This window comes from Pinus tabuliformis, chromosome 6, assembly GCF_031772625.1.
Source record: "Pinus tabuliformis cultivar Carrire ecotype Pingquan chromosome 6, CPIR1, whole genome shotgun sequence".
In the NCBI taxonomy this organism is placed as follows: Eukaryota; Viridiplantae; Streptophyta; class Pinopsida; order Pinales; family Pinaceae; genus Pinus; species Pinus tabuliformis.
The window spans coordinates 1,729,422,794-1,729,494,882 of record NC_142292.1 but is presented as its reverse complement, the minus strand read 5'-3'; positions in this window follow the sequence as shown (position 1 = coordinate 1,729,494,882).

Below are 72,089 nucleotides of genomic sequence, written 5' to 3'. Positions count from 1 at the left end.
TGGAACTCTTTAGAAGCTTTTGGGTAGCACTGTTATTGGTGGGTGCAACAGTTATGTGGTTCTTGAAGGTGGAGTAGAAAATCTAGTGGTCTTTAGAGAAAAGACAATGTTGTGGCATCAAAGGATTGGACATATTGGAGAGAAGGTCCTTCGAATACTGCAAGGTAATGGTATGGTAGAAGGTATGTCTAATTTCTCTCTAGATTTCAATTTCTATGAACATTGTGTATATGGGAAGCAAAATCGGGTGAGTTTCCCCTCTAGTGCTAAGAGGGTGAAAGGAATAATAGAGCTTGTGCACAGTGATGTGTTTGGATCTATGTAAATTCCATCGTTGGGTAATTCTATGTACCATGTATCATTTATAGATGACTTATAGAGGAATACATGGATATATTTCCTTGGGAATAAATCTGAAGTCTTTAACATGTGTAAAGAATTTAAGGCTTTGGTGGAAAAACAGACAAAGAAGAAGATTAAGGTGTTGAGGACAGATAATGGTAGAGAGTTTTACAAGAAGGAATTTGAATAATTCTATAAGAAGTATGGTATAGCACGATATAATACTACTCCATACAAACCCCCAGCAAAAATGGAGTTGCAGAAAGAATGAATATGTTGATGGAAAAGGTAAGAAGCATGCTCAGTTGCATTGGATTAGGGTAGGAAGAGGCAGTAGATACTACATGTTACCTAGTTAATAGATCACCTTCATCAGCGTTGGAGGATAAGACTCCACATGAGGTGTGGACTGGTAAGAAATCCTCTCTTTCACATCTGAGGGTATTTGGCTATGATGCATATGTACATGTTACAAAAGAGAAAAGAACCAAGTTGGATGGTAAATTTGAAAGGTGCATCTTTGGGGTATAAGGATGGCCTAAAAGGTCATAAGATTTGGAACACACAAACAAGGAAGGTTGTGTACAATTGAGATGTGGTGTTTAGAGAGGTGAAAGATGTTATTAAACATGAAGTCCTACCAAAGGAACCTGATGTAGAAATTGTCACTGTATATTAACCTAATAATGCAATATACTAAAGCAAAATACTTAATCTAATTCTACAATCAAACTTGCGGAAGCTTAATCGATTTGAGCAAGATTAAGCAGAACACATATAACAGAGAAGAAGAATCAATACACATGAAACACAAAAGAATACTCTGGGGAAAGCCTCAACTAAAATTCCCACTATCTGTATTATCATAAAAGTGGAAATATCTCAGGATTACACACAGCTTTAGCTCTCGCAGCTATCCAGCTCTCAGTACAATCCCTCACTACTGCTCATAGACAGAATAGACAACTCATATGCCTTTTCCTCTACCCTCCAAGCCTCCTATTTCCTTGTGCAGTTTTCCCTGGGTGTTGTTGTTGTAACCTTGTCTGACACTGATCTCACACACTACTCCAACACACTGTAAAACTACACAAATCTCAAGGAATGAATTCCTTCTGCATGCAAGAGATTTTCTTATAGGAAAATTCTTGCAACTAATAGTACATTGTCCCTGACTTTAATCTCAACTGGTTCTTTGTCTGAACTGACATGCATGAGTTATTTATGAGAGAATATGCAGTTATCTGGAGTACATTAGTTTCATGCATGCATGCATTAACTGATTGAACTCACAATTAGTTCCTCAAACTGTTTGGAACTAATCTAACTGGACTTAACTCAGTTAACTGAGCTAAATAATTACAACTCAAATACAACTCATCCTTACCTTCTTAATTAAGGGATAATCTCCTCAATAAAAGGGATAACTGTTGCATGACTTCACAAAGACTTCTAGCTTGAATTTCTCCAACTAATTAACTCAAGATGAATTAATTAATTATTTTCCAAGCAGCTAGTGAGACTAAATTCGAATTTTATTCCTCAATTTTAATTCAAGGACAAATTAAAATTGGAATATTCTTTTTTCCACATTCCAACATTCCCTCTCAACAAGATAGGGATTATCTGCCACCCCGATCCTATCTCTATGGAACTCGAATTTACACTTTGACAATGCTTTAGTCAAAATGTCAGAGTCTTGTTCCTCGGTCAAAATATACTGCAACAATATGATCCTCCTTGCTACACAGTCTCTGAGATGATGATACTGAATGTCGATATGCTTGGACCTATCATGAAATACTAGATTGTCAGAGAGTTTGATACAACTCTGATTATCATAATAGACCACAGTTGGATCCATCCTCTGATCAAAAAAACCAACTAGATTTTTTTGCATCCAGATGGCCTCACATGCTACCTGACTTGCAACCATGTAGTCAACCTCTGCTGAGCTAAGTGCAACTGATATTTGTTTCTTGCTATACCAAGAAACTGCAGCTGACCCAAGGTTGAAAATTCTCCTGATGTGCTCTTCCGATCTGATGGACTCCCTATCCAATCTGCGTCAGTGAAGCCCTATAGATTCACTATCTCAAAACATGCTTTTCCGCCTTCCAAAACATCTTGGTAGGTTGAACCATACCTTGACTCAGTTGGTTCACTGCATAGCATAAATTTGGTCGTGTGTTCACTAAGTACATCAGCGAACCCACAAGATGCCTATACATAGTAGCTTCTACTACTTCTCCTGAAGTAGCATCCTCCTTCCTCCAGTTACCTGCTAGATGAGTCTGCATGGGCTTGCACTTCTCCATGTGGAATCTCCTGAGTATCTCATTGGCATACTTGCCCTGAGACACAAACAACTCCCCATCCTTCTACCACACTTTTGTGCCAAGGAAGTAGTGCATGAGACCCATGTCTTTCATCTCAAATTCTCTTGCAAGGTCCTCCTTGCAAGACATGATCAACTGATCATCACCTATCAATATGAGATCATCAACATAAAGAACAATGATCAACTACTTACCTTTCACCATGATGTGATATAGGTTCACATCCGCTTCACTCTTTGTGAAGCCCAGCTCGGTGAAGTAGTTTTCGATCCTGGTGTACCAAGCACGAGGTGCTTGCTTCAGCCCATACAAAGCTCTCTTGAGTCGGCACACATGCGACTCACAATCGAAGGTATCAAAACCTTCTAGCTGCTCTATGTACACCTCCTCCTCAATCTTGCCATTGAGTAATGCAGTCTTCACATCCATCTGATGGATCTTCCAACCCATCTGTGTTGATAGTGCCAACATAAATCTGATAGATGAGTACCTTGCTACAGGAGCAAAAATATCATCATAGTCGATCCCCTCGACCTGTGAGAAACCACGAGCAACAAATCTTGCCTTATGTTTCTCCACACTACCATCAGTAGCTTGCTTTACCTTGTAAAGCCAACAGGAACTCACAACTGACTTGCTCTCCAGTCTTGGAACCACATCCCAAACACTGTTTCGGATGGAGTCATACTCCTCCACCATAGCATCAACCTAAATTGGCTACTGCACTAGTTCCTTAAAGGAATATGGCTCAGTCTCAATACATTCCCCAACAAGGGCCATGTATCCAGTGTACCTATCAGGTGATCTTCTCTATCTGCGCTGAGAAGATGGTTCTCCCACATTCTCACTTGCATCTTACAACAATCTGTCAGCTTCTCTTGTGCACTTCCACCCATCTCTATAAGTCTCTGTTTAAGTGGATGTCTCCACTCCCGGAACCTCTGCATGCATCTGCTTTGCATCAGTCTGAGGCTCCTCCTCCTTGGGAACCAAAAGTTCCTCCACAGCCTGTAGTTGGAGCTCCCTCTCAAGGGAAACTCACATGGCCTTCTGCTAATAAAACTTTAGATCTCTGTGTACCACTGTCCTCCGACTGGTATGCAAGTACACCTGATAGTTGTCAGGTGTATCAGTGTACCCCACATGTATCCCCAACTCTACTATCGACTCAAGTTTCTTCTAGGCATCCTTGGTCACATGGAAAAATATGGATGAGCCAAAGATCCTAAAGTGACTCACATCTAGTCTCTTCCCAGAGAAAGCTTCTTCTGGTGTCTTCATCCCAAGTATGTGATGCGGGCTTCTATTCTGCAAATAGACCATTGTGTTGCATGCCTCAGTCCACAAATGAAGTGGTAATCCTTGGTCATGCAACATTGCCTGAGCTTCCCCCACAATCGTTCTATTCTTCCTCTCAACCACCCCATTCTTTTATGGGTTATGTGGTGCTGTCAACTCCCATTTAATTCCTTTCGCTGCACAGAATTCCTTAAACTCTTGAGAGACGTACTCTCCACCATTGTCGCTTCTCAAGGCCTTAATCTTCTTCCCTAATTCTTTCTCAACCAAAGCTTTGAACTCACAAAACTTTGAGAAGGTTTGATCCTTCTTCTGCATGAAATATATCCAGCATTTACGAGAAAAATCATCAATGAAAATCAAATAATACCTTTGCTTCGTGTGGATGTTGTCGAGAATGGTCCACACACATCAGTATGAACTCGCTCTAAGATCGCCTCAGCTCGAATGTCTCGATCATGAAAGGAAGACTTGATGTACTTTCCCAATTTACAACCTTTTCATGTGTCCACTTGCTCAAGTTTACCTTTGGGAAGTCCAGTAGAGATATTTGTCTTATCTTCAAGGCCCCATGATGCAAGTGGCCCAACCGTCTATGCCATAACTCGCCAATGTCTTGGCTTTGCACCAATTTAGCTTTCAAACTCAATGCAGCATGGTCATCTACCTATAGTTTGTAGAGATTCTTCACTCAAATCCCAATCCTCTTGGTCTGACCCGTGGCTATGTGTCTCAGGAACACCTTTCCTTTACTAAAGACAACATCGAAGTCTTTGTCTTCCAATGTCGCAACTGATACCAAGTTCTTCATCAGCCCAAGCACATACTTCACATCTGTCAAGGTGAGAGGAGCTCCATGCTCCCTCTGAAAAGTAATTGTGCCCACTCCTAAAACATTGCACTTCCCATCATCATCCATCTCTATGCACATCTTGAGGTCTTTCTCCTCCAAGGTATTGAACAAACTTTTATCGCCGGTCATGTGGAATGAGGCTCCACTGTCAAGATACCAAACACAACCCACCATCGATGAAACCATACATGCAATGAGGGTAAAATCTAATTCGAACTGAGAGTTTAATGCCTCACCTTCTGATCCTTTCGAGGATCCCCTCTTGGATTTCTTCAATGGGAAATTAGTTGCATAATGGCCCGCCTCATGACAATTAAAGCATCTCACTTTAGATTTGTCAATCTTCTTCCCTCCATGAGAAGAATTCAATTTGGAATGGGAAGCCTTCCCTTTCCCTTTCCTTGCCTTACTTGCTAAGGCTATATTTTCTTCATCATCATGCTTAGATGAAGAACCATGACTGGTGCTCCTCATGATCTCCTCCTGCATCAGATCTGACCATAATCATTCCCAATCCAACAGTTTCTCTCTTCCATTCACAAAGTCGTGGTAGTTATTCTAGATCTTTGGAAGACCGAGGAGAGAAAGACTCACCATATCATCATCAGCTATAGTTATTCCCACACTACCATGCTCATCTTTGCAGGTGGTGAGCTTGTTCAGTTATGTAGAAATAGTATCACCCTTTTCCATCTTGATTTTCTGAATCTTATCCTTAAGCACCAGTTTCCTTTGGTTGTTGTTGTTCTGATAGAGGTCCTTCAATGCCTTCCACATTGAGAATGGAATCTCCTTCCCATGGAGACTTGATACAATATGGTCTCGAACTCCCTCTAGAAGAGTCTGCCTTGCCTTCGCCACACACTTCTTACATTCAGCCAATTCTTGTGCATTAGCTGTAGCTAGCTTGGGGATTTCTTTATCAATGAAATCCTTCAAACCATTGTCTTCTAATACCACTTCCATGCGATGCTTCCATGCTATGTAATTCAAGTTTCCATCCAGTGCATACTCGAGTCTCAAGCCATTGAACGCCATTGGTGAACTTAGAAGTATGACAAGAATTTGATTTTACTCCTCCAACCAAGAACTTCAAACTTTGAATTTCCCTTCTTCAGTATATTGTTCACAACTTCAATCACCTTTGCTTTGATACCATGTAGAAATTCTCACTATAGATTAACCTGATGATGCAATATACTAAAGCAAAATACTTAATCTTCTTCTACAATCAAACCTGCAAAATCTTAATCGATTTGATCAAGATCAAGCAGAACACATATAACAGAGAAGAAGAATCAATAGACATGAAACACAAAAGAATACTCTAGGCAAAGCGTCAGCTAAAAACCCCACTATCTGTATTATCATACAAGTGGAAATATCTCAGGATTACACACAGCTTTAGCTCTCACAGCTACCCAGCTCTTAGTACAATCACTCACTACTGCTCATAGACAGAATAGACAGCTCATATGCCTTTTCCTCTGCCATCCAAGCCTCCTATTTCCTTACGCAGTTTTCCCTGGGTGTTCCTATTGTAACCTTGTGTGACACTGATCTCACACATTGTTGCAACACACTGTAAAACTACACAAATCTAAGGAAAGAATTTGTTTTGCATGTAAGAGATTTTCTTATAGGAAAATTCTTGCAACTAATAGTACATTGTCCCTGCCTTTAATATCAACTAGGTCTTTGTCTGAACAGTTATTTATGAGAGAATATTCAGTTATATAGAGTACACTAGTTTCATGCATGCATGCATTAACTGACTAAACTCACAATTAGTTCCTCAAACTGTTTGGAACTAATCTAACTGGACTTAACTCAGTTAATTGAGCTAACTAATTACAACGCAAATACCACTCATCCTTACCTCCTTAATTAAGGGATAATCTCCTCAATCAAAGGGATAACTGTTGCATGACTTCACAAAGACTTTTAGCTTGAATTTCTCAAACTAATTAACTCAAGGTGAATTAATTAATTATTTTCCAAGCAACTGGTGAGACTAAATTCGAATTTTAATTCAAGGACAAATTAAAATTGAAATATTCTTGTTGCCACATTTGTTAGGTCCTTATAATAGTAGTGATTAACCCATTACTATTGTAGTTGTATCCCTTATTAATATTGTTGTGCCCCTATTGTCCCCATATTATTATTACTATGCCCCATAGAATCCCTCTATTGTTATTTTTGTGCCTTTATATTATTATGGTTAGGTCGATTGGGTTATATTGTGACTCCTTAGACTCCTATATATAGAAGGGAGGTTTTGTCATTTGAATCATCAAATAATCATTCATTTGTGTAATGTAAAGGAGGTTGCCCCCTCGAAGAGGCTGAATTCTAAGGCATTGATCTATCTTTTCTATCTTTTTGTGAGCTGGTTTCATAACATTTTGTATCAGAGCTTTGGATTCTAGGGTTTTGCTACTCCAAATTGGTCATCGTGGCATTTTTTCTATAACTCTTTTCTGCAACATTTCAAAAGAAAAAAAAAAACCATTTGAGAAGAAATCGCACAAAACCTTGGGTCTGAATTTCAGAGCTTTTTGCACTTATTTGTGGAGATATGATCTGAGGAAGTTGGTCTTTTTGCAGACTCCTGAATTACATTCCAAATAGGTGACCTGGCTAAAATCGTCATAACATTCTCTCTAAGCATCGGATTGAAATTTCGTAAGAAGGTACAGAAATAGGATACGATGTAGTTTCTTGTAAATATTTTTCAAATCCAAAAGTCAAAATAGGGACACGTGGCACGTCATACAAATTCACTCTACTGAACTTGTCTATAATCAGGTCATTGTGGGAGAATTGGCATAACTCTTTCTTGGAGAATCCAATTTGGATCATATTGGTGGCATTAGAAAGAGGACACAGAGGGATACTGCAAGTTTCAATTTTAGAACTGGATGATCCAAAATTATAGAGATAAATCAGAGGCAATATCGAGCTCCTACAAAGTGAAAAAATGTGTGTAGATTTTTTTTAAATTTTTCCTTAAGCTTGGTTTGAAAAATTATTTTGAAGGAATTCAAAGGGAATAGTAGAGAATTATTATCAGTAACTGATGCCCTAAGGAAAGAAAATTCAAACACCTAGTAAGAAACCTGAAAGCTCTAGCATGACTCATGAAGAAGAGGAAGAAATACTACATGATATATCAAAATTACAAGACCAAGTGCAATAAATGTCACTCTCACAAAAGCTAACAGAAGCTAAGATAAATGGCGTTGAATCTAAGATAAAGGGCATGGAAGCTAAGATGAATGGCGTGGAAGATAAGATGGATGGTTTGAAGATAGAATTGAAGACAAATTTGAAGACAGGCATGGCAAATTTGAAGACAGATTTGACAAATTTTCTACAAGAAATACTTACTAATGGTGAAAGGGTAGTAAAGGAAACTCATGATGCGAACAAAATAAATTTTAATCATGATTTCATAGACTCTAATGTCAGATTGAAGACCCACCATATTCCAAAAATCGATATGAGGAAGTTTGATGGCAAGGATCCCGCAACATGGACATTACAGATGGAGCAATTTTTTGATCTCAATAATGTACAAAACACACAAAAGGTACGTATTGAAACTTTATATTTGGAACCAATTCAATTTGTATGGTATCAATGGATTTTCTCTCGTAAACAAATTATCACTTGGCCAATTTTTACGGAAGAATTGATAGCACATTATGAGGATACAAAAAGCAACACTTTTTTTAGCCAATTGATAAGTCTCAAACAAAAGGGTTCAATAATGGAGCACATTGAGGAGTTCCAAAAATTGAACATAAGGGTAAAAAATATTCCAAAGGAGCATAGGATTGATGTGTTCATAGGGAATTTAAAGGATAATATCCAACATGATGTTTGCCTTTGGGAACCTGATTCATTAGAGAAGGCATTCAGGTTAGCAAGAAAAATGGAAAGCAAAATTATGGCAACTAGGAAGCATACCACTCACAACTATAAACAAGGAAGTGTTGTTGCCCCTAGTATTCCACAACCTATAAGGTTTACACCACAAAAATTGAAAGAAAAAGGAGCAAAAGGGCTTTGTTACAATTGTGATAGCAAATACACTAAAGGTCATAAGTGAGCTGAGAATAAATTATTCTACATAGATTGTGAAGAGGAAGAAGAAAAGGAGCAAGAAAGGTCAAAAGAAGAGGATATACTCTAGGAACAAAGCCTAGATAAAGAAGAAATGAATCCGACCATATCTTGTAATGCATTGGCTGGAGTTACCACTCCTCAAACCATCAAGATAGAAGGACAAATCAAGAAGAAAAAGGTAATAGTGTTGATTGATTCAGGAAGTACCCATAATTTCATTCATTGTAAGGTAGCAAAAGAATTGAATTACTTCCTATATCCAGCACCAGAGTGTCAAGTGATGGTTGCAAATGGAGGAACAATAAATTTCTCTAGAAAGTGCCATAATATCAAGCTCTCCATGGGAGAATTTGTATTGACTAGTCCAATGCTTTCCAAACCAATCGGAGGTGCTGATGTTGTATTAGGAGTCCAATGGCTACAATCCTTGGGTACAATAGCTTTTAATTTTCAAGAAATTTTCATGAAATTTTCTGTGGAAGGAAAGGAAGTTGAATTAAGGGGTATTGCAGGGAAACTGGGAAAGATAATCAGCTCTAAGGGTATGACAAAGCTTCTAAAAAAGGAACAAGGAGGTGTAATTTCACAATTATGTTCGTTGGATGTTTCCACATCGAAATCATTTATTTCTCCAGATCTCCAAAAAGTCTTGGACAATCATTCCAAGGTATTTGAGACTCCCAAAGGTCTCCCACCTATTCGTGATCATGATCACGTTATTCATCTGATTCTAGGAAGTGTTCCTCCAAACATCAGGCCATACAAATATCCCTATGCCCAAAAGAGTGAAATTGAACATATGGTTGCAGAAATGCTAGACGCTGGTATAATTCAACCTAGTAAAAGTTCTTTCTCTGCTCCAGTAGTATTGGTGCACAAGAAGGATGGATCATGGCACATGTGTCCGAATTATAGGGAGATCAACAAGCTCACTATTAAAGATAAGCTTCCCATTCATGTCATTGATGAATTACTGGATGAATTGCATGGATCAATTTACTTCACCAAGTTGGATCTTCGTTCAAGATATCATCAAATCATAATGAAGACTAAAGACATTCCAAAAAAAACATTTAGAACTCATGAGGGTCATTATGAATTTTTGGTCATGCCTTTTGGCCTTACCAATGCACCTTCAACATTTCAAGGTTTGATGAATTCCATTTTCAAACCCTTCCTTAGAAAATTTGTGTTAGTATTTTTTGATGATATACTAATATACAACAAGTCTTGGAAGGGTCATGCTGAACATGTTGACAAGGTGCTACAACTATTGGAGGAGAAACAATTATATGCAAAAAGATCCAAATGTTTCTTTGGAGTACAAGAGGTGGAATATTTGGGTCATATTGTATCTCATGAAGGAGTTAAGGTAGACCCTAGAAAAATTAAAGCCATTAAGGAATGGAAAATCCCCACATCCATAAAGCATCTGCGAGGATTTCTCAGGTTGACAGGGTATTATCACAAGTTTGTTAAGAATTATGGGAGAATAACAGCACCTCTAACAACATTACTGAAGAAAGATGCATTTTCATGGACTCCAGAAGCAACAAAGGCCTTCGACATCTTAAATAGGCAATGTGCCAAGCACCGGTCTTAGCTACATCGGACTTCACAAAAACCTTTATTGTGGAATGTGATGCTTCAAGAAATGGAATTGGTGTTGTTTTAATGCAAGATGAAAGACCCATTGCTTTTGAAAGTCGTCTAATCAAGGGAAAGTTTTTACATAAAGCTATTTATGAGAAGGAAATGTTGGCAATACTACATGCACTTAAGAAATGGTGACCCTACCTAATGGGAAGACACTTCAAGGTAAAAACAGATCATGATAGCCTTAAATGCTTTTTAGAACAAAGATTATCCTCTGAAGAGCAACAAAAGTGGGTCACAAAGATGTTGGGTTATGACTTTGAAATCATCAACAAAAAAGGGAAGCAAAATGTGGTGGCAGATGCACTCTTAAGAAAGGACGAGGATGTGGAAGCATTGTTGTGTGCCATTTCTATTATCCAACAAAATTGGATAAACGAAGCAAGGGAGGAATGGAAGAATGATGAAGAAGTGTGGGCACTTATTCAAAAGTTACAACAAGATTCCAGTACATCTGATACATTTAGCTGGCAAAATGATTCATTATGGTACAAAGATCGCTTATACCCCTGTAAGAATTTCCAACTCAAACAAAAGATTCTTATGGAATTTCACACTTCTCCCTTAGGAGGGCACTCAGGGTTTTTAAAAACTTACCACAGGGTTAAGAAGGAATTTTTTTGGGATGGCCTTAAATCGGATATTCAAAAGTTTGTGGCAGAATGTTTGGTTTGCCAACAAAATAAAGTTGAAACAATTAAGACCCCGGGTCTATTACAACCTTTATCCATTCCAAGCCAATGTTGGGAGGAGGTTTCAATGGATTTTATCACAGGCTTACCCAAGTCTGAGGGAAAGAGTGTCATCATGGTGGTAGTTGATAGACTTACCAAGTATGCACACTTTTGTGTATTATCACATCCATTTAAAGCCAGTACAGTTTCTACTGCATTTATGGAAACAATTCAAAAGCTACATGGAAACCAAAAGATTATTGTAAGTGACAGAGATCCCATTTTCACTGGAAATTTTTGGACAGAATTATTTTCTTGTATTGGTACTCAATTAGCTCATAGCTCATCTTATCATCCTCAATCTGATGGGAAAACTGAGATAGTAAACAAATGTTTGGAAGGATATATTCATTGCTTTGTATCTGATAAACAGACACAATGGGTCAAATGGTTGCCTTTGGCTGAATGGTGGTTTAACACTTCTTTCCATACAACAACAAAAATGTCCCCATTTATGGCACTTTATGGATATCAGCCACCATCCATCACATCATATTTAAGAGAAAATTCTAAGGTTCCAGCAGTGGAACATCACATCGAGCATCAAAAAAAATTCCTCCAACTCTTAAAGGATAACCTCGTGTTGGCGCAGAACAGAATGAAACAACAGGCAGATCAACATCACAGCGAAAGAAGTTTTGATGTTGGTGATTGGGTATTCCTACGGCTACAGCCATATAAACAAATGTCCCTCAAGAAAGCTAAGAAGGATAATAAATTATCACCAAAGTATTATGGTCCGTACAAGGTGTTGCAAAAGATTGGTACTATGGCATACAAATTGGAGCTTCCTGTAGCTTCTCGAGTGCACCTAGTTTTCCATGTTTCATGTTTAAAGAAGGTTATAGGTGACAAGCTCCCAGTTCAAACAATATTGCCAGAACTTGACAAGGAAGGAAAAATTATATTTGAACCAGAAGCAGTCACAGAAAAAAGAACTCGACAGCTACGAAATCGATCAATTTCGGAGTATCTCATCAAGTGGAGGAACTTATCCGCTGAAGATTCCACATGGGAGGATGACAATTTTATACAAAAGCATCCATAACTACTCAAGTGTTAAGGAAAACACTTTTTTGAAGGAGAGGGGCATGTTAGGTCCCTCTAATACTAGTGATTACCCCATTACTATTGTAGTTGTATCCCTTATTAATATTGTTGTGCCCCTATTGTCCCCATATTGTTATTAATGTGCCCCATAGAATCCCTCTATTGTTATTTTTGTGCCTTTATATTATTATGGTTAGGTCGGCTGGGTTATATTGTGACTCCTTAGACTCCTATATATAGAAAGGAGTTTTTGTCATTTGAATCATCAAATAATTATTCATTTGTGTAATATAAAGGAGGTTGCCCCCTTGAAGAGGCTAAATTCTAAGGCGTTGATCTATCTTTTCTATCTTTTTGTGAGCTGGTTTCATAACAACATTTCAACACCTGAGAAGATAAAGTTTGAACTAGAGGAAGAATAAGACTCTATAGTAGAACATGAATAAAAAGAGGAAGAGCCACAGACTCCATCTTTGATAAGATCAATTCAAGAGAGAAGGCATCCAGAAAGGTATAGTCCATCTTTTTGTTCAAAATTTTCTTTATCTATTACTGATGATGATACCATAACTATTAGGGAGGCAATGGAGTTAGAGGATGGAAAACTATGGAAAGAGGTCGTGGTTAATGAAATGTCGTCTTTAAACAAAAACGAGGCTCGGAATTTGGTGGAGTTTCTGGATGGAAGGACACCCATTGGCAGAAAATGGATGTTTATGAAGAAGATGAATGCAGAATGTAAGGTGGAGAAATACTTGACCGGTAGCAAAAGGTTATTCCTAGGTGTTGGGAATTGATTTCGATGATATTTGTTCTCCTTTTTCCAATTTAGATTTTATTAGATTACTTTTATTTGTTGCTGTTTCTTTTGATTTTGAGGTAGAACAGATGGATGTGAAGGCAAAATTTCTTCATGGGGATATGGAAGAAGAGATCTACATGAAGAAACCAGAAGGATTTGCAATGAAGGGTAAGAAAAAATTGGTAGGTTAAAAAATTCTATGTATGGGTTAAAACAGTCACCAAGGATATGGTATCAGAATTTTGATACATATATATGGGGACTTGGATTCACAAGAAGCAATTATGTGTATTTTAAACTAATTGGTGACTGTGTTATTTATTTGGTCTTGTATGTGGATGATATGTTTAAGGTTGGAAACAACAAAGAAATTATCCATGATTTGAAGACCCAATTGTCCTCCAAATTTGATATGAAGGATCTTGGTGCTGCAAACTATATTTTGGGCATGGAAATTAAATGAGATCGAGCAAAGAGGAAGCTCTGGTTAAAGTAGAGGAAGCATGTCAAGACAATATTGCAGAGGTTTAATATGCAGGATAGTAAACCAGTGAAGGTTCCTATTCCTGTAGGTGTAAAGTTATCTACTGAACTTTGTCCCAAGATACAAGAAGAGGAAGAGGACATGTCCCTTGTTCCATATGCAAGTGCGGTTGCTAGCCTGATGTATACAATGGTTTGTACTAGACCATACATTGCACATGCAGTGGGAGTATTGAGCAGGTTTATGTCAAAACTAGGGAAGGAGCATTCGAAAACAATGAAGTGGGTTTTCAGGTATTTGCGTGGAACTAGTTATTATGGTTTCTGCTACCAAGGAAGATGAGGATTGGACAACGACATTAGTGGATTTTTTAAATGAAAATTGGGCTGGAGATATAGATCAAATAAGATCTACAAGTGGGTATGTTTTTAACCTATTTGGAGGAGCAATTAGTTGGATGAGAAAGAGGCATTCTGTAACTAGTGACACTTTCAATTACAAAGGCTAAATACATGGCAACCACTCATGCAAGAAAGGAAGAAGTTTGGTTGTAGAGATTATGTTCAAGTATGGGGGTTGGTGCATCGAGCTATAAGAAAAGACTATGACAACCAAAGTGAAGTTTTCTTAGCTAAGAACTGTGCTTATAATTCAAAGAAAAAGCAAATTGATGTTCAATATCACTTTTTGAGGGATATGGTTGAGGAAAAAAAGGTGTTACCGGTAAAGGTGGACACTTTGAATAACGTTGCAGATGCATTGATGAAGTCTGCGATCATTGAGAATTTTTCTTGGTGTAGAGAAACAATGGGTGTTGCAGGCTTGGACCAGTGACTAAGCTCTCATGTCACCCCCTATGTGGAAAGAAAACAACAAGTGGGAGAATGTTGAGTGTGTGTTATATTATTTCCATGATTAGGCCCATGCCCTGTTCGTTGTATCACGTGCAACGCCCAAGGATTTTTTTCATTAATGCGGAAACAATAATAGTTGGGTGGACCCAAGGATGGGATGTAGACCCAAAGATGGTGGCCAGACCTACCCATGGTTTTGTGCATGGATTTTTCACATGGTTTTGAGCATGAGGGATTTTTTCCCATGATATTTTGTAGATCCATTCAATGGAACTACAGTTATGTTCAAATCCAGGGTTAATGTATTGGGGTTAATGAATGCTTCGACATGTATATATATGTATTGTAACATTGAGAGGAATATAATGAAAAATCAATCTAGTAGTCCTAGTTTTGGGATCCAGAGGGAAAATATCTGTGTATATTTATTTTCTATTCTCCCCATTGTTTATTTTTCTTTTTGAAGAATATGTTTGAAGGTAATTTTTGTACAAGGTTAAAACCTACAGTCCCACTACACAACTCACCTTCCACTAGTTCCTCCAATAGTTAGAACTATTTTAACTGAAAACAACTTGAAACAACTGACCTTAATTGCTACAAATTAGCAATCACACATACTTAAATGAACTCCAAATCCTCTAACTCAAAGTTACTAAGCTAATTGAGCAACAAGAGCCGTGTCACACAAGTTAACTTCATCCAAGTTGTCTGTTGATGTGGAAATTCAAATTTTCTTAATTTGACCAAGGAAAAATCAAATTGAGACTTTCCTGTTGCATTTTTCAACACTCCCTCTCAACGACAAAGGGATTATCAATCACCCCTATCCTGCACGTATGGAAATCAAACTTACCTCTTGAAAAAATCCTTTGTCAAAATGCTAACATCTTGTTCCTCTTTCGGAATGTATTGTAGCAATATTATCGTCCTCTACAAATAGTCTTGTAAATGATGATACCATATATCTAAATGATTGTGTCAACCATGAAATACCAGATTCTCAAAGAGCTTGATGCAAATTTTATTATCACAATATGTCATAGTTGAATCCATCATTTGACCAAATAGTCCCACAAGTATCTTTCTCATTCAGATTGCCTCGCATTTTACTTGACTTGCAACCATGTATTCTTCTTCTACCAAGATGAGCGCCACATATATTTTCTTCCTACTATACTAGGAAACCGGTGCGGAATCAGCACTAAAATTTCCACATGATGTACTCTTTTGGTTGGATGGAATACTTTCCCAATCTACATTTGTGAAAGCACACAACTTCACTCCCTATGTCTGTATGTACCATATTCCAAACTAGGTAGTGCCTTTGAGGTACCATAAAACATGCTTATTTTCCTTCCAATATAATTTGGTTGTACTAACCATATCTTGGCTCAACTAGTTGACTTCATAGCAAATATATGGTCAGGTGTTCACAAGGTATATTAGTGAACCCACTAGCTGCCGATAAATGGTAGCATCCATTTCTTCACTAAAGTGGAATCCTCCTTCCTCCAGTTGGTCACTAGAGGTGTCTCCATGGGTTTATGACTCTCAATGTGGAATCTTTGTAGTATCTCATTTGCATACTTTCCTTGAGACACAAACAGGTCCCCATCGCCTTGCCAAAATTCCAACCCAAGGAAGTAATGCATGAGACTGATGTCCTTCATTTCAGATTCCCTTGCAAGGCCCTCCTCACAATTGCCTCCTCACAAGATCCGATCAACTGTTCATCACTGGTTAAAATTAAATCATCAACATATAAGACAATAATAAGAGATTTACCTTCTACCAAAATATGATAGAGGTTTTCATCCACTTCACTTTTGGTGAACCCTGAACCAGTGAGATAAGTGTCAATCTTGGTGTACCAAGCATTGGGTGCTTGTTTAAGACCATGCAATGCTTGCTTGAGTCTACACACATGAGACTCTCAATTAAATGTCTCAAAGCCTTCTGGTTGCTCAATGTACACCTCCTTCTCAATAAACCCATTGATAAATGTTGTTTTTACATCCATCTGGTGGATCTTCAACCCCCTCTGCACAACTAGTGCAAGAATTGATCTAATGGATGAATACCTTGCTATGGGAGAAATTTTTTCCTCATAGTCAATTCCCTCAACTTGAGAGAATCCTTTGGCCATAAATATTTCCTTATATTTCTCTATGGTTTCGTCTACCGCATGATTAACCTTGAATATCCATCTCGAACCTGCTATTGATTTATATGCTAGTCTTGGGACCACTTCCCAAACACTTTTCTTTAAATGAATTCATATTCTTCCACCATTTAATAAACCCAAAAAAGTTTCTCTACTACTTGCTCGAAAGAGGATGGCTCAGTCTCTGCAAGATTATTCATTAGATCCATGTAGCCAATGCACCTCTTAGGTGACTCCCTTTTTCTGTGCAAATTTGAAGGAGCTCCCACATTCTCCCTCACATCCTTCACTAACCTATCAGGTTCCTTGGTTCTTTTTCTACCTTCTCTAGATGGTTCTTCTTGAGTGGATGTCTCCACTCTCTTCTCCTCAATTTGTGGCTACTCCACAACTTCCCGAGGCTCCTCCTTTGGAGATAAAATCTCCTCTTTTGGTGGGATTTGAATCTCCCTCTAAAGAGAGTGCCACATTGCTTTCTCCTCATCAAAATCTACATGCCTTCACACAATTGTCATTTTGAGGGATGGTAAGTACACACGATAATTGTATGGAGTTTTGTTTTAACCCACAAAAACTCCCAACTCTGTTATCAACTCAAGCTTCTTCCTCAAATCTTTGGAGACATAGAAATGAACAGAGGCTCCAAAAACCCTGAAGTGAGACACATCCAAATTTCTCCCCGAGAAAACCTCCTCCGGTGTAGTCATACCAAGCATCCGATGAGGACTCCAATTCTGCGAGTACATTGCTGTGTTACATGCCTCTACCCAAAAATGTAGTGGTAGGCCTTGGTCATGTAGCATAGCTCTCACAACTCCAACAATGTTGTGATTCTTTCTCTCAGCTATCCCATTCTGCAGTGGATTGTGGGGTGTTGTCAGCTCTCTTATAATTCTTTATTTCACACATAAATTCTTGAATTCATTCAAAACGTACTCACCTCCATTATCACTCCTAATAGCCTTCACCTTCTTGCTAATTTCTTTCTCAAATAGTGCCTTTCATTCTACAAACTTGGAGAATGTCTCATCCTTCTTATGCATTGAAGAATATCCAACATTTCCTTGAGAAATCATCAATAAAAATGAAAAAATATTTATGTCTGGCAATGGAGGCCATCAAGAAAGGTCCACAAACATTAGAGTGGACTCTTTCTAGGACTGCATGTGCTTTTTTGTCCCGATCATGGAATGTGAATTTTGCATACTTCCTCAAAGTACAACCTTTGCAAACATCTTGCTTGTCAAGTGCTCCTTTAGGGAGGCTAGTGGTCATTTGTTGCATAATCTTTGAGGCGTCGTGATACAAATGTCCAATTCTTTTGTGCCAAAGTTCACTGACATCGCATCTCTTCACTTTCTCTTCCTTACTACTTAATGCAACATAATATTCCACATCTAGCTTATACAGGTTCTTCACATGAACCCTAATCTTCTTCACCTATCCAATGGCTACATGTCTAAAGAATGCTTTCCCTTTGATAAATATCACATCATAACTACAGTATTCCAAAGTTGCAGCATAGATGAGACTTTTCTTTAGGCCTAGAACAAACATGACATCCTTGAGTCGAAGAGGGGATCCCGACTCCCTCTGAAAGGTGACTGTACTAATCTCAGTCACACTATACCTTCCACACCCCCCAACTCAATGTGCATCTAGAAATATTTCTCCTCCAAGCCAATGAAAAACTCTCTACACCCTATCATGTTGAATGATGCACCTGAGTTCAAGTATCACATGTTTTCCATCACTGTGTTGGACATGAATACGATAAGGGTGAAGTCGAGATCACCCTGTGAAGCTAAGGCATCACTTGTTGCGCCTCTAGAGGCCTTATTTATCATATTTTTGTGTGGAAACTTCGTGGCATAGTGCCCAAATTCATGAAAATTGAGCATTTAATTTTGGACAAATCTTTCTTCTTGCCCCCTTGGCTGGATTCTAGTTTGGTTTAAGGTTTATTCCCTTTATCCTTCTTTCCCTTTCCAACCAATGACAATTTTTCTTCATCCTTGCCCTTGGATGAAGAATTCCCATCTATGGTATTCCACCTTATATCCTCTTGTACAAAGTCATATCATAAGCATTCCCAATTCAGTAATTTCTCCCTCATGTTCACTGAGTCTTGGTAGTTATGCCAACTTTTAGGAAGACCTTGAAGATCTCAAATTACCAAGTCATCTTTTGAAACATTAAAACCAACCCCACCAAACTCATCACAAACTTGTGTAAATAAACTCAGATACTGCGGAATAGTGTCATTCTTCTGTATCTTGATATTTCGAAGTTTGTCCTTGAGCACTAGTTTCCTATGGTCGCTTCTATTCTCGAACAATTCTGTCAGTGATTTCCACATTGCGAAATGAGTTTCTTTCCCATGGATATTTGAGACGATGTGGTCTCGTACCCCCTCCAAGATTATTCTCCTCTCTTTGGCTACATCTTTCTTCCACTGAGCTACGTTATGAGCATCAATCGATCTTGGTTTTGCAATGCCTGTTTTGAAATATTCTAGCAATCCATTGTCATCAAGCACTACCTCCATGAGGTCCATCCATGCAATGAATTTTCTCAATAGAATCAAATCAAATTGAGACTTTCTTGTTGCATTTTTCAACAGAATCTTTCCAAAACACTGCTTTAAAACATTATTCAAGTAGCTTCAAACTTGTTACAATAAGCTACTTCAAATATGATTCACATGGTGCTTCAATAATTCTTCAACAATGCTCCAAAAATGATCTCAACTCATATCCAAATATGGTTCTTGAATCATTCAACAAGGTTGTTTAAGACTACCTCAAAGGTTTGCTACAACAAAGCATTAAAATAGGCTACTCTCAAGGTCCTTAAGGGTCTCTTCCAAAACTCTTCAAATTTCCTTCAAGGCTGCACTATCCACAAACTCAAAAAGGTTGATTGTTCTGCTCCTTCAATAGTTTGAGTGTACTATTCTAAAAGTCTAAGAGTCCCACTTCAAGAGGCCAAGAGTACTACTCCAAGAGGCCGGAGAGTTCTATTCCAAGAAGATGGAGGTTATACTTTGAATGAAGGCTAAGAAGTCTACTTTGGGAGGGACGAGAAGTTTTCTCCATAGGGATGAGTACAAAGGTCTAAGAAATTCATAGGCTAAGGTTTGTTCTAGGCCTAAAACTTCCACATGAGGGCCAAGTTCAAGCTAGAAGAAATAGGTTCAAATTATTCTCCACATGAGGAAACAAAGGATGTTGAAATCCAACAAAATATGGCTCAAAAAACTGAACATAAATCTACCAAAAAACCTTGATAAAAAAAAAAAAAAGATAACAATAACAAACCTTTCTTTGACTTGCCTTTAGGTTCATGAGTTATGGACCTTATCTATCTACCTTAGATCCGAATGAATTCTGCCTCTCTTGCTTCAAGTTCTTTGCCAAAAATGGATGAGAAAATGGAGGAGACATGATTTTTATTTATACTAGTCAAGGCCTTACTAAAATATCATTTCTCTAGGAATGCGACTTGATCTCAAGGCATGTTGACTTGAAGATGGGAACAAAAAATGGTTTCTCCACTTAAAATATTCATTTCTCCTTATTGGAGAGGAGTGATGAGGCATGCTATAGGTCATTAGAAAGGGATTAATGTTCTTTTTGATTCTATGGAATTCTTATCTTCATCAAGTCATCCTTTGACATCAATATCAAACTATTATTCCAACAATATCCCCCTTTTTATTGATGGAAACAATATCCTCATATGCTACTCCCCCTATCATCATGATTCTCCTTTCTCATCATGCTACTCCCCCTACCATCATGCTATTCTTCCTGTCATATTATCCCCTTTTGACATCAATAGAAAAGGGATTCTCTAATGAGATGTAAGAGAGAATACCCCCAATTTTTTACAAAATCTTAAAATGCTTCTTGAGGTAGGGGTTTTGTAAAGATGTCTACAATCTATTCCTTAGTGTTGACAAATTCCATTTTGATGTTCTGCTTTGCAACTTTTTCTGAGAGAAAATTGTATTTGATTGGGATATGTTTTGTTTTTGAATGCATGACTGGATTATTTGAGAGGCTGATTGTACTAATATTGTCATAGTAGATTGTGATAGGTTGATTCATTTCTATATTGACATCCTTCAATGCTTCTTTCATCCAGATGATTTGAGTACAAAAATCTATTGAAACTATATACTTGGCTTCAATTGTGGAGATATGTATATATGTTTTTTTCTTGCTTAACCAAGATAAAATACAATGTCCTAAGAAGAATGCATTCCTAGCAATATTCTTTCGATCATCAATGCTTCCTGCCCAATCTACATTAGTATATGTTTTCAAGGTAGGATTTTTGATCTTAGGGTATCATAGTCCAAATCAAGAGTGCCTTTCAGGTACCTGAATATTCTCTTTACATTTAACATGTGAGAATCCTTAGGGGCTAGCTAGAATCTTTCCACCATTTGTACAACCTACATGGTGTTTGGTAGAGAAGTTGTTAGATATAAAAGACCTCCAATAATTGATTTATAGAGAGTTGCATCCAGTATAGGGGATTCATTGTGCTTACTCATCTTACAACCTGTAATCATAGGTGTACTTACAATAGCACATTCTTCCACCCCAAATCACTTAAGCATATCCATGAGATATTTTTCTTGTGATATGAACATTTACTTTAGTTTTAGTTACTTAAAGTCATAGAAAGTAGGAAAACTCTCCAATCATTGACATTTCAAATTATTTTGACATATCTAGGGAAAATGTATGACTCATTTCATTATTTTTGCTTCAAAAAATTAGATCATCCACGTATACTAGTGTGATTAGAAAATTGTCTTTGTCCATCTTCATGTAAAGGTTTCTTCCTACAACTCCTTCCTTAAATCATTGTTGTTGAAGATAGTGATCAATTCTAGCATATCAAGCTCTTGGAGCTTGCTTTAATCCATACAAGGCCTTCCTTAATTTGCATACAAAGTATTTATTTTCAGAAAATCCAAACCCTTTTGGTTATTCCATGTATACTTCTTCTTTTATATATCCATTTAGAAAGGATGAATTCATATCCATTTTATATACTTTGAAGCCTTTTGAGAAAACAAATGCTAAAAACATCCTTATAGCCTCTAGTCTAGCAATAGGAGTGAACATCCCTTCAAAATAAATTCCTTCAATTTGAGTGTATCCCTTGCACACCAATCTTGCCTTATTTCTGATGATTTTTCCATCTTCATTCATTTTTTTCTTATACACTTACTTGTTTCTTATGAAATTATTATCCTTTATACAAGATATTAGCTACCATGTTCCATTCTTTTCAATTTGGTTCATTTCTTCTTCCATTGCCTTTATCAAGTGAGGATCCTTACTTTCTTGAGTTAAATCATGTGGTCCTATTGTGGATAGCAAGGAAATATCATTCCTTTTTGGTGTGTTTATCATATTATTTAGAGTTTGTATTCCTCCATTCACATCTCCAATGATTTGGTCTTCTAGATGATGTTTTCTTACAAACTTTAACTTTTAAGTTGTTTGATATGGTTTGTCCTTTTAATTTTCTGGCTCCTTCTCTTCTTTTGCAACATATTCCTTTGGATCTACAAGGATATGGTCTTCTTAATGTTGAGAAATTAATTCTAGTAGGATTTAGGGGTTGATTCCTCTTTCTTGATAATTACTTGTGAATTATGTTGGATTCTTTTTCTTCTTAATTAGTTTATATTTCATCAATCAATTACCAAATAATATGTGTATAAAGATCACAAGAATAAGAGACACAAGATGTAGGTGTCTAGCCAGGGAAAAACCCCTATAAGGGGAAAACCTAGTCACAAACTCTTCCTTCAGTGGATTGAAATCAAGATGATACGCCCCTAGACTTCTTAAACCTAGACAAAGACCTCCTCCAACCACCAAGTCAACCTTTCCCTCCAACAAATCATCTTGACAAAATACTCTAAGTGATAGCTTCCCAACAACAACTTCATTCCATAATTTCGGCCCACCAGCAACAGAACTTCGACCCCTAGTAATAGAATTTCAGACCTACAATAGACAAGGAATTTTGGCCCCAACAATTGCCCATAAAACTCACATGTGTGGGAGATATATAACCCAGAAACTCGACTTAGGTCTTCCTAGTAGACTAGGGTTTCAATCATACAAACGAATATACACCTAGGGTTTCGTTCCTAGGATATTACTATAAATGTTTTGTTCCTTAATCACCAAACCCTAAAAATATAGGGTTCCATTATATAACATAAACATTAACAACAAACCCTAAAGGCCTAGGGATTTTTATAAAACAATATCAAAATCCTACATATCAAAAGAAAAACATTTCTAAACTTTATCAACAACCCCTAAGTAGATTAGGGTTTTGTTATTTAACAACGACATACCCTTAGCAACAAGAGGCTAGGGTTTTATAGTGAACCCTAAAGGTTAAGGTTACATAAGAATGATCAAATGATAATATCATGAGTGTAGATTTAATCTCATTATTAAACACCCTTACAAGAATATTTGTGATTCAAAACCCTAGACATAACGATGTCAGTAAAGTAAAGTAAATTTCAAAAGAAGAATGATCGTACCTTATAGTTTAAGACATACCTTGAGTTTTTGTTTAATAAACCTTTTAGGACATTAATTCTTGAAAGGATTCCTTTGCAACATAACTTCTTACATGCTTCAAGTCTATCCTTTGAAGTCTCCTTCACAACCTTTGTGTATTTTGCAATCTTTTCCTACCAAGGAAAATACAAATAAATGGTTGTTAGCATATAATACAAACAAATATTGATATGGTAGGGAAACCAAACATAAAAGAGGAAACAAGGAATAAGATACTAATATTTTGGTAAAATGGTGGAGACTTCCTCCTAATCTAGTCCTTATGCATTCTTTAATGGTTCTATTCTTCCTTTTTGCCACTCCATTCCACTCGGGGTTGTAGGGAACAATGCACTTCCTCTTAATACTTGCTTCTTTACAATATGCAATCGATGTGTATTCTCCTCCATTTTAGGTTCTCAAAGTCTTTATATTTATTTCAGTTAAGTTCTCCACTTTGGATCTAAATTCCTTGAAATTTTGAAATACTTTGTTTTTTGTATTGAGAAAATAGAGCCATGCCTTTCTAGAATGATCATCAATAAAGGTCACATAATAAAGATGGACTCCAAGAGATTTGTTAGACATTGGCCTACACACATAAGAATGGATGGGGTACAATACTCCCTTAGACGTTATATCACTACTTGTAAAAGTTTTCCTTGTATTCCTTGTATTCTTTCCCAAAGCACATCCCTTACATACTCCTTCATGATCTTCCTTGATGTTGGGGATGCCCTTTACCATTTGACTTAGTGAGGGTATTATATTGTAATGAATATTCCCATATCTTTCTATGCCATAATTCGATAGGATTGATCTCCATGTGAACTAGGATTTGAGGAGATGGTGTTATAACTCTATGTATCCTTCCTTCATGAACTTCAATAAATTTTTCCTTTTAAATACTTGAATCCTTTCCCAAAACCAAAACTTTAACATCTACAACGGCAACCCTATATCCTTTATCATCTAAACAAGAAATTGAAAGTAAATTGTTTTTTAAACCTGGGACATAGATTATATTGTCAAGGTGTAGCTTTTCTCCACTTTTGAGCTTCAGTGATGTGTTAGCATTGATGATAATGTTGGTGGTGTAGTTGTTAGTTGCAGTGATTGATGGTTGGCATTGATGTCAACCTAAGCATGTCTTGGTGGCTGATGTTTTATTGTTGCAGGTGGTTTGGTTTGGCTTATGTTGGCTTGGCTTATGACAATGTTATGTATGGTTGATGAGTTTATGCATATCGATGATGAAAATTGTGCAGGTGGTTGAAGTAAACATTACCATGGTAAATGCACTATTGGCATTGACATTACCTTGGTATTCGTTTATGTGTGTGGTTTAGGTCAGCACTTGGTATTTTCATTATAGGTATTGGTATTACCATGGTATCTACCTATGTTATTGGCTTGAAGATTACCATGGTACAAGGGTCTGTGGTATTGACATAACCATGGTATTTACCCATGGTATTGACCTGGATATTACCATGGTACAAGTGTCTATGGTATTTACATAACTATGGTATTTTCCAATGGTATTGGTTTGGAGATTATTGAGGATATTTTGGTTTATACTTGTGTGAGAAGGTTGGACTTATTGATTGATGGTGTTTGTGTGTGTGAGTGTGAGTGGGTGCTACAATGTTTTTTCCAACATATTTCATATCTTTAGTTGTTTTAGAGTAGAGGGGGTATATCAATTTATCATTTTTTGGATTGAGATTTGAGTAGCTTCCGGGTTTCTCATGTTGAGCAGATTTGAGAGCCCATTTTGAAAATGCATGAAACGTAGTTCACATGGAGGTGTTGAGGGCGTTGAGGCTCATAGTAGACAATGTGTAGATAAGGTGGGAAACTTCTAGCTAGAAAATCAAAACAAGTAGTAGATTTCTCCAGAGTCCAGTGGTATTAGGCGAGGCTTGTTGGTTGTGGTGGCTTCCAGTGAACAAGTGTTCGTAGAGTGATGAGAGAAGAGTCTCTCGATCTGGTGTTGCTAGAAAAGCAACCTTAGTAGTTGATTCTTCCAAATAGTGGGTGCTAGCTCCTCTATGTAAAAATTTGTTTAGCATTTAATAGAAGTTTTGAGCTGAAGCAACAGCGGGTGGTTCTTTTCCCTGGAGAGAGTTTTCCACTTGAAAACCTTGTGTCCTCTTGTGTGCATGTTTATTTTTTATTATTCATGGTGTTTTTACTTTATTGTTGTAATGTTTCTACATGCTATTAATTATTTTTTGATGTTGGCTCACTAATCATTTGGTATTTTTGTAAAAAGAATTAAAAATTCATATAATCACAGTCACTACTAATTCACTCCCCCCCCCCTCCTCAGTAGTGAGCTCAATTCTAACAATTGGTATTAGAGTGGGGTTCTCTCAGTGAAGCTTGATTGCTTGAGAGCAGATCATGGGCCATGCAAAATAATAAGAGGAAACAATCTCAGAAGAAGAGTTGCAATCAAACCAAGAATGATGCAAATTAAGGAAAACCTCTTCTGCCAATAAAAGGTATGGAAAACAACATATTCATTCATGGACATTTTCCTTTCCAATCTAGTGATGATTATTTTGGGATCACTAAAGAATATGATAATCAAAGTTTTGAAGTTGATTCCTGTGGTGAAGTAAAATTATGAGTGTGGACACAAACAATTCCTCTAGCCCGATAATGGGTCTAGCCACAATCGATACATTCTATGGAATATTTCCTCAGGTTAGAACCAATTAATAGGACCTACCTCTTAGTATGCTTATCCTTTTTGGTGACGACCTTGCTTGCTTTCTCCAACTATCTCTCGTTTCCTTCTTCGAACACCTGAAACAAGCAAGTAACAGCAAATCACAATCGTAATAATAGACAAATTGTAATTCAACCTACTTAACAAGTCAAGAAACATTAAGCTATGAACATGTAAGATGACACATCATGTAGGAAATCAATTGATAGTTGCATACATATTGAATCAAGAAGAGATTAAAACCATTGTCTTGACGTTGTCATTCTCCTCTGACAAAACCAAGTTCCCACACACCTTCGTTAGCATTCCATGATGGCCTCAACAATGATAATTTTAAGGCTCTTCCCTTTAGGCTTCACACTAAACCAAATTCACACTTCTCCCTCACACAACTAGAGAGCTAGAACTATCAATAGCTTGTTTTTTTACTCCAAACTTAATTGACACTAGCACACCAATATTAACACTAGCTTATGCTTGGTAAAATGGGAGGTTTATATAGCATGAATAGATGGGAGATGGATCCTCTTCTCATGGGAGAAGGTATTATCTCTTGAGGTAGTTCCATCCTTATAGGGGAAAGGAGCCCAAACTAACATCCTTGACACCATCCGGCCAAACCATTTACCAGACTTCCATTACAAAGCTTCTAGAGCTGGAAGCTTCGACTCCTTATTTAAAAAACTTTCCATAAGAGGACCGACACAATTGGAACAAAGCTCAGTCACTCTAGTCAGCTCTAGGGACAGTTTTAATCCATGCATATTAGCACAAGGAGGATAAGGGAAATTAGCGTTGGTCTTGTAAAATGGGAGGAGGATAAGTGCCATTAGCATTGGTCCCTTAAAATGGGAAAAACATAAGATTTTGGGGAAATGGTGCAAAAGGGAATTGTTCTGCTCATGAAGAGGGACACAATGGGAGTTTCTTCATGAAGGGAAAGCATGTAGGGTTCACTGTAGAAGTCCTATAGGATCAAGGAACATGGAGTACAGGGATAGTGACAAAATGTTGTGTAACAGATGACCCCTAAAGCGTGAAGGCTGAACTAGAGTGAGGGATGAAATGTTTTATGAATCAGTGCGGGAACCGAAGTCTGTCGTCAGAAAACTTGCAAGAAGGTACAAATACATATACATAACTAAAAACTCTTTCAAACGATACATGAATCATGGTATGGACGCAACCATCCAGAGAATGATCATGTAAATGGATCTAGGTATGGGCGCAACCACCCTATAAAGAGGATCATATCGAAACCAAGGTATGGTCGCAACCATCCAAAAATGAGAAGGATCACATATGATAACTCATGGTATGGTTGTAGCCATCCATCTAAGAGAGACATGTATATCAACATAATCATGCCACGCCATTTTGCAACCTGGACTTTTGTAATCTGAGCCCAGGGTCTTATGCTCTAACACAACCCGATCAAAGTATAAATTCTAACATGTGAATAGATGTGTTGACATCAAACATGCTAGAAAGTCACTTGATTACCAGTCAATGATGCAAACTTTTAACAAGCGCGAGAGAAGCCACTAATAATGACAATGGTCCTCAAGGTACTATCAGCACAATCCACGGAATATGAATAGAGTAACTAAAGTCGAACACCCGTGAAATCACTCGATCGAAAGCCAATGACGTGAACTTGTCATCGAGTGCGAAGAACTTGCCATTAGGGCATGTAAGCTCCAAGGTACTAGAAGGGAGACTCTTAGTCAACTTCCCGAATAATAAGTTGAAGTCAACAGGAAGCGACCATCTCGAAGGAGGGCCACAATGTATCCCACATCATCGACAACAAAAGGATGAAAAATTATTTTGGATGATACAGAGAATCAGAGGTAAGTGCAAAGAAGGACAACTCTTGAACATATCAGTGACATGACTAGAAGTTTGGAAACTTTTGGATCCATATGATTGGTGGTCATGATGACGTGGTAGAGATCAAATGGAAGGAAAAGATGAATGGCCCAACCCAGAGAGGTCAATGATAAAAAGGATGATATCCCATCCTGACGCGAAGCAAAAAGTGTCATTTTCAAGAGTGAGCTGCCGACACAACTGATTAGATTTCCAAATTCCCCCCACCATTTTTGGCAGGTACCCCAATTATTTTTTAATCGCAAGCTTGAAGGGGATATCATATGCTTGCACTATAAGTTCATCCTTTGGACGAATCCGACCTAGTAAGTTTAATGAGCCCTAGGAAGGAGAAGCTCATGTTCGTCATTTTGACGAATATGATGTCGTTTAATATTTTAACGAATCCAAAAATGTGTAACTCCGTATCTTTTTCATGTTTAGAGAGTTTGAAAAAGACACAGAAAAGAAAACTCCACATGGTCCCTTTTCGTACATTTGTGTCTCTTGAGCCTAAAAAGGTAGAAAACTATACTCGAGAGAAACGTTTGACCATTTCATTCAAGGAGTAGCTTTTTCATAAATAGTGCATACCAGCTCGAAAAAGGGGTAAAATTATACTGGGTGCATGACGTTTCGCATCCATTAACGAGTTTAAATGAGAAGGGCTCAGCTATCTTTTCACTTTTAAAGGGTCAAAAAAGAGCTTGAAAGAAGACCCCCCATTTTATTCTCTTTTACGAGTCAAAAGGGAAAAATACTTGGCAATCTTTTCATATGAGTTTTACGAGTCGAGAAAAGAGTTGAAACGTGACTTGGCATCATCATCGAACATCCATCACCTATCGCTATGCAAAAAAGGTAAAGTGAATTATCTAATTCCTAAGGCAAAATAGGTCAAAATATTTACAAAACCTAATATTTCATGAAAAAATGAATAAAAGGGAGGAAAAGTAAATATTTTTTACCATTTACTATTTTACCTTACCGTGAAAGAATTTTGACTCATCTTTTTCCTAATTGTTCTAGAGAAGATTGTAGGAGATCCAGGAGGTCGTTTGCCGAGCCTAGTTACAGGTAAGAGCCAAAGCCCTAAGCTTCATTTTCATACCAATTATTCTTGTTTTTAACCATTTTTGGGATTTTTGAGGGAGGATTTGTCAAAAGATTTTTGCCCTCGGTCAGTGCAACTTTTGGGCATGGAATCACGCCAACCGAGGGTAATTAAAATGGCCTATCACATCATCAGTGCAACTGTTTTTAGAACAGGTACGCTAACATCGTGAGTAGGGAGAAAAATAATTTCCCCTCAAAACCACCATTGGAATTTGAAATTTATGGGTCAAAATTGATTATTGACTTAAATCTATGGTTTTTGCAGGGAAGAATCACCTAAAATGGTAGACTGGAAAGAACGTGAGCACGAGGATGTGGACACCCAGGCAGTGAATGATCCAAATTACCTAAACTCTTTGAGGGACTATGGGCTCCTCAAATTCTTTCTCATGCTAGGGATGCGGGCCCAACCTGAGTTGCTTCGGTACCTGATTAGTCTCTAGGACATAAATTGAGAAATATTCATCATTGTTGACCAAGAGCTGGAGTTAGAAACTTCAGACATATATTTCATCATAGGACTGTCTCGAAGAGGGGAACCAATCAACGTATATGGCTCGTGACTGATTGGGGCAAGCATATCCATGTTGCTTGCCGAAAATTTCCCTGAAACCCTCAAATCCAAGAGTGGCAAGATTGAGATTTCCATCGACTGAGATCTGACACTAAGATTGCTACTGTTGACTATCAACAGAGTGGCGGGGTCCCAGGCAGTGCATGAGACTAACAAGTCGAAATTCCTATATTCCATCGAATCTAGAGGGCCATCCACGGGTCACGTGGCATGAGAGGATCTACCTCAGTCAACTGGTACTGGAACAACAACACCTGTTCCAAGAAAAAGGTCACTAATAATTCCCCACCATAGCTTTGGTCAGTTGGCGTTTATGTTGATCTTCATGGCTTCCACCCAATTGAAGATCATCAGTGTTGTGCAGTCTTTCCTTATGTTAAAACCAATTAATAGGGCCTACCTATTAGTACGCTTATCCCATTTGGTGACGACCTTGCTTGCTTGCTCCAGCTATATCTCGTTTCCTTCTTCGAACACCTGAAACATTTAAACAACAGCAAACGACAATCGTGATAATAGAAAAATTGTAATTCAACCTACTTAAAAAGTCAAGAAACATTAAGCCATGAACATTTAAGATGACACATCATGTAGGAAATCAATCGATAATTGCATCTATATTGAATCAAGAAGAGATTACAACCATTGCCTTGACGTTTCCTTTCTCCTCCGACAAAACCAGGTTCCGACACACTTATGTTAGCATTCCATGATGGCCTCAACAATGATAGTTTTAAGGCTCTTCCCTTTAGGCTTCACTGTAAACCAAATTCACACTTCTCCCTCACACAACTAGAGAGCTACAACTATGAATAGCTTGTTGTTTACTCCAAACTTAATTAGCATTAGCACACCAATATTAACACTAGCTTGTGCTTGGGAAAATGGGAGGTTTATATAGCATGAATGGATGGGAGATGGATCCTCTTCTCATGGGAGAAGGTCTTATCTCTTGAGTTAGTTCCATCCTTATAGGGGAAAGGAGCCCAAACTGACATCCTCGACCCCATCCGACCAAACCATTTACTAGACTTCCATTACGAAGCTTTGGCTCCTTATTTAAAAAACTTTCCATAAGAGGACTGACGCGACTGGAACAAAGCTCAGTCACTCTGATTGGTGTTAGGGACAATGTTAATCCCTGGATATCAGCACAAGGAGGACAAGTGCCATTGGCATCGGTCTTGTAAACTAGGAAAAACAGAAGATTTTTGGGAAATGGTGGAAAAGGTAATTGTTCTGCTCATGAAGAGGGACACAATGGGAGTTTCTTCATGAAGGGAAAGCAGGTAGGGTCCACTGTAGAGGTACTTCAGGATCAAGGAATGGGGAGTATATGGACAATGACAAAATGTTGTGTGAAAATTCCTCAAGAGGTGAGGAAGGTGTATTTCCAGTGTAGAAATCTGAAGATGAAGAGCTCAAAATATTAGTAACCCTTGAGGCTGAAAACAGAGCTCAAGCAAGGGTAATTGAGAAGTTGACTTTAAAGAATAGAGATATGAAGAAATTGTTGCAGATTCTTGGGGAGAAAGAGCATTCTTTCAAGAATGAAATTTATGATCTGAAAAACCAGTTGGAGAAGGTGAGGAAGATGAAAGACAAAACCAAAAATATGTTTAAAGATCATATTAGCAATTGCAAGAAACTTGAAGTAGAATTAAAAGAGAGAAAATTGAATTCAAAAAGAGAAACTCAGGTAGCTGTTGAGAAAATCAAAGTAAAAACTTCTAACAACATTCAAGGAAATCATCATCAAGATAATAAAAATGAAGAATATGACAAAGAAAAACATGAGAAATGTGAGGTGTTACAACTATTAGAAATTCAAGAACACTTCATCAAATTGCAAATGAAAAAATACAAATCACTCCAAGAGAAACCAATAGCTAAATTATCAAGAAATCAGTCAAGGAAAAGCATCCCCACCAGTATCCAGGTACAAAAATTTCTTTCATGGGTACTATTATTGGTGTAATAATTTTGGGCATAAAGGTAGTCACTATAAAACGCTTCCATTTCTGCTATTTCTTGGACACATTACATGTCTCATCTATAATAATATTCAACATACAAACAAAGATTGCTTGTTTCTTGTAGCCCTTGAGGGATCTAATAAAAAAATGAGGAACGAGAGGAAGAAAAATGAACCAAAAGAATATTGGAGCAAGAAGCGATGATTTAAGGTCTGGAGCATCTAGGGGGAGCATGTAGAAAAGACCACATTGCTCAAAGATATTCCTAGCAAAGATTGAATATGTACCTGCAATTAAAAAGAGAAGGGATGGTTAGAAAATTTCAAAAGAAGAAGATACAAGGCACACAAAATAAAAGTAAAGTGATATAGAATCAATTTTTTTATTTGTGCCTTAAGTGCATTTTTTTAATGCACATACATTTGTTGTTTTCTAAATAATGGAGGATTTGGTCAAAAAGCTAATGGTTGGTTTTTAAATAGCCTAAGCATAGTTTTCATTTTAATGAGTGGGTGATTTTTCGCATATTTTTGTGTGAACGTTTGGGTTATGGAGAAATTATTGAATCGATTATAGCACTGGTGGGGATCAACCTGGTATTGTGATCACATTAATTGTCTACTAGTAGCGGTAGTCTTTGAAGAACATTATTGTTGGAGTTACTACTTTGGTCGGTGGAATGATATATGTCACCTTGGTTTGATGTGTCATTTCCGTTATATATCTATTGTCTCCCTCATATGAACGCATTAAATTGTGTTAGTGGATCATCGTTTCGTTGTAGGTTAATGGTCTAACAAATTGCTATAGATGTTGATCTAGTCAACTCAGAAGGGTGAGTCCTATTTCAGACTTCATTGAAACATAAATGCTTCTAATATGCAAGAGAAATAACAGTTTTCTTGCTGCTAAAACGTCAAAGTCAATTTTGAAAAAAATATAAATGCAAAAAAACTACCATACTCCCACCATGTCAGACTGCATTTATGTTTCAATGGGATCTGAAATAGTACTTGCCTAGAGAGAAGGGGTTGAGAGGTACAATATTAAAAATAGTAATGGTGCAAGTCATGCTTTGATCTAGACTCACAAGATTAAATGGAACGTGTCATTCAATCTAGTCGAGGGTTTAAATATGTCAATTTAGGTTGAATTCGATCATCATGTGTTGGTGAATGGGAGCACGAGCCTGGTCCATCAGCCTTGATCGTTGTTCAGAAAAATCCGCATAGATTCCAAGGGTTTAGTGGTCGAGGTATCGAAGCAGGGCCAGGAATTGCGTGCACGTTGTGGTTTGACCTACAGTTCTGGAAGCTGGGCATGACGACTGCCTCGGTACTCAGTTATCCTAGTTGTGCCTAGGAAAATCAAAACAAGTTTTTATCAGTAGCTAGAGACGTGAATCATATTTACAGAAGGTGATCAGAACATATGAAATCCTTGTGAGTGTCATGTTCTTGGATGTAATTTGCACCACAAATTCACTGATCTTGTGAAACGGGCAATGTTTCACCATCATGAAGCTTTTAAGAGCTTGCTAGCTCTTGACCATGGGAAAAGTGATACACTTCTGAGTATCAAACATGCAAAATCTTCAAAGGGATCACGCATCTGGGATGTTCCTAATGCAGCATTAACTGCTATTCTCAGTGGGTTTATGCCATGTGACCTACTCAAAGTTTCAACAACATGCCTAAATTTGAGGTAATTGGCGGTGTCAATCATTCCTTGCATAAAAGATAAACCCTTTCCTCATTAACAGATAGAAGTTAAATGTATGCTAAAACATGAGAAAGGTACTCAGGTCCTCACGCATATGTTTCTCGATATGTTTCTGATGAAGAATAATGGATGGTAACTTGTGAGCACGCTCAAAATTGAACTAAATTTGTGTGCATAGATTGTTGCTTTGGTCAAAATTTCATGAAGTCCAGAAATTTTGGGACAAGATTGAAAATTCTAACAAGATGATGCATGTTGCAGCAAACCCTGATAATGCATATGTGGGAACTATGGTTTGATTATGTAAGCAGTTGTACTGATACATATATAGCATATACAAGAAATCAGATTTGAAGTTTTATGCATTATGCAGGAGCGCTAGTGCCAATGGAGAGAAACATAGACTAATATTTGTGCATTAGTCTTGTGCAAACAATGTATTGTAGGATATTTTAGTTGCTTTTGCAGGGCTGGTCATTTTCATGAAGAGAAATTATGTCATGTAAGCACTTTGAGCTCAATGCTAATCATTCTAGAGAGATTCAATTATATAGCTCCATTGATTTTAGGTGAAAGTTGTAAGCACCAAGTCTATGAATTCCTTGGTGTCAATTGAATACTTCAGCCACATAAAATTTTTATAAGTCCAATAATTATGATTAAGTCCCTGGTCAAGAATCAATATTTTTGTCCATTAGGTGCAGTTTTAAGCAAGAAAGATTTCCTATAGGTTGTTGATGATCATGATGCTCAAAGTGAGCATGTCTAGTGCATGGTTGTTTCTCAGATGTTGCTTCTTAACATGGATGGTCATGATTTTTCTTTGAGGGATTTGATTGTTTTTGTCATCATGCTTGTTGCTACTATGTTTTGACAAAAGATGCTACTATTATTCATTGAGTTAGAGAATGATGATGATGATGATCATGACATGTTGTTTTAGCTTGAGAATTGATATTGGCATTTATGCACGTGTTTTTTGCTACTAGTATAAATATATCATATTTATGATCAATTGTGCTATTGCTGCTTTATGTTATGATGCTTAGGGGGAGCATGTCTTTTATGTATTAGTTGATCAACTATGGTGTTGAGTTGTTGCTTTGGTTGTTGGTTGCAATGGCCTTATCTTCATGAGGGTGATGTTGCTTCTTTAGGAGACAAACAGTTTATGTTTCCGATGGTCATCATATGCTTTGCTACCATTGATTTTGATGTCATGCTTGCTACTATTGTTGCTAGTTATCATTGGTATGTTGTTTCCTAGGAGGATGTTGTTGATGTTGATAGTTATGGTATGTTTTTGTGTGTATTGTTGCTAATTATGGTATGTTGCTTCTTGGGAGGATGTTGGTGTTGGCTCCTCTATGTAAACAAAATTTCAGCACTTAATAGAAGATTTGAGCATAAGCAACAACAGGTGTTTTTTTCCCTAGAGAGGGTTTTCCACCAAAAACCTTGTGTCCTCTTGTGTGCATGTTTATTGTTGATTCTTCATGGTGTTTTTACTTTGTTGTTGTAATGTTTCTACATGCTATTAATTATATTTTGATGTTGGCTCACTAATCATTTGATATTTTCGTAAAAAGAACTAAAAATTAAGATAATCACAGTCACTACTGATTCACCACCCCCCGAGTAGTGAGATCAATTCCAACATGATGTAGATCCAAGGCCCTTGACTACATAACTATTATTATCTAGCTCTACTACATGATATAATGGTTCCTTTGATAGATTATTCAGTTTTTCACTTTCTCCTGCCATATGTCTTGATGCTCCACTATTAATGATCCATGCATTGTCATCAACAAGAGTACCTATAAGTGAAACCACAAATCCTTCACTCTTAACTTTCCTAGATAAGTTGTAGATGATCCTTCCAATCTAGCTTCATGCAATTCTTATGATATTGAATCCCATATTCGACAAACATGTTATAGAGGGAGTCACCTTGTCTTCCAATCCAACAAAGTGATCTCTCCAACCTTCTTTGACCTTAGCTATGAAATTATGTTGAGAAATTAATGTTATTAGGATTTACCGTTTGATTCCTCTTTCTTGATAATTACTTGTGGATTATGTTGAATTATTTTACTTATTAATTACTTTATCTTTCATCAAGAAATTACCAAATTACATGTGTGTGAAGATCACAAGAACAAGAGACACAAGATGTAGGCGCTCGGCCAGGGAAAAACCCCTATAAGGGGAAAACCTAGTCACAAACTCTTCCTTCAGTAGATTCAAATCAATATGAGACACATCCAAACTTATTAGACCTAGACAAAGACCACCTCCAACCACCAAGTTAGCCCTTCCCTGCAATAGATGATCTTGACAAAATACTCCAAGCGATAGATTCCCAACAACAACTCTAGTCTAGAATTTCAGCCCCCTAGGAGCAGAACTTTGACCCCCTGGAACATAATTTCGGACCTGCATTAGAAACAATATTTTGGCACCAACCACTACCTAAAAAATTCGCACGTGTGAGATATAGATAGCCCAGAAACTCGACTTAGTTATTCCCAACAAATTTCATTCTTCTCCAGCTACTTTGCTCTTTTTCTGCTTCTCTTCCTTGAAGATCGAACTTGTTGAGTGAATGTGACAAATAAATCGAATTTCCTCTCCTTATATAGCCTTTTTGCTAGGTCGAATTTCCATAAACTAGGCTGACTTCATGAGAACATGGGCGACTTGGTGTGGAGATGGAAAATTACCTTTTTGACTCAAAAATAATTATTTTTACATGATACAAAAGCAAGGGTCTAATAAAAATGACAATGACTCTAATGAATCAAGATAAAACCTAGAAGCCTTCAATGGAGGTTTTAACCTAAAAAACATTGACCCAAGCATGAAACCCATGCTTTAATAAGTAATTTTCATTAATTATAAATTTTCTTTTGACAAGTACAATTATGAAGACCGACACTAGTTACATTCTTCAACACTCCCTCTTAAATATGGACATATTCATAATTACATACATATAAGAGTACATGGAAGATTTCAAAAGAACTACAATGAGTTCTAGCACACTCAGTGCTACAGATTAGATACCTGAATAGGGTATACTATCTAGGTGGGACTAAGGGGACTCAAGCTTTAGCTAGTTTAGCTACCAATAGGATTTTGAGCTCTACCACCAACCCAGGAATCTAGGTGTGTATCCAAGGTTATAGATCCATGACCAACGCCACCCCCCCTCTTTGGGATCTAGACATTAACACATAAGCCAACCAAATGTCCTCCCAAGTATATTTCCATTAGATGCTTCATCCCTTCCTATAAACTAAATTTGTAATATCAACCAACCCAAGCATGCTTCTAAAATATTCAAACTTCTATGGAGAGATCCTACACAATCACAACCCCAATCAATAGTAAAATTCCAAATGTATATATATAAAGGTAAGCACAAGCCTTTGGGGTCCTCAATCATTTAGATGTTGCATATATCATCATCAAGTTATCAAATACATCTTGTCGGAAGCTTTCTTCTTTCACTTCTTCAACAACACTAAATACAACCTCAATACTTTTCAAGTAATTTGTTCACAACTTCATCAATCATGAACATTCATCTGTAGTAATTTCATACATTTGGTTTCATTCTTACTTCATAATATTCATAGTCATACTATTCCTTCCCTATCAACTAGGTAGATATACCCTTTCTTCTATCGAGGCTCCCTCTCAACTTATGGAGATCAACAATTTCATAATATTGGAGAAACTTCATTCTTCCAAGGCTTTATTTTTTTCTTATGGCATCAAGGTCATCTTGATCATCATCATTCTTATAGCTTCCTTCATCATACTTACCAATATTATCAAGTCATCTTCACTTGTGAACATCTTCAACATTTTGAAGATTATGTACCTACAAAACTTTAACAAGTACAATAAAATATACATAAGCATGAATTTAACTATGTCATTACAATGGAAACATCAACTCATTCATGTTTTTCAAATACCTAAACCTAGTTAGGTTCATAATCAATAAGAGACATTTCTTTTTATATACTAGATTTCAACTTCTTTGCTAAGGTTTTCTCGTAGACCTTAGACTTCATTTTCGAGACATAAAGCCTTAGATATTAGAAATTCAATAGAAATCAAATCATAGTACTATACATCTAAGGTTTCAATCATATGCTTTTACATGTCATACTTTTACTAGGGTTTGTTGCAAACCCTAGATAAAAGCTAAATCATATCGAAAGAAATATCATTATGACTAGAATATCAATCTCTACTAGGTTTTTGTCAAAAACCCTAGATTTTACAAACTATGAGCATAAAAAATTAAGTCATCATACTTGTGAACCCAAGACACAAACATTAATATATCAAAGTTAGATATACACAAATTTTATTCATACTAGGTTTTTGATCATACAAACAAATATACACCTAGGGTTTCGTTCCTAGGATCTTACTATAAAAGCTTTTCTCCTTAATCACCAAATCCTAAAAATATAGGGTTTCATTATATAACCTAGACATTAACAACAAACCCTAAATGGATAAGGGTTTTTCTAAAACAATATCAAAATCCTACATACCAAAAGAACATGATTTATAAACTTTATCAACAACCCCTAAGTAGATTAGGGTTATTTTATTTAACAATGACATACCCTTAGCAACAAGAGGCTAGGGTTTTGTAGTGAACCCTAAAGGTTATTGTTACACAATAATGATCAAATGATAATATCATGAGGGTAGATTCAATCTGATGATTAATCACGCTAACAAGAATCTTTGTGATTCAAAACCCTATACATAATGATGTTAGTAATGTAAAGAAAATTTCAAAAGAAGAATGATCATAAGTTTTACTTTAAGACATATCTTGAGTTGTTATTTAACAAGCCTTTTAGAACATCAATTCTTGAAAGGCTTACTTTGCAACAAAACTTATTCCATGCTTCAAATCCATCCTTTGAATTCTCCTTCATAACCTTTGTGTATTCTACAATCTTTTCCTACCAAGGAAAATACGAAGAAATGGTTGTTAACATATCATACAAAAAAATCTTGATATGAGAGAGAAACCAAACATAAAAGAGGAATCAAGGAACAAAATACTTATCTTTTGGTAAAATGGTGGAGGCTTCCTCCTAATCTAGTCCTTATGTATTCTTTAATGCTTCTATTCTTCCTTTATGCAACTCCATTCTTCTCAGGGCTATAGGGAACACTAATCTTCATCTTAATACCTACTTCTTTACAATATGCAATCAATTATTTTGAAGTGTATTCCTATGCATTGTTAGATATCAAAGTCTTTATCTTTCTTTCTATTAAGGTCTCCATTTCAGATCTAAATTCCTTGAACTTTTCAAATACTTCGTTATTTTTCTTGAGAAGATAGAGCCACGCCTTTCTAGAATGATCATCAATGAAGGTCACATAATAAATTTGGCCTCCAAGACATTTTCTAGACATTGGCCTACACACATTGGAATGGATGAGGTATAATATTTCCTTATACCTTGTATCACTACTTGTAAAAGGTTTCCTTGTATTCTTTCCCAAAGCACATCCATTACATACTCCTTCATGATCTTCCTTGATATTGGGGATGCGCTTTACCATTTGACTCAATGAGGGTATTATATTGTAATGAATATGCCCATATATTTCTATGCCATAGTTCGTTAGGATTTATCTCCATGTGAACTAGGGCTTGAAGAGATGGTGTTATAACTATAACCTTCCTTCATGAACTCCAATAATTTTTTCCTTTTCAATACTTAAATCCTTTCCCCAAACCAAAACTTTACCATCTACAAAGGAAACCCTATATCCTTTATCTTATAAACAAGAAATTGTAATTAAATTATTTTTCAAACCTGGGACATAGAGTATATTTTCAAGGTGTAGCTTTGCTCCACCTTCGAGCTTCAGTGATGTAGATCCAAGGCCATTAACTACATAACTATTGTTGTCTCCTAGCCCCATTGCATGAGATGATGGTTCCTTTGATAGAGTATGAATTTGTCTACTTTCTCCTGTTATATGTATTGATGCTCCACTATCATTGATCCATGAATTGTCATCATCAGAAGTACATGTAAGTCTGGCCAAGAATCCTTCACTCTTGAATTTCCTAGATAGGTTGTAGATGATCCTTCCAATCCCAGTTCTGACAATTCATATGATATTTAATCTCATGTTCAAGTAACTTGTTATAGAGTGAGTAACCTTTTATTCCAAGCCAACAAAGTGATCTCCAACCTTATTCGACCTTAGCTCCGAAACCATGTTGAGAAATAAATTCTAGTAGGATTTAGGGTTTGGTTCCTCTTTCTTGAAAATTACTTGTGAATTATGTTGGCATATTTTACTTCTTAATTAGTTTATGTTTCATCAATAAATTACCAAATTATATGTATATGAAGATCACAAGAACAAGTGACAAAAGATGTAGGTGCTCATCCAGGGAAAAACACCTATAAGGGGAAAGCCTAGTCACACACTCTTCCTTTAGTGGATTCAAATCAAGATGAGACACTTCCATACTTCTTAGAACTAGACAAAGACCTCCTCCAATCACCAAGTTAGCCCTTCCCTACAACATATGATTTTGACAAAATACTCTAAGTGACAGTTTCCCAGCTGCAACTTTAGTCTAGAATTTCATCTCCCTAGCAGCAAAACTTTGACCCCTAGTAACAAAATTTTATACTTGCAAGAGACACATAATTTTGGCCCCAAAATATACCCAGAAACTTCACACATGTGAGAGATAAATAGCCCAAAAACTTGAATTATGTATTCCCAACAAATTTCATCCTTCTCCAACTACTTCACTCTTTTTATGCTCCTCTTCCTTGAAGATCGAATGTGTTGAGTGAATGTGACATATAGGTCGAATTGCCTCTCCTTTTATTACATTTATGCTAGGTCAAATTCCCTAAAATAGGTCGACTTCATGGGGACTTGATGTGGAGATAATAAATTACCTTTTTGACTCAAAAATAATTCTTTTTACCTGATACAAAAATAAAACTAACAACTCTAATGGTTGAAGACAAAATCTAGAAGCCTTCAATGGAGGCTTTGACCTAGAAAACATTAACCCAAGCATTAAACCCATGCTTTAATAAGTCATTTTCATTAATAATAAATTTTCTTTTGAAAAGTACAATTATGAAGACCAACACTAGTTACATTGTTCGACACTTCATTAGTTTGAACTACTTCTTTTTAAGGAAGAGCCTCATCTATCTCTATATTGATGCTTTCAACTATCTTCCACAAACAATTATTGTAGCCTTTGTAGGTATTTCTTCTTAACGAGTATCCAAGGAAAATTCCTTCCTCAATATGTGAATGAAATTTTCCAAGTAAATCATTATTAATCTTCATAAAGCATTTGCTTCCAAAATTTCTAAAGTGTTTCACAGAGGAAAACCTTCCTTTCTAGAGGTCATATGGAGTTTTATCAATGTTTACTTGAAGTTGAGCTCTGTTCATGATATAGATTTCTGCCCAAACTGCTTCCCTCCAAAAATTTTCCTGTAAATTAGCTTTATCAACATTTTCTTGCAGTCTCTTGTACAAATCTATTCTTTCTTTCTACTACTCCATTTTGTTATGGAGTCCTTGCAACATAAAGTTCCCCTAATTAGGTGAAATATGAGACTTAATTACGGGAGGATTTGTTTCATTTTTTAACAAGCTTGACACAAGAAAAAAACTTTGTTCATGGGAGTTATTTCATTTTTTAATGAGGTTGACACAGTAAAAGAATTATCCTCATAGGAACCTATTTCATTTTTTAACGAGGTTGGCATAGTAAAAGAACCATCCTCATGGACAATCTTGTTTCATTTTTTAACAAGCTTGAAAAAAGAAAAGGAACTAGACTCCTAAGGACTTGTTTCATTTTGTAACTAGGTTTTGTAGCGGCTACAACCACCCTCCAAAAATTTGGCTCACATGCAAATTTCAGAGCCTACCTCAAATCCTACGATCGATTATCCTTGGTCACTTGTTGGTAAGCTGATGATTTCAAGCTCCCCTCCTTGATCTTAAGAGTTGTCAGTGTTCTCATCTTCATGTAGCATGTGTCGTATTTGGGCCTAGGGGTTGTTGTTTGTCATGTAAAGGGAATGTTGTCTTGCGTCAAGGGAATTGTCTGCGTATGAGTGATTGTCATCACATAGACATGTTTCACACTCACCTCATGCACACACGTCATGAAGTTTGTTGCATTAAGAAAAGTATGTCTTATGTATTCTGGGTGGTCTACATTGTGTCCCTAAATGTCCATGTGCGATCACATTCAAGTCCTATCAATGCTTGCATATGTTTCACTAATCTCACACTTAGCCATTTTCCCAAGCAACCTAGTCTCATCCAGCTTCCCGGAATTGTGCGCTTTGCTTTTGCAACCATCAAGCTTCCTCCCTTGTCTTTTGAAACCCTGAAGTGCATATAGACACCAACCTCCCTTGCCTACTAAAACCCCATAGCCCACAGAGGCCCCAGTGTGCATTTCACTCAGAAATTGCATAGAGGTGTCCTCACAGGACACTTGTCCCCCAACAGTGCCTTGAGCCTCAAAATTGTGCAGCATTGTCCAAGTTTTCTTATTTGTCTTGCATGCAGAAACTGTGTAGATGGGCCTCCTAGAGCCCCATTCCAACAACAGTCAGTGTCTGTTGAAATCACATAGATCTACCTCTTAGTGACTACAAGAAAAGATGACATGCCGAAATCACTTCCAAGGAGTTGAGGAGAAATTCCAAGGAACCGGGTAATGGAAAAGATCGAGACCACATAGGAACTGCACCAGATGCATGATCATCTTGAGGGTAAGTATGGTAAGTAAAGAACATCTTCCAAAGTATGCCTCTTATTTGAGTTTGCAGGACTACTTTTCATTGTCATATCATCTTGTCCTCATTAACATGCATGTGTGAAAACACAAAAATTCATCTCATGTGTTTCTTCTACATGTCTTGCTTCTTTTCACTTGCTCGACCAACTGTCATATTCTACATGTTGATTGATATGTCATGCTTGTGACCTCATCCTGGTGATGTTGAAGGTTATGTTTGCGTTGTGTTCACCATGTACACATCTATCAAACTCTCACACAATGTTGTATGCACTGTCGCGCAAGCGTCATTGCAGTCGTTCAATGATCCATCACAAGCATCGTGCTTGTCGCTCGCACTGTCGGTCAATCATGTTAAGCATATGTTGTCTTAATGGTTTAAGGCATCTTGTCCTCAAGTTATGTTGAGTGTGTGTTCGCAATGTTTGCGTATGCACAAATTCACTCGCTCGCACTTCGTAATTTTGTTGAAGTTCTAAAAACCGGATCACCCTCTAACAATCAGACCTCCACCTTGCAATCAACTCAACCAACTATCACCTAGAACAACATAGAAGTATTAAAGGATCCATTTCAATATGCGTTGACTACAAGCTGATCATCTAATCCTCCTATTGGTCAACTCAAGAGTTTGACCAGGAAATCACTCGAGACTCACTCCCCTAAAAAATTGCGCAGAAGCTGCAAACCTTGCCCACTCTGCTAACTGAGAAAACTGCGTAGACAGGCCAGACAAACACCAAGTGTCTGTCCCTGTCTCCTCTCTAGGATTGAGCAGTTTTTCCAACCAGTCACCAGTAAGCTGACCAAATGCTCACCCATGAAACTGTCTAGATTTATGAGTATGCCCCTCAGCAGCACAGCATCTCGCTCAGCTCAAAAACTACACAAAGGGGGTCAGTAGATCAGCCTCCGAGCAATTGCACAGTTTTTGTCTCCAGCAAACCCCGTAGCCCGATGCTAGCTCCCTCCAGGAATTGCACAGTTTTTGTTGCCAAGCCATCCCGTAGCCTGCTTCCATCTCCCTCCAGGAATTGCATAGTTTTTGCTACCCAAACTCCTGAAGCCCACAACCTGGTCCCTCTAGGAATTTCACAATTTTTGCTACCAAGGCCCTCTGTTGCACAAATTGCTTCACCCTAGAAATTGTGTAGATCTGTCCTCCAGCCGAGCGAGATCCCACGGACAATCATTGTTGATCCGGATTGTCCATCTCAGCCTCCCAGTGACCTCTGTGCAATTTTCACCAACAATGCTCGGAGCTCACATCCCAGCTCGAAACTTGCCTCGTGTAGTTTCACAACCTTATCCTCTCTCTCGGTCCTGCGTCCAAAAGCGAATGATCATTCATCATGGTAGACTAGGAGGTTTACGAATTTTATGTTGTCTCATCATGAGTGATTGCAGATACAGGTACATGAAAAAACATAACATGACGATGAATGGGATGAATAAGGAGAACACATGAAAAAGGATGTAATTGTGAACAAAGATCTAACGAAGCATGCGAGTAGACAGTTTCGTGAATGGACAAACATGCGAAGATGTGTTCGCAGACAGACGAACATGTCAAGCATGCGAAAGTAAAAACAAAGGAGTAATGTGCACATGCAACATCATGCAAACCCAATGACCATCAAGGACTCCACACACCTTTCCATGTGGAGGTGAAGCTGCGATACACCAAGAATACATCCATCACTCAACAACACTGCAACTCGACATGCACACAAGTAGCAACATGAACATACCATCACTGTCATGTCAATTCATGTCATGAGTCATGTCAGCCACATCACTACTGTGGGCCATACTATTGTCAATGAATGTAATGTGAAGTGGAAGTCCAAGAGATCCACTCGTAATCTGAAGATTCATGTAATCTGAAAAGTCATGAGAGTCAAACAGTCATGATGGAAGTCGAACAGTCACAAGGGTCAATTTCACCCTTGGTTATAAATAACCCCTCATTTGTACATGCAAAGGACTTTTCACCTTGGCTCTTCCCACATAGCCTTAAGATTCTGTAATATTTTCTTTGAGGAGCAAGAAGTGGCTCTAATGCCCCACCATCGGGATTAGTGATGTAATGGTGTACCGATATGTCTTGAAAATTTCGCTTAATTCAGAAGCCTGCTAATAGGCAGCATGTTTTCACACATGTGTTGTAACTGTTTGTAAGATTCATCTTGAATACTTGTAATACATGTTGCTCTAACCAGTGTCAAACAATTGAACTCATTTAGCTATTATAATACATATATTTATGAAAATGTGTTGTATAAGTTGTTAACATTGTCCTACCCATGTTGGTTACCTCCCTGGACATCAGACAAAACCTTTCATGAAACTCGCTATAGCGATCGTCGCACTCACACCGACTGCTCGTTGAGTGTTGTACGTGCTATATTCCTTTGTGTGTGGTGGTTTCCGCATTCATCTGGATTACTCTTTCGGAAGTTGTGCATGTCCTGTTGTGTTGTGTGTCTCTAACAGAGTTGGGACTTCCTCCCATCCGACCTGAGACTCACTCCCACCCTCTCTCTCTGTTGTGAAAGAACCTTGACACTAATAACACTAGAACTCACTAAGCACGCAAACCTCGTTGTTCAAAGACAAAGTAGACCACTCTCTCATACTGAAAAGCAAGAGCTAAAGAAAATATTTAAGATAATGGAAACTGGTCCATCATATTGGATGGGACTCCTACACCAAATGCTGTGAGGTCTAGTTGGGACTTCATATCGGGGAGATCCCCTGATGTTGGTGGGTCCAGCACCATCAACATTTTGGTGCTAGAAGGAGGGCTAGATGACAAGTCAAGCCCTTACATCTTGTTTTGAATCTTCACATATCTGTCATGGATATCATTAGACCCCTCCCTCCACGATGTATGTCTCATGTTTAACCTGTTGACATCACAAGGGAGTTTTTTGATCTCTTGTCAGAATTCACGTGTGATGGTGAAGGCGAAGTGGCCTGGCCTGAGTACTTACAAGAATTCTATGCATTTATTGATGATGCAGATGACTTCTCTGATGAAGAGACCAACTTGCTACTTTCTCACACACTTCATGAATCCCCACAACGATGGTGCAGAAGCCTGCCACCCGACAGCGTGCACTCACTTGAGCATTTCTGTGATCTCATTAAATCTACTTTGCATCGTTTTGATCCAGAACCTCTTGACAAAAAATGTTAAAACAATAAAATACTTCATAAGAATCACCTATGGATTTTTAGCAGTGCTTCTGTGTATTGCAGTTTCAAGCTCCAAAAATCCAGATGAAGTTTTACTATCTTTGGGACATATTTGAATATTGTCTTAACAAATCAGTCAATCACAAGATGAAGTTGAATTTCAAACCCCACTCAGCATACTTCAATAGTGGCACTGCACAATCAAAGATGGACACAGTCACTGTCACAGGTGATTGTCCTTTGTCCCCTCATGAAACAACTTCACCACCTAAGAGTGATGTGGGAGAACATGCACACATGTCGGTTCAACTGTCACATCCTCCCAACATCACTTCTCTCAATTTTTGTGCAGATTTGGTTGCGAAGCCCATGGGTTGTCACATGCATCTATTACCACAACCTCCATCTTCGTGTTCTCTTGATCCTCCAAATTGCACTATCTTTTTTTCTTCTGTTCTGGACTCTATACTTGTTTTGAATAAGGATCAAGTCATTGACAATGTTAGTGTTGCAATATCAACCTGCACTATCATTCATGATGAGTATGACTATGAATCTGAGCATGAACCCACGGTGAAGGATGACCTCCTTCTGTCTGCGCCTCCTCTGCATTTTCCTGAAATCGTTGGTGATTCTGTTATCCCTTATTGTCCTTGTGTTAATATATTCACCAATGCATCTACTTCCGATCATTCACAGAACACACCGGATGTTAGTGCATCATTTGACAGTGGAGAGTAAAAAATCTTCATTAAAAATCCACTTGATATTTCATCTTCTTTTTTCGGAAACATAGAGGGTGAACATTCTTGCTTCTCATCTACCCCTCTGTATGATTCATCAAATCATGAGGATGCCGACAAACATCCTGTATTTTTTTATCATGGTTGTCATGATCTTCATGCTTCTTCATTTGATCACAATGTTGATTCACTCATTGTTAATCTATCTAAGACACTGGTCTTCGATGATTTATTTTTTGACAAAGTGGAAAGCCCCCAGGTTGTCGAGGCACTTTAGCCTGAGATGATGGTTATGTCAGGCCCTCGCTATCCTCAGGTTAGTTTCACTTATGATCAGAAAATTTGTAAAACACCCGAGGCTCCTCATCACACATCTGTATGCACTAAAGATCAATCCAACACACATATTTCACTTCCTCCACCAGAATTGCATGATCCCATCGCTTGCACACTGGAGGAATCGTTCACAACAAGCACACTTGAAATGTGTGAGTTGTATATTCTTCTCATTTTTCTTGTCTGCCACAGTCAAGAGAGTGCATATGTTTATAATATTTACACAGTGTGTCACAACACAATGTTAAGTCCGCAAAATGTATGTCTTGTGCATTCACTCTTTTCTTTTATGTGGACGTTTTAGAAGTTGGAGTGTGTTGTTGTTCATTGTTATATCTTTTTTGTTTGTTGGTTCACTTGACTGTGCTTCTCGCAAACCATGCCTTCATTAACATGGGCCAGCCAATGCACCGATGGCTGCATTGGAAATATCACTTCACGTGAATAGGCTAATGGATTGTCTAGTGTATGAGTAGGAGTAGTCTTTGCTTCTTGCTTTGCTTTGCTTTCTCGTTCGCATGTTTTCTTTCTTTGCTTACTTGTTTTGCTTTTACCTTACTTTTATTTTTGCCTTTTTCTTTCTTTGCTTACTTTTTTTGCTTTTACCTTAATTTTTCTTTTTGCTTTTTGCTTTCTATGCTTTCTTGTACTCATACATCAGCCTCTTGTGAAACCATGTTTGGCTCTCGAGACAAGCCGAGTGAATCTAAGAGGATTTGTACAGCTATCAACATCTGGTTATATGTTGTCCTCTCTCTTTATGACGAACTTGTTGTCTTCAATCGATGATGCCTTGATTGAAAATATGTTATGTTCAGAGTGAGTCTTGGTAAAACACAATGCTTGCACTCTAACTAGCACCACCTACTCTAGTCAGTTGTTTTGGGTTAACCCTTTTCATCTCAGTCAAGTAGAGTAAGGTGAGGGGGAAAACCTTAGAAAGTATTTCAGAGGTATACATAACATACTTATTTGAAGGAACAACCTCTTCTACTCTCAATAAGTTTGGATCCCTCTTCTACCTTTGGAATAAATAAGTGCTTACGCATAGTTCTTTGAAAAATGAAAAATGAAAAAAATGAAAATATGAAAATTCCGAAAAAATGAATAAGGTGAAAGAAAAGGAAGGCTTCATGTGTAGAGAGTTGATTCAAGTAACTCTGCCAAGTTACTGACCAGGCTCGCTCACAGCGGAGTGATTCTTCTGTTCCTGCGTGACTCCATCGGGGTACTATCTAGGCCTGCTGGCAGTAGAGCAACACCAGAGATGAAACTTAAACTATGAATATCATATTACTTGTGCACCAATATACCCCTCATCCCCAATCGAAACCACTAATCTAACTTTTCTTGGAATGCATGCTAACCAATCAAGAGAATTGTAGATACTACATATTTCAATGAAGCTAATGTGGAAACCACGATTATCAAAGAATTGAACAATACTTCCGAAAGGGTTAGACTCACTTTTCATGAAACAAGGTCCATTCAGAGAGTTGGAGTTCTACTAGTGTGTCACCAAGTGTTGTAGCGGCTACAACCACCCTCCAAAATGTTGGCTCGCATGCAAATTTCATAGCCTACCTCAGATCTTACAATCGATTATCCTTGGTTGCTTGTTGGTAAGCTGATGATTTCAATATCCCCTCCTTGATCTTATGAGTTGTCCGTGTTCTCATATTCATGCAGCATGTGTCATGTTTGTGCATAGGGGTTGTTGTTTGTCATGTAAATGGAATTTTGTCTTGATTCAAGGGAATTGTGTGCGTATGAGTGATTTTTATCACATAGACATGTTTCACACTCACCTCACGCACTCATGTCATGAAGGTTGTTGCATCAAGAAAAGTATGTCTTATGTATTCTAGATGGTCTACGTTGTGTTGCTAAGTGTTCGTGTGCGATCACAGTCAAGTCCTATCAATTTTTTCATATGTTTCACTAATCTCACACTTAGCCATTTACCCAAGCAACCTAGCCTCATCCAGCTTCCCAGAACTGTGCACTTTGCTTCTGCAACCATCAAGCTTCCTCCCTTGTTTGCTGAAACCCCGCAATGTGCATAGACACCAACCTCCTTTGCATGCTAAAACCCCAAAACCCACAGAGGCCACAACCTACACTACACTCAGAAATTGCGCAGAGGTGTCCTCCCAAGACCCCTGTCCTGTAGTAGTGCCTTGAACCTCAAAAATGCGCAGTGTTATCCAAGTTATCTTGTTTGTCTTGCATGTAGGAACTGCGTAGATGGGCCTCCTAGAGCCCCATTCCAGTAGTAGTCACTCTCCTCTGAAATTGCGCAGATCTACCTTTCAATGACTATAGGAAAATGTGACATGGTGAAATCACTTCCAAGGAGTTGAGGAGATGGACCAAGGAACCGAGTAATGGAAAAGATCAGGACCACATGCAAACTCTACTAGATGCATGATCATATTGAGGGTAAGTATGGTAAGTAAAGAACATCTTCCAAAGTACGCCTCTTAGTTGAGTTTGCAGGACTGCTTGTCATTGTCATATCATCCTGTCCTCAGTAACATGCATGTGTGCAAACGCGAAAAGTCATCTCATGTGTTTCTTCTACATGTCTTGCTTCTTTTCACTTGTTCGACCAACTATCGTCTTCTGCATGTTGATTGATATGTCATGCTTGCGACCTCATCCTGGTGATGTTGAAGGTTGTGTTTGAGTTGTGTTCACCATGTACACATCTATCACACTCACACACAATGTTGTATGCACTGTCGCACAAGCGTCGTCGCGGTCGTTCAATGATCCATCACAAGCATCGTGCTTTTTGCTCGCACCATGGGTCAATCATGTTGATAATATGTTGTCTTGATGGTTTGATGCGTCTTGTCATCAAGTTATGTTGAGTGTGTGTTCGCAATGTTTGCTTATGCAAAAATTCACTTTCTCACACAATTAGTCATTTTGTTGAAGTTCTGATGACCGAATCACCCTCTAATAGCCGGACTTCCACCTTGAAATTGACTCAACTGGCTGTCACCCAAAACAATGCAGAAGTGTTCAACAAGCCATTTCAATCTGTGCTGACTGCAAGCTGATCATCCAACCCTCCTGCTAGTCAACCAAAGTGTTTGAATGGGCAGTCACCCTGGGACTCACTGCCCTCAAAAATTGCGGAGAAGTTGCAAACCTTGCCCGCTCCATTTATTGAGAAAATTGCACAGACAGGTCAGATAGGCACTCGACATGAGTCATGGCAGCCACATCACTATTATGGGCCATAATGTTGTGAATGAATGTAATGTAAATTGGAAGTCCAAGAGACCCATTCGTAATTTGAAGAGTCATGTAATATGAAAAGTCATGAGATTCAAACAGTCATGAGGGAAGTCAAACAGTTACAAGGGCCAATTTGACCCTTGGCTATAAATACCCCCTCATTTGTACATGTAAAGGACTTTTCACCTTGGCTCCTCCCACATAGCCTTGAGAGTTTGTAATCTTTTCTTTGAGGAGTGAGTAGTGGCTCCAATGCCCCACCATCGGGGTTAGTGATGTTACAGTGTACTGATGTGTCTTGGAACTTTTTCTTAATTCAGAAGCCATCTAACAGGCCAGCACATTTTCACACATGTGCTATAACTGTTTGTAAGATTCATCTTGAGCACTTGTAATACATGTTGCTTTAACCAGTGTTAAACAATTGAACTCATTCAGCTGTTCTAACATATATTTATGAAAATGTGTTGTATAAGTTGTTAACAATGTCCTTCTCGTGTTGGTTACCTCCCCAACATTAGACATAACCTTTCACAAAACCTATTATAACGATCATCGAAATCACACAGAATTCCCACTAGGTGTTATATGCGCTATCTTCCTTTGTGTGTTGTGGCTGCCGCATCCATGTGGATTACTCTTCCGGAATTTGTGAATGTCCTATTATGTTGTGTGTCTCTGAAAAAGTAGGGACTTCCTCCCATCCAACCTGAGACTCACTCCCACCCTCTCCCTATACTGTGAAAGAACCTTGACACAAGTAACACTAGCACTCACTAGGCACACGAACCTCATTGTTCGAAGACAAAGTAGACCACTCTCTCGTGTTGACAAGCAAGATCTAAGTCAAACAGTTAAGATAATGCCAACCAATCCATCATACCGGATGGGACTCCTACACCAAACGGTGTAAGGTATAGTTGGGACTTCATACCTATGAGATCCCCTAATGTTGGTAGATCCAGCATTATCAATACGAGGTTGACATTGTAAAAGAACCATCCTCAAAGGGATCTGTTTCATTTTTTATTGAGGTTGACACAGTAAAAGAAACATCCTCATAGGGACCTTGATGATGGATTCCAATCGGAAGTAACACATGCCAAGGGACACTTCCTGAACATGGCTTCCAAGAGGTCTTCATCATAAGGAAAAATAGTTCTCTGGAAGGAACACATGTTAAGGGAATCAATGGGGTTAAGAAAATCAAGTTCAAATGTCCCCATTGAGGGGTTGACCACGTCAATTACCATATTTGAGTCAAAATAAGTCGAGCAAACAGTGAGAGACTCGCTTACATAGGTAACTGAAAACATGGGACCAGTTGCCTCATAATTAGCCTGTGGTGGGGTAGATACCACTTCCATATAAGGACCATTCATGGATGTCGGATGATTGGTAGTCAAATCAAGATCAAAAAATGAAAGTTGGTAAATAGTCACAACGTTTCCATTATGAGGGAAGGAAATCACCCGAGAGAGTGTGGACACAACAAATTTCATGGCATAGACATAGTCTCATGCAAGGAGAAAATTGAAATCTAAGGGGCCTTGGACTACCATAAGATTGATACAGATAATTTTTCCTTCTAGAGTAATAGGTAAATTAGGAAGGATCCCTAAACTCTTGCTAATGGTTTTGTTAAAAGCTAACAGATTATGTGTAACATGCACAAGCTGAGGGGAACCCAAATTTTGCCAAGTGGTTGAGGATAAAATACTAACAGAGACACCTTCACCAATGTTTCTGCGATGCACATTCTTACCATATTCTTTCACAATGATTTGGAAAGGGGTGGAAGAAGGAAGAAGAGGCTCTATCAATCTATTCCAATCAAAGGAAAAAATATCAGTACTTGGAGGGGGTTCCATGGAAACTGATGAAATGCCCCCTTGTGTAGAACAATCTGAAGTAAAAAGAAGAAACTGAGTGATATTATGTTCACTCTCTATAGGGAGAGTGGGATCAACTAAAGATGGAATAGATTTGACCACTTGATCAACCAATGGTTCATCAACTTGAGTGATATGCGTTTCACTCTCCAATGGAAGAGTGGGATTGGCTATACTTGGAATTAGATCAATCACTTGTCAACTGATGGTAGGTTGGGATAAAGTTTACGGTAACTAGTTGGAAGTTGTTGATGTGAAACAATTAGTTTTTCCAACAATTTTGAGGCTTCATCCATATGAGGGAAAAAGTGACTATGGTGAATCCTTTTGCATAACCTACAAGGAAACCTAACTTTACCCTTTTTCCCAAGAACCTGATAATCATTGGTTTGCACTTGCAAGGGTATTTGGGCTTGCGATGCATGTTGGAGGTTTCCTCAACATTACCAATACTTAAAAACATGGTTAATTTTTTGACTTATTTATTATCTTGGTTCCTTTTCTTCTTAGTCACCTGGTTACTAGCATCAAGGATTTTACGAAGCAAAGAATAAGACAGGGAGGATGACATGTTGGGTGAAGAAGGTAAAGGGTCAACATGAGGTTAGTGATGTTGAGATGGAGAAATTAGTTAAGGTGAAAAACTTGGTTGAGGAAAAGTACTATGGTTCCCATTAAAAGGGATTCCTTAAACGGTAAATTACATAATTGTGCCATTAGATTCAACACAAATAAGTTTTATTAAAAATTTAAATAATATTCACAATCCACACCTAAGGTCGATAAAAATTAAAAACAAGAAAATAACACACACTAGTAAATCTAAGGAGTCAAACCATGCAAACAAACTTTTCACGTGAAATCACTAATTGGTGATGAAATCCAACATCGCAGAGATCAATGTGAAAAGTGAATGAAGATAGAGAGGGTGGAACCAATTACATTGACAACCTGCGTAATGAACACGATCTACTGCAAGTAACTTCACTTATGGCTTCTCGAGTGAAGAATACCCTCCAAATAGGACCAAGTGAGTCTAGAAAATGTATGTTCTTGGTACAACAAAGACTTCCCCTCCGCTTTCACCTTGGGTAATAGCCCTAAGATTATGGTCCTTAAGGTTACCACTTACAACAATTTAACCTAGGGGAATAGTCACAAATCAGACATACACGAAACGACAAAGTAACAAAGTTCAATCCCCTTGAAAGTTTCTCAACATGGTTAATCTGAGGTTTACCTTCAAGTGACTCCCAAGAACCTTTCGGTACCATCTGTAATACGTGTAAATCACTCTACTGTAACTAATGAATTGGGATTGATCACTCTATTGTGTCCAATATGATCTTGTGCTTAACTCTGTTGTTAGAGGAGCTTCTTAGAGCCAAACTGTAATAAATGGGTTTACTACCTATCATAAGATTCTAGTGTTTCTTTGCAGCTGAAAGTTAAATCACTTCCCTATTCCAAATCCCTACAACCTGATCTAATGTAGGTGGAAAGAGCCCTAAAATAATAAAAACTTCTAATTGATTTTGATAGCGCCATTTTTTTTTAAGTTGTTACTTACTAAATGGGTAAATTGATGTGAAACTGATGGTGTTATGACCTAAACCAAAACTTTAATGTAATCGACATGATATTGTGATTTTTTCATTTCGATGAATTCTAGTTAAAGTAAGGAGATATGTTCTTCTTTAAAATATTAACTCCAGAATGCACCACTTCTAATTTTGCAATGCAATTAAAATCCCCAAGTGCCAAACCATGCAATGTAATCTATGCACAATTTGTTTGAAAACTATGAAAATGTAATATATGCACAATTTCCATTCATGTTATGAAAATGAGAATTCTAACTATGCAAGTGTAATCTATGAAAGAAAATTCTTCAAAACAAACATAAGATGATTCCAAATCAGCAAGAGAACAACAAGACTATTTTCCTTCACAAATGTAACTAAAGAATCAATCGAGTTTAAGTAAAGGAAATTGGGTGAAAATTCCAAAGATCAAAAGCGATGACACTCAAAGGCGATTAACACTAGACACAATTTTTAAGAGAATTTTTTTTAAGAAACTGAGACAAACCTTTAATTCATGGCCAAAGGAAATCAAATTAATAATTTCTTAAAAAGAAAATGCAAAACACCCAATAAAATTTCCAAAGACTCTATAAGACTGTAAACAAGCTTAAGAAATCATAAAATCAAAAAATCAGGACTTAAATCAGAGAAACCCTAGTTTTTTCAAAAAAATTACAAGGTTGTGCAGGTCACTAGTTCAAATCAGTGCAGATGTGCACTGTGCACAAAAACAAACTGCGAAATTTGCGGTATGTTTCTAAAGGAAAATTATGCATACCTAAAAACTTGAGAAAAAAATAAAAAACGAAGGTCTCAAACCAAAAATTTCAATTCTTAAAAAGGTCTAGAGGTGTCAAGGGTCACAACAAGACACAAAGGAGCACTCCTGCTCCCTAGTATGGTCACCAATTTGCTAGGTGGGAAAATCCTTCTTGCAGATAAGAAGAATCTACCTAGAATTCTGATGAGGCTCATCAATGGGTAAATTATATGGACCTTAATACAACTCTCCATCTTCCCCGGATGCGGGTGTTTAAGGCGATGGGACGGGAGTTGGAGGCTGGCCACATGCCGATCCACGGGCATCACGTGGCACTCCATGCGAGCGGACGGTGAGATCATTCTCGGTTTAAAACGAAGGGACCTGGGACGGCAGCAGTAAATGCCCGGAGAGTGCACTCGATCCAGAGCATCGCTGCAGTAATGGCGGATGGGAACTCGAGGTGGGTAGGTGACGATGAAGAGCATAAATCCGGTTTGGAGCAGGGAATGTTGGTCGTGTTGCATTTGGCTGGCCTCTCTGCCGTTGAAGCGGTCCCTTCTCAGACGGTTGGGTCCATTACAGGGCTGGTTCTGGTAATCGACAGTCTGGTTCACTTGGCAGTTTGCAGGGAGTCTCATCCCAATATGGTGAGACCCAGACAGAGGTTGCTGAGCCGTCGTGGTTCTTCTAGAGGAGGGGGTTCGAGCAGACCTGTGAGAGATGATACGGGGCATTGCTGCCACTGTAATCTGGCAAGCTCCATTGGAGCCATTCCTCTGCACTCAGGCCAACATATGGATGCCGGGGTTTCTAGCTCAGCCTCCTTGCCAGATTTTCACTCCACTATCTTCAACTTCACCAGCTCTATGGCAAACCCGAGAATCAGTGCGCATGTTTACATTCTGTTCATCGAGAATCCTCCTGAGGCGGATGACCCCATAGAAGCTCGGGAGCAAGGGATGCAGGACTACCATGGGGAAGCAGAGCAGGCTCCGACAGCTGAGTTGGAGCAGGAAGAAAAGAGCCGGGGCACCGTCGACGAAAAATCCAAGCATTCCCAGAATGCTCCTAACGCGACTATTGGGGAAGCGGAAGCGACCTCGCCTACTGAAGCTGAGCCGGATTACTACGGCTGGTACCCAATTGTGGAAGAGCAATCGGATGAGCCGAATGAATAATCACGTCGGCGCCCTTGCTCCACCAGGTCGCTCCAGGTTCAGTTGTCGTCTCCGGGTTTGTTGTTGGTTCAGTCAATGTTTTTTTAGGATGTCAAAGTTGTTGGTTTTTTGTGTTAATGATGAGAGCACCTACTGTTTCCCCTGTGTGGGACAACTTGAACAGTTCTTTTTGTCTAAGACCCCTACGCGGGCTTCCGTCTATGGATAGTCTCGGAACTTCATGGAACCACCCCTGCGAGGGCTTGCTATGGGGAATTATGTCTGGGTCTCTGTCAGTCTTAGTTTTTGTCTATGTCTGGTGCCCTTTGAGGGCAAGAGCATACTGGTCTTACCTGTTGTAATTTTGCACTCTGTACATATTTAATAGATTAGCCTTGTTACCGAGAAAAAAAAAATACAACTCTCCATCTTATTAAAATCAACTTTTCTCATAATTCTTTACATGTTTTGTTATATTTTTCTTGATGAGAAGGGTAAAGATGAGATGTCATGTCTAGTGGTCTAATGTGCATTGATTTTAGGCTTTGGAGAAAATTTTGGCTAATTAAAGTGCAGGAACTCGAAGGAGACAAGAAAGAGGGATTTTAGGAGATGGGATTTCCCTCCTTAACTCCTCTCTCACTCGAAGATTCCTCCATCGAATCTCATCAGCTCGAAGTTGCAAGCAATCAATCCATTAAGATCATTGGCAGCCAAGCCAATGATAGTTGAAGACCAGTTGATCTTGATATTGGGATCCAAGCCCCCCTAAATTTAAGGAAGTTTTTGGTAACTTCAGTTGTATAAATAAGAAGGCCTAGAGCCTCATTAGGATTCAGATTTTTGTTCATTGTAGCCAAGAATCATTTTCAAGTTGAAACATTGTGACTAATCACTCTTGTGTATTTTTTATATTTTAATGAAAATGAGAAACATTCCCTTGATCCAACACTAATTTGACTCAGAGGGTTGAGGCTCTTGGGTTAGGGACCAACCCTAGCAGAAGAGGTTCCTCTTTTTGTAGATGTATGCTTAGATTGCATTCATAGTTAGCTGTTGAACTGATTTTGGTGTTGTTACTTTGCAAATATTGGTAATTTCCTTAGTTTGCTTCCATTTGTGGATAGTTAGAACAATGGTATCATAGTGACAGAAGACATTTCAGAAAAAACTGGTGATAGTGGTTTCCACCTCATCTCTCTCTTTTGGGATCATGACTTGAATGACACTTTCATATAACCCAAAAAACAAAATTCTTGCTTTGCTGCATAATCTAGGGTTTCTTGATGAGTAGGTCATTATCTTTAAGTTTCCAAGGATTTGTTGCAATTTTCATTTCTGATCTCTTAGATCTTGTATTGATTTCAAAGCACTTCCATTCATGCACTTAGCCATTAGATGGTAGTAGATCTGTTTTCTTCCATTTAATAAATATTTCTTATGTATAGATGAATTTTTGTATAGATGCAGACAAGAATGTGTGTTGTTGCAAGAGCTTCTACATTGCAGGGAGACCTCATCTCATTTGCCTCATCCAATCCTTATCCACCAATGTCACCAAAATCCACTTAAATCTCAATCCGAATTCTTGTTTTATAAGCGAAAATTTCCATTTCGATTAAGCAAATCCAACCATATTGAAGCACTTGATTGAGCTCTAGACAGTGTTCACCCCCTCCATGCCTTATTCTCCCATTCTCACCTTTCCCAAGCTTCATTCCACCTTCTAAACCACTTCCTAAGCTTTCAACCTCTTTCTGAACTAAAATAGGGGATCCTGTAGGAGAACCCTGTAGTTTTCCTATAGGAAATCCGGTAGCAGCCTTTTTTGAGCCCGAATTTAGCAAAGTCAGCACTAAAGTTGGGACTAGGACTCTACTTAACCTCCATACCATTAAGCCCATTCTAAACCTCTTCCTCCATACTTGTCTCCCCTGCCAAAGAACAAGTGAAGATTAGCATTTACATTCATAAAACGAAAAATAAAGAAAAGGAGTTATTTTATTTTATAATTATCACATGCATGCAGCATTTGATATTCCCTAGATCAAATTCCACACTCAGTAGTTTGAATAATCACATGTGATAAATAGGGTTAAGCTAGGTTTCTTTTTCAAGCATTTCTTTTCTTTCATTTAGGATAATTTTCCCTTCTCCAATTGGTAGTCAGACTTCTTCTAGTCAATAGAAGACTGGTTTGAGAAACCCTAGTGGTTTATCGCCCCAGTTGAACAGTGACAAGAGCATACCATTACATCTATTTGTGTATACAACACTGTCACTTCCAAGTTTGTATGAACCCCGGGTTGATGAAGTAAAGTTGGCAACCCCAGGAGCTGCAACATTCTTTTTGCAATACTGGCACTCATCACTTTTTGCTTTAGCAATTTGCATCCAATGATGTGTCCTTTCTCTCTCCTTTTCAAGTTCAAAAATAGAGGGATGGCAATTTTTTGTGGTATCACTCTTTCCCCCTCAATGAATCTGTAATAAGAGCTAAGGTTTGGCTATGGGCTAGGTTCCTTCAGCTCCTAGGACTCTTCCTTTACTGTTTCTTTTTTCTGCCTCTTTTCCTTCCCTTTTCCCTTGTAGTCCTTCCTGTTACACAGTAATTTGTCACCATCCCTGTTACTCCTCTTGTCGTACCTTGGAGGACCCATCCCGGGAGTTATAAGAAGTGACAAAGTCTAAAAACACTTGCATTATGTTCCCCTGAGTATGTACTCCATGTTCCCTGAAGACATCTTCTGCAGATTATCCCTAAAAAGTGCTCTTTTTCCATTGGCGCAAGTCCACAGTATCCTACCCGCGCCAATGATGGAGATCCTCAAAAGAGGGCGCGACCATTGGCGCTCTGTCTTAGAGCAACAGTCGCGCCAACCAAATTTAGTCGTGCTTTTTGCCTTAACGCACGTCCGACTGTTGTTTCCTTCATTACATGGAGCTTTTCTGAGGATAAAAAAGTCTTTTGTCGAGCTTTATCCATCTTTATGGCTTTTGCTAATCCGCGAAAGGTGTCCCGGTTCATTGTATCCTCCTCCCTTCTTCATCTATATAAGCTTGTCATTATGCATTGGACAAGCTAGTGTTAGTGCTAGTGATTTAGTGATTGAGTGATAGTAGTGATGATTATTGGTCATGGAGTGTTAGATGTTGAGTTCTTGAGTTCTTGGAGGAATGCTAGTGAGTGCTAGAGAGGTTATGCTGTCGGAGAGGAGATGCATGGCAAGACACATATAGTTATTCACCCAGCCAGGAGAAGGGTCGACGTCAGAACAATGGTTGTAACTTTTCCTGTTTATTAATTGATGAGCGACTGCTATTATAGTTCCAATCTCATTATCTATCATGGTGATGTGTTGATTTATTTCCTTTCTAACTGAAATATAGTTGTGCCTTGGTAGTTTTTATGTTGGTATCTGTCTCTTCCTTTGCATGTGCAGGTGTTCGTTTGTGATCTGTTGGAGCAAGGGAGCGAGGATATCAACTCTGCTTCAATCATAGCGTTGGACTACAGGTTAGTCTTCTTGATTCACCTTTGATGCATAACTAGGAACTTGCGTAGCAGCGTGGTTTGTTTGTGGCTAGTTCTGTTATAGGCTAGTGGGATCGCCTCTGTCCGCAGAGGGGATTTACCTGACCAACAAATTGGCGACTCCACTGGGGAAAAGGACTATTTGATTTTTGTCTTGCATGTTAATTTTCTTCTGCTTGCTTGAGTGAATGAGCTTCCTGAGTCAGTTTTGAGTTTATTCTTTACTGTTTGACCCATCTGAGCACTGTCAACCCGACCTGAGGTCGTATCATTTATTTTTCTAGTTGGCAAGCTTAATTGGCGTGGTTATTTCTCTGACAGTCGCGCCAGTTGGCGCATGTTGCTCAAAAGCAACTCGCGCCAATCCTGTGGTAGCGCAAGTTGCAGGCTGACAGTCGCGCCAGCTCTGTAAATTTGTGGGTGGAAAGCTCATTCAGTCTCTTTATATATCTCTTTCAGCCTCTGGAACTACGTTGAACCTCTACTTGACTGGTCTTAGCCTGTATCCCTCAGCTGTTTGCTCATTTCTATTGATTTTCGTCTCAGCCCTAGGATATCTAGTGACTTTGCATGTCTAGCCTTCTGTGGGAAGTTTCGATCTCTTGATTATCCAGTCAACTTGTTGGTTGTGTTCTGCACCTATCCAGTGCTTTGTTAAAGCTTGATCTTCTATACTCTGAATACTTCACTTCTAGCCTCGTTGGAATTCACTAGTCTTTGTGTTTTTCCTTGCTTGCATGGTTCATTTTAGTGTTTCAGAATTGGTTCTATTTCATTGACTGAACTTGGATTGTGTATATCTCTTAGAATTTGTTTACATGCATCATGCCATCTTAAAGGAAAGAAAAAACAAAAAATCTCTTGCATCATAGTAGTTAGCATTTATTGTTATTTGTTGCTATTAAAAAGAAAAAGACAAAATTTCGTTTCTTGTTATTAGCTGCATTAGGATCTTTGTTGTTTGTTGAAATGATCGTTTCATTTGTGAAAAAGATCTCAACCCTCCTGTAGATAGAATTCATCAAATCAAATGATTTAATTTTGGCATATAGTTTGCATGTAAGAAGTTTTTGAGATATCACATACGGTAGGACCAAAAAACTGAAACATAATCAAAGATAAACTTTAAAATGAACTCAATGAACATAACAACGCATTGGAACATAACGCAAACACTCTAGAGTTCTAGGTTAGAGACGTGTTCCGGCGTCTTTAAACCTGGTAGTTTATCGTCGAGTGGTTGGGTGATTCCTCCACGGTGAAACGATAGCTGCCAATATGGACTGTGCTCCCACGTACCGTCGAGTATATATTGGGAGACCCCTATAGGAATAAAGCCTTTATCCATAGGAAGCCGTGTTAGCCGCCCTACGATTCGCAATGCAGTGAACACAGCATTCACGAAGATCGACCACCCGTACCCTAAAAAGTATTCTGTGGTTTTGCGAAAAGTTTGGCACACCCTCTACCTAGAATTCCAGAGCAGTCACTTTTGATCCTTTTCGGACTCCCTAAACGAAAAGGTGCCTGTGAGCGTCTTGTCACTTCGTGCTCATTAAATATTCGAAGGAGACTAGAGTCATCTTTTATCCTTTTCTCGACTCTTAAAAAATGAAAAGGTTAAGTTCAGTGTCTTAAAAATTATTGGCCATGATAACATTACCCAATTAGATTTTGTTTGTGTTAGCTTGAGTAGGGTTATTTCTCGTTCAATGGCAGCCTTTCCGGTGCCCACTGGCCAAGGTGTTCCTCCTGATGGGAACCCTCGCCCATTTCCTTCTGTTGGAAATGTTGGTGTTCAGTATATCGCAACATTGCCTTTGCCTGGGTTGACCATTGGTTTACCCGTATGGTTGTTTTCAAACTCGGTGGTCTCAAGTGTGATGACTCCTGTCCCACCACCACCTCCTCCACCCGAACAACACCATGTTGATTCTAAGGTGGACCCCTTCCCTTCTTCGCCTATTGTTGCGTCCTCATCTTCTACTTCGCCTGGTGAAACCTTGGATTTCACTAACTAGGTGGCTAAGAAGAAGAAGAAGAAGACCAAAAAGAAGAAGTCTCCTAAGGGAAAGGTCGTATCTACCACGAAGCTATCAGAAGTGGAACCACCTTTTTCTCCTCTGCGGAAGCTTCAGTCTCCTTGTCGATTATGCAAAGGGGACCATTTTCTTTCTAATTTTCCTGGCATTCCCAGGATCCTAGACATATGGTCCCATGACCCGACTCACCCCTTACTGTCGCAAATCGACGATACCTTACTAGTTGGTAACAGAAAAGGGAAGGTTCGTTTCCCTTGTCGACTTTGTGAAGGTAATCATCTCCTTCGCCTTTGTCCACTTATGGATGAAGCTTCCCGTATTTTGGCAAGTCTGTCGGATCCCTTACCCCAACTACCCACTGGATATCAGCGTCTTTTTACAACTGCAGAGCATCTCTCCACTAACCAAGTGATCAAACATGATTCCTCTTTGGTCCAGCTTTCTCTTCCTGAACCTACCTGTGCTCCGCCTGCTCCAGACCAGTCCCTGGTCGGAACAAGTGATTTATGTTCATCATCTACGCACCACTTGATCATCAAAGATGAACCATCTGAGTCCAAACCAAACGAAAGTCCACAGTTCCAGCTTACAAGTGACCCGGTCTTTCAAAAGGTCCAGCTTACAAGTGACCTGGTTTTGCCTACAGAAGTTCCATCCTTAGATGCTCTTACACCTGAATCCAAACCAGACAACAGTCAAAAGGTCCGGCTTACAAGTGACCCGGTTTTGCTTTCAGAATTTCCAACCCTAGATGATCCTACATCTGAATCCAAACCAGACAACAGTCAAACGGTCCGGATTACAAGTGACCCGGTTTCGCCTTCAGAAGTTACCTCCTCAGATGATGTTATCACTACCAAGAATGAGGAACCCACCGTCCAAATTCTATTCATTGACATAGACGTTAATGATCAAGTGAGCATCCCTCTCATTCCTTCACACCAGGAAGAAAGTCCATTAGAATCATATCCGGCTGTCTATCCAGTCCCACCTCCAAGCAACCTAGTTGTTTCCTTCAATTGGGATCAACTAGTTAATCCTCGGTTACCAGCCTCCATACCATTTCGAATTATAGTCCAAGTCTACCGCATGGTTATGGCTGGTACAATTATTGATGAGGGATCTCCTGTGAGTATCCTTTCTTCAACAGCTTGGGAAGCACTTGGTTCCCCACTGCTTCTGCCTGAGATGAGAAACCTTATAGGTTTCCATCGAGAAATCACTCGACCTTTAGGAATTCTTCCCAATGTACCTATCACGTTAGAAGGGAAGACTATCCAAATGGGTCTCATGGTAGTCCAAGGTCCGTTAGATTACAATTTACTCCTTGGACGAGACTATATTTATCGCATACGTGCTATTGTGTCCTCACTCTTCAGAGTGATGTGTTTTCCGCATGAAGGAAGAACGATCAAAGTCATAGACCAACTTTCATTCCCCGGTTCACACTTCACATATAGTCATCTGCCATTCCTAAATGGTCTTATTTCCACAGGAAATGCCCCAGCACCCACCCCGTCATTCTGATGACGGCATCTCACCCGGGCGCGTGACTGAAGCCAGGGGGGGCATGCATCCTCCTTCAAAATCGAGTCTTTCCAAGTAAACCTTCATTCCATCCACTCCGTGAATGCCATGAAGCTTGGGGGGCATGTACCTCGATTTGTATGATCATGCTGGGGGCATGCAACAAAAATTTTAACAAGCAAAGTTCTCCATGGTTCAAGCTTGTGTAAAAATGAACCCATTTACATCCCGTGATTGCCTTTTATCTGCTAAATCTTGCTAGATGAGCCTTGGTTGTTTCATTCCATCGCCACCATCTTTTTGGCCAATCATATGCTTTCACTTGGTTGTTTCTCCTTTCCTGAGGAACCGCAGCGATGAGTGGTTTTATTAGCCAGCCTCTTAACCTTTACGTGTTTCAAGTGAGTTCCACCATTACCGGAACCAGTTGTTATCCCTTATACCACTCGTTCCTTCAGGACGAGTCGCCTTTACGCTCTTTTCTGACTCATAAAATATGAAAAGATTGCCGAGTATTTTTCCTTTTTTGACTCGTTAAAGAAAATAAAAATGGAGGTTTGCTTTCAGCTCTTTTCTGACCATTTAAAGAGGAAAAGATTGCCGAGTCGCTCCTCTTGACTCATTAAATGGTGATAAGGGGTGGTTGTTTTAAGTTCTTTTTGTCGACCGTTAAAACATAAAAAGATTACCGGGTTTTTGTCGTTTCAAACTCGTTAGTGGTTACGAAACGACGTGGTTTTGACCGCTTTTTTACTTTTTCAGGTCGAAGTCACTAATCATGAAAAGTACTCCTCGATCGTAATGATCGGGCGGTTCTTTCGGGTATTATTTTATACTTTTTCGGGCCCGAGAGACACAACTTTACGAAAAATGACATCCCTGGAGTTTCCTTTTCTGCTGTCTTTTCAAACTCTCTAAACATGAAAAGACGTCGAGTTCTTCCTTTGTCAGACTCGTTAAAACTTAATGACATCGGATTTTGTCACAACACAAGCATATGCTATCCCCATCAAGCTTGTTAAAAATAACTGGGGTACTCGCCAGAAATGGCGGGGGGAAAAGAAAACTTTTGAACCATAATTATTACCGTAACGGCAGTATTTCGCTCTTGAACATGGCACTTTTTGCTTTCGTGTCCGGGGTGGGGATATTTCATCTCATATCTTTCACTTGCTTCCATGGACTTGGGTACCCTATTTGACCTCTCATTCACTCATTTCCTCGTCATCATGACCTTTGATACATTGATGTCAAATACTGCCAATTCCGTTAATGTGTCGCCGATATGTTCAAGAGAAGTTGACCTCTGCAAAACAACCTCCCTCTGATAGTTCGCACAATCTTGATTCACAACTTCATCTCTCTGTCTCGTGTCGATGATGTGGGAAACATTATGGCCCACCTTCGATCAAGGTCACTCCCTGTCGACTTCAACTCATTATCCAGGGAATTGATCTAGAGACTCCTTTCCGGTGCCTTGGAGCCTGCATGCCTTAATGGCAGGTTCTTCGTGTTCGACGTGAGGTTTTCATCATTGGCCTCCGATCGAATGATTCTACGGGTGTTCGACTTCAGACCATTGATTCACACGCCATAGATTGTACCTATAGTACCTTGAGGGCCATTGTCATTATTGGTGGTACCTCTCGCGTCTGTTAACAGTTTCCATTATTGACTGGTAGTCAGACGATGTTCATGCATGTTCGACTTCAGCTCATATATTCGCATGCTTGGACTTGTACTCTTGTTCGGGTCGAGATGGAGCGCAAGACCCTGGATTTTGTCTGTTGTAATCCAGGCGTGATTCTTGGTACTTGACTCATTCACTGGATGGCTGCGACCATACCTGAGTCAGTTCATTGATCTTAACCAGATGGCTGCGTCCATACTATGGATCCAGATTATTTATGTACTCTCTTATGGATGGCTGCGACCATACCACGTACATCATGTAATTGAACTATCAGTCATGTCTCTTAATACAGCTCCTCGGCGGCAATAACTATATGTGCTCTTATGTGTTCTTATGTGTGTTCTTGTAAAGCATTTCACCCCTCTCCACCTCTCGGACTTCATGCTTTAGGGGGCATATGTTACACAGTAATTTGTCACCATCCCTGTTACTCCTCTTGTCGTACCTTGGAGGACCCATCCCGGGAGTTATAAGAAGTGACAAAGTCTAAAAACACTTGCATTATGTTCCCCTGAGTATGTACTCCATGTTCCCTGGAGACATCTTCTGCAGATTATCCCTAAAAAGTGCTCTTTTTCCATTGGCGCAAGTCCACAGTAGCCTACCCGCGCCAATGATGGAGATCCTCAAAAGAGGGTGCGACCATTGGCGCTCTGTCTTAGAGCAACAGTCGCGCCAACCAAATTTAGTCGTGCTTTTTGCCTTAACGCACGTCCGACTGTTGTTTCCTTCATTACATGGAGCTTTTCTGAGGATAAAAAAGTATTTTGTCGAGCTTTATCCATCTTTATGGCTTTTGCTAATCTGCGAAAGGTGTCCTGGTTCATTGTATCCTCCTCCCTTCTTCATCTATATAAGCTTGTCATTATGCATTGGACAAGCTAGTGTTAGTGCTAGTGATTTAGTGATTGAGTGATAGTAGTGATGATTATTGGTCATGGAGTGTTAGATGTTGAGTTCTTGAGTTCTTGGAGGAATGTTAGTGAGTGCTAGAGAGGTTATGCTGCCGGAGAGGAGATGCATGGCAAGACACATATAGTTATTCGCCCAGCCAGTAGAAGGGTCGACGTCAGAACAATGGTTTTAACTTTTCCTGTTTATTAATTGATGAGTGACTGCTATTATAGTTCCAATCTCATTATCTATCATGGTGATGTGTTGATTTATTTCCTTTCTAACTGAAATATAGTTGTGCCTTGGTAGTTTTTATGTTGGTATCTGTCTCTTCCTTTGCATGTGCAGGTGTTCGTTTGTGATCTGTTGGAGCAAGGGAGCGAGGATATCAACTCTGCTTCAATCATAGCGTTGGACTACAGGTTAGTCTTCTTGATTCACCTTTGATGCATAACTAGGAACTTGCGTAGCAGCGTGGTTTGTTTGTGGCTAGTTCTGTTATAGGCTAGTGGGATCACCTCTGTCCGCAGAGGGGATTTACCTGACCAACACTTCCTTATCTTGTTTTTGTGTTTCCTGTAGTTTTGACAGGGTTTCCTGTAGGTCTGTTTTTACTTCCTGTAGGTCTACCTGTGTTTCTTGTAGGAGACCTTTCCCATTTCCAAAAGGGTTTAAAGGTTCTTTAACTTGTTTTGCTGAGGTTGACCTAGTGACAAGCCTCCTAACATATGTGATTGGTGACCTTGGGGAAGCTTGTTGTGATGTACCTTCTTCATGTCTATTTCCTAGAGGGAATAACTTCTCTTGTCCTTTTAGTGAGTCCTCTATGAAAATGGGAATCTTGGTAGGGGTTTTATCCTAGTGCTCTTCCTTGTTATGAAGTATAGGGGAGTCTGCCTCTGCCTCTTTCCTTTTGATTTGATAGGTGTACTTAGAGCAGTTAAGGCATCAAATGCCTCCTTCTCTATGGGCTTTGGAGATATCCTTGGAGATTCCTCTTCTCCCTTGCTCTGTATTTCAGGACTTGGTTCATCCTTTTGTACTTCTTCCCTACTATATTTTTCATCCCTTGTTTCATCTAGTTCTGCCTGCTCTTATTCATGTTCCTCTTCTTCATGTTCTTCATTTTCAGGCTCTTTTCCTTCTTCTTTATCACTATAAGTAGGGCCTCTGTCATACTTAATTTCCTGAATTTCATCTTCTTCATTCATTTCTGCAAATGTTTACCACATAATAGGGATTCTCAAATTTTTTAGGGCATCTTCCAGTATGATTTTGATCAATCCATGATGTGCCAATTGTTGATTCTTTCCTTCTTGTACATTGATGCTCATGTCTATCATTGATTGTAACAAAAAGTAAGGCACACTAAGTCTTCTATGAGGAGGTATCTCTTCTCCAAATCTCAGCTCATGGAGGAGTCTAAACTGGTACCCATAGACTATACTGAGTCTACCCTCACAGGAAATATACTTGATGATGTGATAGCTTACTTCATTCCAAGGATATGGAATTCTTGCCCTTCTAACCCCATTTTTGTCTTCAATTGGTTCTTCTCCTTCCAAGAAAAAGCTCTTCTTGGAAAGAGTGCTACTAGTTTTGTCCTCTTTCCTCCATTGTAACCCTAGAGGGAGTGTAGTGATCCTACTGATGCTCTCAGGGGTAATTATTACAGAGAAACCCATCACTACAACAGTGCCACTAGCTCTAGCTAGAGATATGAGTGACATTGTAAAGTACCTAGCTACATCATCATCATATCCCTTAAGTAGCTCGAAGAATTCCAACCATTGATGCCTTGTAAAGATTTCTACCACAAGAGGATGTTGGTGTATTCTAGTTGTTCTGGTGACTGGTCGGCTTCCTTTTGTTGAAACCCCTTGTCTTATTTTCTCTCTATCAATCTATTTGAATGAGGTTTGGGTGGCTACATCTTAAGAGCTTCTCTAGGGGATGAAGGTCTAGAGTTTACTCTACACAATCTCCCACAGAATCATGTCTATCTCTATGCACACTGTAAATACTTGAAAGAAATGAAAATTTCTTCCCTTTTCCTCTTTACAAATGAAAACAAAGAGGATGTGGCACCTACCTTTATTTGCAATGCTTTGGTGATGAGAATTATTGAATTGTTGGCCCTAAGCACCCATTTACAACATTTATGAAAAATCTCCCTATTTCCTGTAACTTTCCTGTAGTTTCCTGTAGGTGCTCACTGTTTCCTGTAGTTTCTCTGTGTTTCCTGTAGGTGCTCACTGTAGGTAGGTCGAGACTAACTTTTCCTTTCGATGGCTCCTCGAGGTTATCTCCGCTCTCAAACTCTCAAAATGAACAATACTTTGCATGAAAGTCAGGTAATATTTCTATTTATGGATGATTTCGTTGAGTGATGTGTTGGTTGGCCAAGTATGTATTTCTCCTTTTGGACCATTGGTCCCACTACTAGTTAACATGCCACCCTTCCTCATAATCATCACCCACTTCTGTTCATCGTAACTTGACCACCTTTCTGATTTATTCCCCTTGATGTGACCTTGCCACGTGTCCAGTTGACTAACACTTTACTTTTCGTTATTGAACTGAGGGTGGCCAAGTTAACTGGCCACCTTCACTTATAAAATAAACTTTCTACATATTTCTACAGTTTAATCATATTTGTACTTATGAGGGAGTATTTATGAGGTGACATACCTGTCAGTCCTTTGCCTTGTTGATGCATGCTAGAGATTGGTGTTGCAGTGTTGCTAATGACCCAGGTACATCTTCTTGACTACCTTTTTCTTTTTTGTTATCTTATTTTGCTGATGGGTTGTCTTCTTGCTGATGTGCAGGTGCTAGCTTCCTCTATTGTTTCTAAGCTCTGGAGGAGTTTCATTGCGCCTGCAGTTATGCTTCTCCTCTTTCATGGTGCTGAAGGTTAGGCCTGGAGTTGTTATTTCTTCATAATAGTATTTAGATCTTGGAAGTCCTGTAGTAGATGTACACATCGATGGCACCATTTTCCCCCATACCTTGATCGACCTTAGGGCTACTGTCAATGTTATTACTAAGGAAACTATGCTTAAACTTAATCTCCAAGGATCATTAAGAAAGATCACAACAGTCTTACAGCTTGTGGACATATCAACAGTAGCTCCTGAGGGAATTGTTGAGGATGTTATGGTCTCCATTGATTCCTGGGAATACCCTTATGAATTCTTAGTTCTCCAACCTAAGACCAAGTTCAATGGTTATCCTCTCATCCTTGGGATGCCATGGTTATCCACTTCTGATGCTTACATAAGTTGCAGGGTTGGGAATATGACCATTAAAAATGGGCATCTGTCTAATAAAGTGGTCTTGTACCCTCCTAATAAACCATCTCTAGAGCATGACTTGCCTTTATCATTAGAAGAGGAGGAAGAAGATGACGTCTACTCTTCCCCAATCTATACCCTAGATGCTACTATAGGAAGGGGGAAACCTGATGAAGATGACATGATTGAACACATCTTCCAAAATCAATCCCCCAACACCATGTCTCTTGAAGAGTTAGTAAAGGAAGCCAAAGACGACCCTCAGATTGATCTTTGCTTATCTGACTCAAACCCTACTCATGTTAAGATGATAGAATTTGGCCCTGAAAGAGCATTGAAAACCAACCCCTCTCTCTCTACACCAAGAAGAGGAGTTATGTGACAAGCTAAGAAAGCATATGGATGCCTTTGCTTGGAGTTACAAGGAAATGAAGGGAGTGCACCCTTCAATGTGTACTCACCAAATTTACATCAAGGAAGGTTATAAGCCAGTCCGCCAACCTCAAAGGAGAATGAAACCATCCCTCAAGGACACAATCAAATAAGAACTGTAGAAGTTGTTGGATTCAGGGTTCATTTACCCCATCTCAGATAGTGAGTGGGTGTCTCCTCTAGTTCTGGTTCCAAAGAAAAATAGGAAGTGGAGGATCTATGTGGATTACCGAGAGATAAACAAAGCCATAAAAAAGGACCATTTCCCTCCACCTTTCATTGACCAAGTATTAGATGGTTTGGGAGGAAATAAGTTCTTCGCTTTCCTGGATGGATTCAATGGTTACAATCAAATCGAAATCAGCCCAGAGGACTAGGATAAAACCACCTTCACCTATCCCTAGGGCACCTTTTCTTATAGGGCACTTCCTTTTGGTTTATGCAATCACCCTGCCACTTTCCAGAGAACAGTCCTGAGAAACTTTGCAGAGTTATTCCATGATTATGTGGAAATTTATATGGATGATTTCAACCTCGATGGGTGCGATTTCCTAGAGGCTCTCTCTAACCTAGGAAAGGTGTTAAACAAATGCATTGAAATGAACTTGTCTCGTAGTCTCGAGAAGTGTGAATTCTTAATGACTACAGGGACTGTTCTAGGTTGCTCAATATCCTAGGAAGGTCTACAAGTAGACCCAAACAAGACAACTATCATAAAGAGGGTCCCTATTCCTCAGAAGTAGTGGGATGTTAGAAGTTTCCTAGGCTTGGCTGAATACTATAGGAGTCTTTTAGCAAGGTAGCCTCGCCCTTGTTTGGTCTATTGGCCAAGGAATCTGAATTTTTATGGTCAGAAAGCTGCCAAGAGGCCCTAGCAACCCTAAAGGACAAGTTGACTACTAAACCTATTCTTCGAGGCCCAATTGGGCTCTTCCTTTTCATATACATTATGATGCCTCTCACAAAGCTATAGGAGCACCATTGGTCCAGATAGATGACAAGCTACCTTATGCCATTTACTTCATCAGCAAAAATCTGTCCAAAACCAAGTTAAACTACACAGTGACTGAAAAAGAGCTCCTAGTTGTTGTCCATTCATTGAATAAATTTAGACATTACATTACTGGTTACCAGACATTTGTACATACCGACCATGCTGCCATTAAATATTTGATGAACAAACCTGATGTGAATGCTCGAATTATTAGATGGTTACTTTGTTACAACAATTTGATCTAACTATTATTGATAAGCCTGGCAAAGAAAATGTAGTTGCAGATTTTTTGTCCATATTGACTTTGCCTACAGGTGAGGAAGGAATGGTTGATGAACAACTGCCATATGAGCATTTATTTTCCATTTCAGTTCTCTCTCCCCGGTTTTCTAACATAGCCAACTACTTAGTAGCTGTACAGTTCCCTCCAAATCTATCCTCCAAGGAGAAGAATAGAATTATAAGGAAAGGCGTGCCATTCACTTGGATTGGGGGCAATCTCTTCAAGTTGGTCCCAGATCAAATTCTTAGAAGATGTGTCAAGGAGGAGGAATTTTTTGACATCCTTCTGGCCTATCATGATGGGCCTTGTGGAGGTCACTTTGCAGCCAAAAGGACAACATTCAAGGTACTACAAGTTGACTGTTATTGCCCACTCTCCAATAGGATGCAAGAAGGTATACCATCTAGTGTGATCGGTGCCAAATGATGGGGAAAACTACTCCCAGGGATGAAATGCCTTTTAAAACTCAAGTGACTTTCGAGCCATTTGACAAGTGGGGCATGGATTCCATTGGGCCCATTGATCCTCCATCCAGACAGAAAAAGTACATCATTGTGTGCATCGACTACTTAACAAAGTGGGTTGAAACGAAAGTTGTCAAGGTATCCATAGAAGAAAGAGTGGTTGAGTTCTTGAGGGAGAATGTGTTTTACAAGTTTAGATACCGTAGAGAGTTGGTCACTGGTAAAGGCAATCAATTCACCTCACACATGATTGAGAATCTATTAAGCCATCATAATATCAAGCACAAAAAATCCATTCCTTACCACCTTCGAGCTAATGGACAAGTAGAAGTCACCAATAGAGCATTGGAAAACATTCTGACCAAAGTGGTTAGCAGAAGCATAAAGGATTGGGCAGACAGACTGGTGGAGGCCACTTGGGCCTACAATACAACTTGGAAGACCACCACTAGATTCACCCCTTATGCTTTTGTTTATGGGAATAAGGATTGGATGTCCATTGAATTTGAGTACAACACCTTATGGATGGAAGCACAATTGGATCTAGATGTCACAAGGGCACATCAAGAGAGATTTCTCCAACTAAATGGGTCAGATGAATTCAGGATGTAGGCCCTCTTACACACAGAAGTGACTCAAGTACAAAGAAAAATTTGGCATGACAAGAATATCAAAGACAAATTGTTTCAAGAAGGCAATTGGGCCCTGGTGTATGACTCTTGGTACAAATATTTCAAAGGAAAGTTGATGACCATATGGTTGGGACCATATGTGATGGAAAATTTCCATGATAATGGCATTGTTCAAATAAGAACCATCAGTGAAGAAGGTATCCCTTTTCTTGTCAATGGGTATAGGTTGAAAGTCTACAAAAATCCTTTGTCAAAGAAATAGTTCATCAGTAGCATCAGAAAGGCAATGATGGTGATTGAAGGAGTCTCAGCCTCCACCCCATCAAGATCTTGAGCTCTGTTGAAGTTTTGAAAAAAATAAAAAAATATAAAATAAAGAGGCCCATGTGAAAACCTCCATGAGGCACCTAAGTCCCACTCTTAGGTTGAAAACCTCTTTGAGGTAGCCCAAGAGTGTTTTAAAAAAAAAAAAAAAAAGGAAAATAAAAGACCTCTGGGTGAAAACCTCTTTTGAGGCACCCAGGGAAGGCCACCAGGATGAAAAAATCCTTTAAGGAAACTTGGTTGTCTTTCAAAAAAAAAAAAGCACAAAAATAATGGCATGGACCTCAAACCTGCCCACTCATAACAATTCTTTTTTTTTTGCAGGTTTCCAAAGAAGATAATGGACACATAGATCAGAGGGAAGAAAGCCCTACAAAACCCCATGTTTTTCTTCATCCATTTCATCTCTTCCATAATTCCCATGTTCATTCATCATTACTCACCTCCAACAACAGGAAAATTCAAATTTCAGGCTTTGTGCTTTATACAGGATTTCCTGTAATTACTATAGGATTTCTTGTAATTACTACAGGAGTTTCTTGTAGTACTACAGGAAGTCCTAAAAATCTACAGGAAAGGTAGTCTGAGGCAGAAATTATGATGCAGACATGTTTTGGGATAAAAAAATAAGGCCATTGACTTCACCACACCTAAGCCAACCCCCTTCATGACCATGTCACCCCCTGTGTCCATAAAAAAAATCAGTTTAGAAAAAAAAATAGAAAAAATGAAGAAAAAAGAGAAAAGAACATCAAAGAGGCATGCCACCAGCAACCTACCTCACCTACCACTCCATGGCCACACCTTCCACTCACTCCAATACCTATTCACCCTCCAAGTAGAGAAATGACA